Source organism: Lineus longissimus, chromosome 18 (assembly GCF_910592395.1).
Source record: "Lineus longissimus chromosome 18, tnLinLong1.2, whole genome shotgun sequence".
NCBI lineage: Eukaryota > Metazoa > Nemertea > Pilidiophora > Heteronemertea > Lineidae > Lineus > Lineus longissimus.
This window is the reverse complement of record NC_088325.1, coordinates 1,792,140-1,864,228: the sequence shown is the minus strand read 5'-3', so window position 1 is coordinate 1,864,228 and position 72,089 is coordinate 1,792,140. Positions and strand designations below refer to the sequence as shown.

The window sequence follows — 72,089 nt, the reverse complement described above, 5'->3', positions numbered from 1 at the left end:
CTGGTCCAAAGATGACAACATCCTTTCGAACTCATCGTCCGAATATGAAATCATTTCCGGGCCGACGTCGAGCAAGTTGGCCACCGAACACGTCAAATCCTTCTATTATGGGAACTATACGTGCTCTGTGAAAACGAGTGGATTTCAAGCGAAGGTTTTCAAATTTAAGCTTCTGAAACCAGGTAAGTTGTATCATCTGTTGTTAGTGGTTTCCCAACGGAGATGGGTCTATTTCAATGGCCACCTTAATAGTCAATTCTGAATCCCTTGGTAGGAATGGGGTTCCAGAAGAATCTCATAGTGTGGCTTCATGTATCGAATAGTTAGAGAGAAGGAGTTCGAGGCCAATCTGCTCTGTGCTAGATAACTTTATTTGAACTGAACTAAAACATGACAGATACAAAACTATCACAATACGTTACGATGTAAGAAAGGTAATGATTGGTCAAACTATTGTACAAATAGGGGTTACGCGAGCGTCCGGCTCGGGGGCGGGGTACATTCTAGCCTAATACCATTAGGAACCAACGTCAGTGGCGCTAAAGCGGCCATTGGCGTGGGCTTAATTCTGAACGATTTAATTTGTGTTATTCGCAACATGATTCTGTCGTGGCACAATCGTCGCCTCGGAATATACTCATACGTTTTAAATTTTCTGCACGACGCGAAATTCTACATTCAATGGCAGTGTGTCCGAAGACAATACAGAGGCTACATGCACCTACATGTATGTCCAAACAGACGACTGACTTTCAGGGGATTTAGTGATAATCCCTGACAGGGCCTCTATAGCAACTAAACTCCATATCCCAATTCCTCCACCTTAATCGGGCGCCCCGCTTCTTCTCCCCTAAGAAGGTTTCACTTCGCAAACTATTTTGAAGAGGCCATATTTAGGATCATTTTCTTGCACTTGCATTCTACCGCGAGGGAGCATGGCATGCAGTACGAGCTGGTACAAGAGCTTAATAACAATCATACGCTGTTTCATATGACTCAGTGGTGTTTTTTTTACTTTATCGTATGAACATTGGCCAAAAGCTGTTTGTAAAGCCACACTCGCGGGATTTCCAATGTTTTTTCAATCGATGTGTTCACCTTTTTTTGATACCCGTAAAAATCATAACACATCCTAGCCTAATACCATAAGGAACCAACGTCAGTGGCGCTAAAGCGGCCAATGCCGTGGGCCTAATTCTAAACGATTTTATTTGTGTTATTCGCAACATGATTCTGTCGTGGCACAATCTTCGCCTCGGAATATACTCATACGTTTTAAATGTTCTATACGACGCGAAAGAAATGCTAACTGTTAGTTTGTCCTATAAGTTTTCTGTTTCATTCATAAAATTACACGAATTTGATCCTTGTTATGCACGTGCTGCTTATTTCAATAACAAATTTCATGATAAAAAATCGACGACTAACTCTGTAATATACGTTGTCCCTTACGAATTAGCTCCCGATTGGTGGCCAGTGTGTAGCCACTATGAGCCAATCGTGAGGCAGACTCACAAATGTAATGCATGAGTCTGCACGTGACAGACTAAACACATCTCAGGCACTCAATTAAGAGAGTAGCTTCACGCCAAGTATGGAATCTCACTTAAATATCAACAGAAAAGAATCGACAAGAACATAATTGGTTTGTGACAGATTACCATGGATGAGATAGCTCCCCGCTATAGCCTCGGTCTCATGAATGTTCGCCTTTTCAGGTTTAATATTTGCAACACATTCTGTGGCGGGTGGTTCTCCCACTGAGGTTGGCATCTCGCGATTTCGCATTCCGCATCTCGCGGTTTATAATAAGCCTTGTCAGTGGGAAGAAACAAGGGTGCGCCTGTTGGTACAGCTTCAAAGAAGCCACCATTCAAGTTTTAATTTCGAGGGGGATCTTGTAGATTTACAGGGGGTCGTTGAGTTTAAAGTTTCATATGGCACAACTTGTTGAAAAAGAATCGGGTTATACAACAGACAATGTAATCTGTCCTGAATTCTAGATGTGCCAGCTACTTCGTAAATGAAAACCAACTGCACAGGAAAAAGTGTTCATCCATAGATCTATGACGGCGATTGATTATCAACGTTCCATCAATTCCCATCAATAGGTACTCCGATGGGTTTATACTTTACTGCATATGGCCATTTTTATGGGAACCAACGGCAGTGGGCCTATGATGGAATTCCCAACAATAGGTAGTCCATGGGCCATCAGTGCATCCACCCATGGGCCCATCAATGATCCATGCATGGACTATTTTGCCTGTGTACCTCTCGATCATGAGCCGGCAGATTTTCAACTACAAATATTTCCCTCAAAATATCAGACTATACATGTGGTAAGTACCCCTGGTCAGTTTCATAAACACTTTTCAAATTATTTGAAGTGCAATCTTCGCAAAACAGCCTTCCACCTTTATGCAAGCTTCGAATACCTAATTATTTGAAGTGCAATCTTCGCAAAACAGCCTTCCACCTTTATGCAAGCTTCGAATACCTAATTATTTGGCCAAAATGGGTTGGATTTCTATTTAAAACCAAATCTCTTGCTTTAACATGCTACACCAATCTCTTAGGTTTTCCTGAGATTAATCAGTAACACCTTCTGTTAGTGCATGGGCCATCAGTGCATCCATCCATGGGCCCATCAATGATCCATGCATGGACAATTCTGCCTGTGTACCTCTCGATCATGAGCCGGCATATTTTCAACTACAAATACATGTACCTCCCTCAAAATATCAGACTATACATGTAGTAATTACCACTGGTCAGTTTCTTAAACACTTTTCAAATTCTTTCAAGTGCAATCTTCGCCAAACATTTTTCCACCATGCAAACTTCGAATACCTAATTATTTGGCCAAAATGGGTTGGATTTCTATTTAAAACCAACTCTCTAGAGCTTTGTTTTAACATTCTGCAACAATCTCTAACGTTTTCCTAAGATTAATCAGTAACACCTTCTGTTTTCAGTTCCGCCTGATGTTCAAGTCAAAATCAGTAAGACAACTGTGAATGAAACTGAATCCGTGCAGTTTGAATGTGCTACCAGCGTCCGCCACCAATCAAAGTATATTTCGCGGTACCAGTGGCTTTGGATGAAGAGCGGCTCCACTGCGGAACAGGTTATCCAAGACTCCGAGAACAGCACGCAGAATGGGAAGCTTTTCGAGTTCGTGCGCATACCATACGATAGGAGTGGGACGTACTCTTGTAAGGCTTGGAATCTTGGTGGGATGGGACAGGCATCGGCAGTCCTGACTGTGCATTGTAAGTTTGGTTCTGCATTCTTTGTAATATATCTGCTGAGATACTCAGCAGGTCCTGGCGAAGGACTGAAAAGAACTTAACAGTTTTTATCCGTTTACAAAATCTTTCCCTGATGCAGTGCACACTGCATTATGCATTGGCCACTGAACACTTCCTTTTCACCCACAGTTTCTCCTAGAATAGACCCAGAGGCCAGCATGACGTATGACGTGGTGGGTGAGATAGGCAAAGAGGCATCGTTTGAACTGTTCATCATCGCCAACCCGACTCCGGCAACAACTGGTTACGTCTGGTCCAAAGATGACAACATCCTTTCGAACTCATCGCCCAAATATGAAATCATTTCCGGGCCGACGTCGAGCAAGTTGGCCACCGAACACGTCAAATCCTCCGATTATGGGAACTATACGTGCTCTGTGAAAACGAGTGGATTTCAAGCGAAGGTTTTCAAATTTAAGCTTCTGAAACCAGGTAAGTTGTATCATCTGTTGTTAGTGGTTTCCCAACGGAGATGGGTCTATTTCAATGGCCACCTTAATAGTCAATTCTGAATCCCTTGGTAGGAATGGGGTTCCAGAAGAATCTCATAGTGTGGCTTCATGTATCGAATAGTTAGAGAGAAGGAGTTCGAGGCCAATATGCTCTGTGTAGATAACTTTATTTGAACTGAACTAAAACATGACAGATACAAAACTATCACAATACATTACGATGTAAGAAAGGTAATGATTGGTCAAGCTATTGTACAAATAGGCGTGACGCGAGCGTCCGGCTGGGGAGGAGTAGCCGTACAAATCATAACACATCCTAGCCTAATACCATTAGGCACCAACGTCAGTGGCGCTAAAGCGGCCATTGGCGTGGGCTTAATTCTAAACGATTTAATTTGTGTTATTCGCAGCATGATTCTGTCGTGGCACAATCTTCGTCTCGGAATATACTCATACGTTTTAAATGTTCTATACGACGCGAACGAAATGCTAACTGTTAGTTTGTCCTATAAGTTTTCTGTTTCATTCATAAGTTACACGACTTTGATCCTTGTTATGCGCGTGCTGCTTATTTCAATATAAAATTTCATGATAAAACATCGACGACCATTATCTGTAATATACGTTGTCCCTTACGAATTAGCTCCCGATTGGTTGCCAGTGTGTAGCCACTATGAGCCAATCGTGAGGCAGACTCACAAATGTAATGCATGAGTCTGCACGTGACAGACTAAACACATCTCAGGCCCTCAATTAAAAGAGTAGCTTCACGCCAAGTATGGAATCTCACTTAAATATCAACAGAAAAGAATCGACGAGAACATAATTGGTTTGTGAGAGATTACCATGGATGAGATAGCTCCCCGCTATAGCCTCGGTCTCATGAATGTTTGCCTTTTCAGGTTTGATATTTGCAACACATTCTGTGGCGGGTGGTTCTCCCACCGAGGTTGGCATCTCGCGATTTCGCATTCCGCATCTCGCGGTTTATAATAAGCCTTGTCAGTGGGAAGAAACAAGGGTGCGCCTGTTGGTACAGCTTCAAAGAAGCCATCATGCAAGTTTTAATTTCGAGGGGGATCTTGTAGATTTACAGGGGGGTCGTTGAGTTTAAAGTTTCATATGGCACGACTTGTTGAAAAAGAATCGGGTTATACAAAATACAATGTAATCTGTCTTGAATTCTAGATGCACCAGATACTTCGCAAATGAAAACCAACTACACAGGAAAAAGTGTTCATCCATTGATCTATGATGGCGATTGATTATCAAGGTTCCATCCATAGGCCTAACCACGGATAGATGATGGAGAATCCCCATCATATATCGACTGTTAGACTTGGTGACTGGACTGCTACTCCGATGGGTTTATACTTTACTGCATATGGTCATTTTTAGGGGAACCAACGGCAGTGGGCCTATGATGGAATTCCCAACATTGGGTAGTCCATGGGCCATCAGTGCATCCACCCATGGGCCCATCAATGATCCATGCATGGACAATTCTGCCTGTGTACCTCTCGATCATGAGCCGGCATATTTTCAACCACAAAATCTCTCTCAAAATATCAGACTATACATGTAGTAATTCCCACTGGTCAGTTTCATAAACACTTTTCAAATTCTTTGAAGTGCAATCTTTGCCAAACAGCCCTCCACTTTTATGCAAACTTCCAATACCTAATTATTTGGCCAAAATGGGTTGGATTTCTATATAAAACCAACTCTCTAGAGCTTTGCTTTAACATTCTGCAACAATCTCTTAGGCTTTCCTAAGATTAATCAGTAACACCTTCTGTTTTCAGTTCCGCCTGATGTTGAAGTCAAAATCAATAAGACTACTGTGAATGAACATGAATTCGTGCAGTTTGAATGTGCTACCAGCGTCAGCGTCCACCAATCAGAGATTATTTCGCGGTACCAGTGGCTTTGGATGAAGAGCGGCTCCACTGCGGAACAGGTTATCCAAGACTCCGAGACCAGCACACAGAATGGGAAGCTTTTCGAGTTCGTGCGCATACCATACGATAGGAGTGGGACGTACTCTTGTAAGGCTTGGAATCTTGGTGGGATGGGACAGGCATCTGCAGTCCTGACTGTGCATTGTAAGTTTGGTTCTGCATTCTTTGTAATATATCTGCCGAGATACTCAGCAGGTCCTGGCGAAGGACTGAAAAGAACTTAACAGTTTTTATCCGTTTACAAAATCTTTCCCTGATGCAGTGCACACTGCATTATGCATTGGCCACTGAACACTTCCTTTTCACCCACAGTTTCTCCTAGAATAGACCCAGAGGCCAGCATGACGTATGACGTGGTGGGTGAGATAGGCAAGGAGGCATCGTTTGAACTGTTCATCATCGCTAACCCGACTCCGGCAACAACTGGTTACGTCTGGATCAAAGATGACAACATCTTTTCGAACTCATCGTCCGAATATGAAATCATTTCCGGGCGGACGTCGAGCAAGTTGGCCATCGAACACGTCAAATCCTCCGATTATGGGAACTATACGTGCTCTGTGAAAACGAGTGGATTTCAAGCGAAGGTTTTCAAATTTAAGCTTCTCAAACCAGGTAAGTTGTATCATCTGTTGTTAATGGTTTACCAACGGAGATGGGTGTATTTCAATGGCCACCTCAAGAGTCAATTCTAAAGCCCTTGGTAGGAATGGGGGTCCAGAAAAATCTCATAGTGTGGCTACGTGTATCGAATAGTTGTTACGGATAGCCAATTTGGAATATAAAATGATGGGTTTGGTTGTGGGATTTCTAAGTGTCTTATCTTTCATGGGTCATTCAGTACATATTTTAGAAGGGTATTTTCTTTAGAGGGGATTAAGTATGCACAAACTAATGTATATTGTTTTTCAATTGATGTTCGGTTGTGCCAGTGTTTTGGTGGCCGTCCAAACATTTCGTGGGTCGAGAGGATGTAATTAGTAAGGTTTTCATAGCCGCAACAAAATGAAATTACTTGATGCATATTTCAATACTAATAACTTGCTACTAAAATTGAAAGGGTATTTTTGGTAGGAAGGATGATATTCCTTAAGTGCACTTAAATTAAATACCTTACTTATGTACATGTACATCCTTAATGAGATGGTCGCCGGTTTGGCAGGTTTCGGGTGGCCGTTTCTCTAAATATTGAAATGTTTGGAAGGGCAATAATTCTTGTTGTGTCTTGCTGAGGGGTTTGTTAGGGATGAAATGGTATAAAAGCGGGGACTTTTTGGGAAATTGGCAGACAGGGATCAAGTCTCAAATCGCTGAGAATCGGATATTCCAAATTTACATCCACATCACCTATTCCTGTTTCGCCTATTCCTGTTTCGCCTACGAAATTCCTGTTTCGCCTATTCCTGTTTCGCCTATTCCTGTTTCGCCTATTCCTGTTCCGCCTATTCCTGTTCCTCCTATTCCTGTTTTGCCTATTCCTGTTTTGCCTATTCCTGTTTTGCCTACTTCCTGTTTCGCCTACTTTCCAGTACCCCTACAATAAATCGACTCTCCCAGGGGGAACCTTAGGGATGCATGTCCATTTTATGTGGAAAATGTGAGGGGACAATTGGATGATGTTAACGATGTGATGACAATTTGACTAATCAAATGCCATCAACTTTGTTAACAAACCATGCCATGACCGTTTTGAAAGAGTCACCTTGAAAGCGGGGACAGTCCGGGACTTATTTGACCATAGGACCATATGACCATACTGACACACAGTAAAAACTAACAGATTAAGTAGAGTAAAGCAGTTGCTTACATTTTGTATTTTATAAAAACAGGAATTCATGAGTTTTTGATAAAAATACATAATACTGTACATTCTCATAATTATTTGATCAAAATCAGCTGTAAACCCATGTCATAATAAAGAACAATGTAGCTATAGGTATTCTTTCTATTAAGAAGCCAGTTACTGACTAAGACAAAAGAAAGAGAATCCACAATATAAAATGCAGGCCTAAGAAACATTTCTCAAATGAAAGGGTAAAACTTTCTTACTATTATTTCTTGCCTTTTAAAATAAGCTGAAACATAAGCCTATGTAAGCTATGTATAATTTTCCAAAGTTATTCCGAATAATACTGAAATAATTGACATGTCGCTAAATCCATTATTTCAGACTTTATTCTTAATGATAGCCTTTAACACTATAGTAAGGGACGGTTCATATTCCTACGTCTGTGGGGATGTTAGCAATACATTTGAATAGGCGAAACAGGAATAGGCGAAACAGGAATTAGGCGAAACAGGAATAGGCGAAACAGGAATTAGGCGAAACAGGAAGTAGACGAATCAGGAATAGGCGAATAAGGAATTAGGCGAAACAGGAATAGGCGGAACAGGAATAGGCGGAACAGGAATACACCCTCCAGATTTGGTTTGGTGTTCATTAAACCGTTTTGATATACATAAATATGTTGTTGGGTTAGTTCTGTGATTGTGCAATCGAAGTTGGTTGTGTCGCTTAGTGTATCGCCACGGCACTTAGTAGACAAGATCTACGACTACTGTTAAGCTAGGCCTTATCAGTAGAAGTTAATATGGTAGTGAGAGAGAAGGAGTTCGAGGCCAATCTGCCCTGTGCTACATAACTTTATTTGAACTGAACTAAAACATGACCGATACAAAACTATCACAATACATTACGATGTAAGAAAGGTAATGATTGGTCAAGCTATTGTACAGATAGGCGTGACGCGAGCGTCCGCCTCGGGGGCGGAGCAGCGTAGACGCGCTTGCAGAGTCCGAATGGTTCCCACACTAGGTATAAAATTCCGCTAAATTCTTTTAACTATGAAGCCAACATTTTTAGGTCAAATTACCCCCTAAAACCAATTACACGAGATTATTTAATATGTTTCGAGATATTGGAATCTGAGAGGTTGTAGGAACTCTGAAGGATTTATTTAAGGACCCAGAAGAGGTTAATGGCAATCAAAAAATCAGAAGACGAAGGTCTTCAGTAATAATGTATCTCGTAGTGTATAAAAAACCCGGATGGCAAAACTCCTTGATTCCATCGATAATTTCGAGTGAAATGCGTATCAAACACCTGAATATCAATCACAACCGTTCATTACCTACTCGAATGAACCAGAAGCAATTATACAACCAAGGACCTCCAGCTCGGTATTGATTCCTTAAATCCGAGTTATCGCTACCAAAAACACACTGTGGAATATGGCGTTGCCCCCGTTGAATCTAACACAAGGTGACGTGACACTGCACGAACTTTAAAAAAATTGTTGTTTACTTTAAAAGACAGAGCTGTGATCGTTGCCCTGTTAACCGTTTGGGTGCCAAATGACATTTTAGGGTAACCCCCCCCCCCAAGGTCTTCGGACATGTTAGAAGGTCAATACAACGCATCATGTACCATTCACCTGTGGTTGTGTTTAAGGCTGTATATGTGTCTATGCTGTCAGATAGTGACATCACAGGGAATCTTGCCGTCAATTCCAAACTGATGTACATGTAGTTCGTGATTCCAACACTGAGACGTTAAAAGACCAAATCTGCACATTCATCTCATAACTATATATATCACAACTGTTGCTTCATTTTAGGTCCACCTTCTGCACCCAGCAAACTCGAAGTTGTCAATTCAACTGCCGTAGCAGCGACGCTCACATGGATCTCAGAAATCAATGGCGGGTCGGAGCAGAGATTTTACGTCCAATACAAGAAGTTTGCCGACAACTGGGACGTTGCCCCGGAGGTTCCTCAAGGAGGAATGACTGATCCAGGTCTCAAGAAAGCCGTGTATCATAAGATTATGGGTCTTGAGTCGAATGTCTGGTATATGTTTCGAGTGCGCAGCAGGAACTCCCACACGGGGACTCACACGAGTAACTTTAGCAACGTGGCTTTTGGGGAAACACCAGGTTTGTGGATCTCTTTTAGAGACTTTTATAGACATTCGATCTCTTCAGTTGTTTAGTTCACACCTGAGCTGCGTTATTTACCTTTTGAGGAATACCTCTGATGCACGTCAAGGGTTTCTATGAATCATTACTCTCAGCAGTGCGGCCGGTCTTTGAATAGGACAAGAAGCTGAGATGCGTCCAACCGCCTTGGCGTCTAATGAGATAGGGGTATGGTTGATTTCGATTTCGCAACTTCGCCAAGTTACGTGCCGTCAACGGCTTACCACACAAGTAGGCAATTTCATTTCTCCGTTAGACCTGCCCATATCCTCATCATGTGCATGGCCATTGTTTAAACCATTTCTTCAAACATGTTTGTATTTTTACTTTGCAGAGAAACCCAAAACGTCCCTTAAAGGTGTGAATCGGATAGGTAAAATAATAACCGCGGGCTGGGAACGAGTGACTGGAAAATATACAGGGCTGAAGATCAAATACTGCCAGACCGGCACAGACGACTGCATGACTCACACCGTGCCTAAACAAGAGAATACCTATGTAACATTTGTTGTTGATCCCGATAAATCATATTATTATTATATGGTTGTCGAAGATGGTGGTGATGTTGTATACAGGAGCAGGGTCTTCAATGATGAGGTTGATGACAAGACAAGCATAGGTGAGTCAGGTTGACTTCAGCCGAATATGGACAAATAAAAGCTCGACGGATCGAACATAGAAACGTCGATTCTAATTTCAACATGTCCTGATAATCTATTCATTCATATACATACTGCACGCTGTCTGGCAAAAAAGGTTGAGTCTGATGAAGATAACCTCCAAAGTTGTTTTCTTTACAGCAGCTGTAGGTGGTCTTGTTGGAGCCGGCATTGTAACGATACCAGTCGTCATTCTGGCTATTATTTTATGGTAAGCTACTTCGGATACAGGTCTGTTGGTAAAACGGCGACAGATTTCGGTGAAGTTGAAGGGGGGAGGGGGGCATATAGCTGTCGACACTGGTTTCTTGATCGCACTATAATTAGGATTTACAGTTAATATCCCAGAAGCTATCAACACATGAAGCTAGCTGATGAAGTATTCGATAAATAATCTTTCAGATTTTTATCAAACATTGACGGTTCATGGGGAATGAATCATTGAGGAAAGTTATTTGACATACATGTACCAATCTGAAATTAACCTGCCATGCACTAGAAGTGATGTTTTGATCTTTATCGCTATTCGCGTAGAGTGACGAGAATCCCAAATTCCAGATCTTAGCCTCTCTGATAAAACTGTATTTACTTCTGTAGGAAACGTGGTCTGCTGCGATGGAGGAAGAGGCAGTGTCATCGACCGGCAAATGACAACGCTGATTACGATGATACCAGGGTTGAATTCACAACAGACGGAAAACCTCAGGTACACATTTACGCCAAAATTGAGACAGATCACGTAAATGATGTGTTTGACCGTGAACGCTGGCATGGACAAAAACCCCCACAGCCATTGCCTAAGGGGCACCGCGTTCCGGTTCATGGAGCCCATAGGAATGAGCCTGCGGAGTCCGACGATGACGTAGACGTTGACGTGGGTGCATACGATTACGCGACATGGCAGCAGGGTGTTCCAGGTCAACGCCCAGTCCCTGCACCTCAGCAAAATCAAACAGAGTGCGGCTCCTCAGACGATGAGTCTGGGGATTATATCTTAAGCGATCCATTAAGCAACCAGGAGGGACAGGAGCCTGAAGGTACATACAATGACCTACCAATCCTCGTAACAGACGCACAGAAAGAGCTAAGAATCCACAAGGACGCGCAGCCTGATCAAAGTACAGCAGAGAGCAGTTCAAGACAAGCTATTGGCTCCTCAGACGATGAGTCTGGGGAGTATATTTTAAGCGATCCAATAAGCGACCAGGAGGGACAGGAACCTGAAGGTACATACAATGACCTACGAATCCTCGTAACAGACGCACAGAAAGAGCTAAGAATCCACAAGGACGCGCAGCCTGACCAAAGTACAGCAGAGAGCAGTTCAAGACAAGCAAATGGATCCTCAGACGATGAGTCTGGGGAGTATATCTTAAGCGATCCAATAAGCGACCAGGAGGGACAGGAGCCTGAAGGTACATACAATGACCTACCAATCCTCGTAACAGACGCACAGAAAGAGCTAAGAATCCACAAGGACGCGCAGCCTGACCAAAGTACAGCAGAGAGCAGTTCAAGAGCTAATGGGTCCAATGGGCGGAATCCAAGTCGCTCGAATGGCGTCCAAGAGTTGGTTACAAGTCGTTCGAGTGACAATATGGTAAACGAGCAAGGGTCACTGTACGCGTATTTAGATCCAGTAGCGCCAGTAACGCATGGAGAGTACTTGGACTTCAGACAAAGCCTAGTTCCTGCACCTCAGCAAAATCAAACGGAGTGTGGCTCCTCAGACGATGAGTCTGGGGAGTATATCTTAAGCGATCCAATAAGCGACCAGGAGGGACAGGAGCCTGAAGGTACATACAATGACCTACCAATCCTCGTAACAGACGCACAGAAAGAGCTAAGAATCCACAAGGACGCGCAGCCTGACCAAAGTACAGCAGAGAGCAGTTCAAGACAAGCTAATGGCTCCTCAGACGATGAGTCTGGGGAGTATATCTTAAGCGATCCAATAAGCGACCAGGAGGGACAGGAGCCTGAAGGTACATACAATGACCTACCAATCCTCGTAACAGACGCACAGAAAGAGCTAAGAATTCACAAGGACGCGCAGCCTGACCAAAGTACAGCAGAAAGCAGTTCAAGACAAGCTAATGGCTCCTCAGACGATGAGTCTGGGGAGTATATCTTAAGCGATCCAATAAGCGACCAGGAGGGACAGGAGCCTGAAGGTACATACAATGACCTACCAATCTTCGTAACAGACGCACAGAAAGAGCTAAGAATTCACAAGGACGCGCAGCCTGACCAAAGTACAGCAGAGAGCAGTTCAAGACAAGCTAATGGCTCCTCAGACGATGAGTCTGGGGAGTATATCTCAAGCGATCCAATAAGCGACCAGGAGGGACAGGAGCCTGAAGGTACATACAATGACCTACCAATCTTCGTAACAGACGCACAGAAAGAGCTAAGAATTCACAAGGACGCGCAGCCTGATCAAAGTACATCAGAGAGCAGTTCAAGACAAGCTAATGGGTCCAATGGGCAGACTCCAAGTCGCTCGAATGGCGCCCAAGAGTTGGTTACAAGTCGTTCGAACGACAATATGGCAAACGAGCAAGGGTCACCATACGCGCATTTAGATCCAGTAGCGCCAGTAACGCATGGAGGGTACTTGGACTTCAGACAACTTAGTTCGGAATAATAGGTATCAACATGCCAATAGGTGGCGCTGATTATAACTTGTGTGTGCGTCAAACAGACAACATTCTCGTCTCTGCCACACCAACGAAATACCCTAGTGACAGTCAGAGTCACGTCGCGGCTGCCGTGGCTGGTACCCTATAAAGACCGATCAGAAAATTTTTAAAGGGACACCTCTGTCGAGGTGTTTGTATGTGCTTGTGACATCACCGACGTACAGGTGGCGCCCGTGTATAACTTGATATATTGTATTGTTAACGTAGTATGTAGGGAAGGTTGTGACCGTCGTTTACGTCACGCCGGTTTTTATTGGTACAGGACTCCGTCAAGGCCACAACATTCCGCCCTACATTTATAATCTCTTTCTCACGGATTTAATCCCTTTCTTCTATAAGTACATTTTCCTTGATGAACAGATGACGGGTGAACTAAATACTTATATTATGATTGCAGCAAAAACGTCCTTAACTCTTTTCAAATACGTGATTTTGTGATATCTTTCGTTCATTTTAGCACGGTATAGTCATGTTTGTAGTCGAGATTCCTGACGTAAGCGATGGTCACCACCACTTCGGTCCTATGAGTTGTAAATATTGAATATATCCATAGTCTGCATTATATATACACCCGGGAAGAGTCTAGCAGCCCTAGTGGCGGGGATGTGAACTATAGTTGCCGCAACTTTATGGAGACTAAAGGGTTTCGTTGAATGAGAACTTTCTTCTATTAGATCAGAGTCTTTCAAATATTTGAAAGACTTGAAAAACTCTGATTAGACTAACTTTTGAAAGTGTGGAAATTCAATTTAGACCCTGTGAAGGATTTCATTCAATTTTTTATTCAAATTACTTTTTCTTTAAGTTACCTTTTTATATTTTACATTTGGTCCCCTTTTGTTGCAGTTATGGCTCAGGCCCTTGTGGAGTTTCTGACTTGCTGTAATATAGTAGGCCTAATGAGATAGCTTATATAATTAACCTGGGCCGGAGCTGTGGGTGCACATGAGGGAACCTATTTTAGTTGGTCTTCTGCCATGCCCTTGGAGCGGTGTATTTTTTACCCAGTAAACTAGCCAAGAATTGGTGAGTTATTTAAACTTGTATTTCTCAAATTATATTCTGTTCAGTTTTCTCTTAGCCAATACCTGTACATTATACCTGTTAATGATCAACAAATAAATGGTTTTCTTACAGTTTACCGAACATTAAAAAGGAATTACGGGTTGTGTGAACTTTTCTGGCCTTGACGGCTACAGACCCTATTTAATTCTGCAGACGAAAAGCAAAAACCTATAGACGAGATTAAATTCTGATCCAGTCTTTAATTTACCGGATCAAATATGTATTTTGCAGATGCCACAATAGTTTTCACAAGATAGATAGAGTTGATGTTACGAATGTAATAATAATATGGGCTTTTATTCATTATTGTAAAATATGTCACCGTGTTTTTCAAAATTAGCCTTTGAAAGCCTGGCGTTAGCCAAAATGTGACCACTATAAAATGTCAGGTTGTGGTCATTTTAGCTCCACCTTCGCGGCTTTGGTAACCAATATCTCCAGTGAAGTATCAATTCCTAAGGTATAAGCTTATATTCATTAGCTTTGTAAATATGCTATATCGGTTTCAGAATAAGATGTTAAAAGCTAGGCATTGCCCAAATTTTAGTGATGACCACTTTTGATCAACCAATTGGGACTTGTATGTTGATTGCTTGTATCCGAGATGGTATGGTTGGATCATTTATAGAAGGTTTGGACTTGTATGTGGATTGCATGTATCCGAGATGGCGAGGTTGGATCGTTTATAGAAGGTTTGGACTTGTATGTTGATTGCATGTATCCGAGATGGCGAGGTTGGATCGTTTATAGAAGGCTTGGACTTGTATGTTGATTGCATGTATCCGAGATGGTATGGTTTGATCGTTTATAGAAGGCTTGGACTTGTATGTGGATTGCATGTATCCGAGATGGCGAGGTTGGATCGTTTATAGAAGGCTTGGACTTGTATGTTGATTGCATGTATCCGAGATGGTATGGTTTGATCGTTTATAGAAGGCTTGGACTTGTATGTTGATTGCATGTATCCTAGATGGCGAGGTTGGATCGTTTATAGAAGGTTTGGACTTGTATGTTGATTGCATGTATCCGAGATGGCGAGGTTGGATCGTTTATAGAAGGCTTGGACTTGTATGTTGATTGCATGTATCCGAGATGGCGAGGTTGGATCGTTTATAGAAGGCTTGGACTTGTATGTTGATTGCATGTATCCGAGATGGTATGGTTTGATCGTTTATAGAAGGCTTGGACTTGTATGTTGATTGCATGTATCCGAGATGGTAAGGTTGGATCGTTTATAGAAGGCTTGGACTTGTATGTTGATTGCATGTATCCGAGATGGTATGGTTGGATCGTTTATAGAAGGCTTGGACTTGTATGTTGATTGCATGTATCCGAGATGGCGAGGTTGGATCGTTTATAGAAGGCTTGGACTTGTATGTTGATTGCATGTATCCGAGATGGTATGGTTGGATCGTTTATAGAAGGCTTGGACTTGTATGTTGATTGCATGTATCCGAGATGGTATGGTTGGATCGTTTATAGAAGGCTTGGACTTGTATGTTGATTGCATGTATCCGAGATGGTATGGTTGGATCGTTTATAGAAGGCTTGGACTTGTATGTGGATTGCATGTATCCGAGATGGCGAGGTTGGATCGTTTATAGAAGGCTTGGACTTGTATGTTGATTGCATGTATCCGAGATGGTATGGTTGGATCGTTTATAGAAGGCTTGGACTTGTATGTTGATTGCATGTATCCGAGATGGCGAGGTTGGATCGTTTATAGAAGGCTTGGACTTGTATGTGGATTGCATGTATCCGAGATGGCGAGGTTGGATCGTTTAGCAGGCTTACCACATTTATTTAGTTATGCATGTATAATAAGAATTACTAACAAAACTGTCATGAATTTTGGGCAGCGACATGTATTCATCAAAGACAGGGAGAGTTGCACAGTGAAATAGAGCTTATCAAAATGTCAAGTTGTGGTAAATACATGGCTGGGATGAAAGTGGATCCTCAATCTATGGTTGATTCTAAATCTACAGAGTCAGGCTATCACAGAAATATGCTTTTTGAGAATATATGTAAGAAAATAGCAATTGGTATTGGAATGTTGTCACCACCACTTCGGTCCTATCAGTTGCAGATATTGAATATATCCATAGTCTGCATTATATATACACCCGGGAAGAGTCTAGCAGCCCTAGTGGTGGGGATGTGAACCAATATCTCCAGTGAAGTATCACTTCCAAAAATATAAGCTTCTATTCATTTATAGCTTTGTAAATATGCTATATCGATTTCAGAATGAGATGTTAAAAGCTAGGCATTGCCTTAAATTTTGCTGATGACCACGATTGATAAACCAATTGGGACTTGTATGTTGATTGCATGTATCCGAGATGGTAAGGTTGGATCGTTTATAGAAGTCTTGGACTTGTATGTTGATTGCATGTATCCGAGATGGCGAGGTTGGATCGTTTATAGAAGGCTTGGACTTGTATGTTGATTGCATGTATCCGAGATGGCGAGGTTGGATCGTTTATAGAAGGCTTGGACTTGTATGTTGATTGCATGTATCCGAGATGGTAAGGTTGGATCGTTTATAGAAGGCTTGGACTTGTATGTTGATTGCATGTATCCGAGATGGTATGGTTGGATCGTTTATAGAAGGCTTGGACTTGTATGTTGATTGCATGTATCCGAGATGGTATGGTTGGATCGTTTATAGAAGGCTTGGACTTGTATGTTGATTGCATGTATCCGAGATGGTAAGGTTGGATCGTTTATAGAAGGCTTGGACTTGTATGTTGATTGCATGTATCCGAGATGGTATGGTTGGATCGTTTATAGAAGGCTTGGACTTGTATGTTGATTGCATGTATCCGAGATGGCGAGGTTGGATCGTTTATAGAAGGCTTGGACTTGTATGTTGATTGCATGTATCCGAGATGGCGAGGTTGGATCGTTTATAGAAGGCTTGGACTTGTATGTTGATTGCATGTATCCGAGATGGCGAGGTTGGATCGTTTATAGAAGGCTTGGACTTGTATGTTGATTGCATGCATCCGAGATGGTGAGGTTGGATCGTTTAGAAGGCTTACCACATTTATTTAGTTATGCATGTACATGTATAATAAGAATTACTAACAAAACTGTCATGATTTTTGGGCAGCGACATCGGGAGAGTTGCACAGTGAAATAGAGCTTATCATAATGTCAAGTTGTGGTAAATACATGGCTGGGATGAAAGTGGATCCTCAATCTATAGTTGATTCTAAATCTAGCTACAGAGTCAGGCTATCACAGAAATATGCTTTTTGAGAATATATGTAAGAAAATAGCAATTGGTATTGGAATGTTGAAAATGTTATCATGATATTGGTAAAGGGTTATAATACTTAACACACAAAATAAGTGAGGATTGATAAGGACTTAACTGAAGGAGATAACGCCAGCGTTAGTGACAAAGGTTGTTTTGAAAAACCGGGCCGAGGCCTATTTCCGATTTGACGCTCAATTACAGTCTGAGTCTGATGACAGTTCCCATTGGTTACCATTGTCTTTGATATAGGAATGAAAATGACTCATTGCCATGCCATTGTTCTACATGTATGATGATAGTGGATGATGATTTGTCATTGAGATTATGATTGCATAATGTATATGCATTTTTTTGATGTGATAATTACTTAATGGGTTATTACAAATGAAAATGAAACCGTAAAGCATATCCATAACTGAATAAACGGAAATTTCGTGTGATACAGCAACTACAATACAATCCTGCTCATCACACATTTATGTAAGATACTCAGACTAAACAATGTACCCGCTGAATTTATGAGTTATGTAGGCCCTTTGATTGTCAGGAAACAGATTAACTCGGTCGTTAATCAGCTTCGTAAGAGATTTTTTTGGTGACCGAATTGGACAGGATTTTTTTCATGGCAATTATGATGAGATCTATGCAAGTGGTATCACTTTCATTTCTCCAATTTGTAGATACATGTAAATCATTTTGTAAACACTACAGAAGTTTTTCGAATATCACAACCGTGCCTATTCGTAGCCTTATGACGGTAAAAGGCGATACCTCTAACTTCTGATGAACGCTCTTGGGCATTTCTAGCCTATTTGCCTTTTGAGGATGCGCCAGCTCCTGATGTATTCAAGCAATTGACAGTTATATCGGTCCTTCTATATATTGAAAGACTCTTTATTTTGCGTGTAGTTGGAAAAGCTAATGCTGGTATTCCATAACTCTTGTATATTCCCACACAGAGTATAATTGTTCGCCTCGCTGTCTATGTGCAGGGGTGCTGATAGTCCAGGAGGTGGTGAAGATTTACGGGTGCTGTGACAGTATTGATGTGAACCGCCTCGCTGTCTTTGTGCAGGGGTGCTGACAGTTCAGGAGGTTGTGAAGATTTACGAGTGCTGTGACAGTATTGATGTGAACCGCCTCGCTGTCTTTGTGCAGGGGTGCTGATAGTCCAGCAGGGGGTGAAGATTTAACGGTTGCTGTGACAGTGTTGATGTGAAACGCCTCGCTGTCTATGTGCAGGGCTGTTGACAGTCCAAGAGGTGGTGAAGATTTACGGGTGTTGTGACAGTGTTGATGTGAACCTCCAGAATATCTTTCGAGGTGTCTGTCAAAGGCCATAGTTTGAAACTTGCCTAAAGTCGAACTAACACCATAGTGGAAGCGGTTTTAACACTGTTAACTCCAGTGTGCACCGTTCGAAAATGCAACCTTTCGGGATAATTCCCCTAAATTCGTCACTGGATAAGTCATTGATTAAAACTACAATGCTTAGTTTCGTCATCCACCTCAATCGTTGGTACGTCGGTCACCTATAACTTTTTGATTTGTGTCACTTAATCCGGCGATGTCACATAATCAGTCGTTGATTTTTGTCACTTATTCAGTACGGTGACCTAATCGGGCGATGTCACCTTTTGTCATGTTTGCTTGTAACACGACCATCCCGGTCAAAACACGGCCGAGAGCTGCACATGACAAGCCGATGGCGCTCAAGAAATGGCTCCAAGTCACTTGAGTGACGATATTGTTCACGGTCAAGAGTCGCCATGTGCTCATCTAGACCCAGTAGCGACAGTCATCAATGGAAAGTTCATGGACTTAACATTTTCAAACCGATGGCAGTTTACGGTATAACTGATCACTTGTGAGAGTACAATGTATATCATGCTTCTTTGTTCTTGCTAATTATATCATATTTTATATTCGCCTGTCAAACTTCTGTTTGCTATTTTTTTTGTCACGGAAAATCTGTTGTTTGAGTAAGAGACCATATACACATCTGATAGTTTGCCATGTCAACGATCTGAAGGAATACCAGACCAGTAGGTCAGATCAAACTGGAAGGGAACAACATGACGTTATCTTGTCACAAAACCTGATGCCTTATCATCACATGATCCAGAGTCATCGCCAACTTGATGCCGAGAGTAGTTATCGCTTTCAAATGGAGTCACTTTAGATATTAGTGTAAACTAATCTCTCCATGGTCGAATTTCCCAGCCAACTACAACTCTGATCGCGATGAAACTTCTACAACTTTCGATTCTTTCACTACTCTTGATCAGAGGTAAGTCATTTTTGCGTAGTTTACATTTTTTATTATCGCGGTGATTGCTGTTCACTGCTGCAATACTATGTTATTAGTAAAACAGAGTTAGGTACTTATTCCTGATTGTCACGACTATGGTACTATAAAGATGGGCAAGGTAAAAAAACCTTGGGTAAAGCTAATCAAGTCGGTTACCCTTTGGCAGCCCAGTGCAGTCACTAGTTTAATATAATCGAATCGATAACTAAAAGCTTATAGCCATAAGCATAACTGTCCCAACCTAAAAACTAAACCAAGAAACTGAATCAGCGGCCAACTTCAAATTAAAAAATACATTTTTCGAAACCCGAAAAAGGAAACAACTATGAGATATATATTTCACATGTTGGTAGGGTATTTGGTATTGACAGCCAAAATATTTAGAGCGCTGCAAAGTCACTCAAAACATTTGCTTCGTATCACAATTTTTTCAGTGGAATAATCCTCTATTCCCTCTATTGATCCACCTCGTTAACATTGTTACAATGTTATTTCGTAATGTGTTGGTCTGTTTGCATTGACAAAAGATCGTGTCTTCATTTTCTAATCTTAGGTACTCCTGAGGTAAAGATAACGACTACCATCAGCAATTCAAGTCCACGCATCGGAGAAACGATAACGCTGAGTTGTAACATTGCGGGTGGAACCGCCAGCGATGTAAAGCATGTGAGATGGTCGCACCAGTGGTACATATCTTTCCCTCTCAAAATGGTTACCGACGGTTGCTCTGTTGCTTTCAAGGGGTACGAATCAAGATTAACAAACATTCAATGTGATAGAAATAACCATAATTTTCAATTAAGTAATGTTCAACCTTTGGACCGTGGGTATTGGTTGTGTGAGGCTGATGGACAAAAGGCCACAGACTGGCTGAGATTGGACGTTTCAGGTAAGTTTGAAAAATACATATATCAATGCAGAACACAAATTCATCCTAGGAGATAGACATCTCCTTCGTATCATCATTTTCTCGTTCGAATAATCATCAATTCCCACAGAAGGCTTCCACCTTGTCGACATTGTGTAGGGAATTGAAACCTCACTGGAGGTATCAATTTCTATTCTCAAACATCTCAAAATTCAATGTCGAATAATGTGGTTTTAAATGTTTTGAAATGATTCCACATTTTGCACCAACCCAAGCGGTAATGGTTGCCTAACCCAAACTGCTGAATTCAAAACGAGGCTTCATTGGCGCATAGTGCATTTACACTGATGTGCGGTTCATTCCCAACCCAGTTGTTTTAGAATACAATGTTACTTCGTAATGTGTTATCCTGTGTACACTGACAAAAGACCGCGTCTATGGCAAGCCGTTCGTCCAATAATTAAGAAAACCTAGTTTTTTTGAAAAAAACATGGTTTTCTTCTTAAAAAACATAGTTTTCTTCAAGAAAACCTAGTTTTTTTTCAATGAAACTACAGTAAGTTTTTTAACCAGAAAACATGGTTTTCTTGAAGAAAACTATGTTTCTATTGAAGAAAACCAGGTTTTCTTCCATGAAACTAGGTTTTTTAAAAAATAACTTATTCTTTTTGCATAAAGTGTAGGTTCCATGATTTCTCTTCAAAACCAAGTTTCGAAAAAAGAAAAAACTATGTTTTTATCCAGCCATTTGACTAATAATTAAAACAACCATGTTTTTATCATAAAAACCTGGTTTTCTTCCAAAAGAACCTAGTTTCGTTGAAGAAAACAAAGAAAACCATGTTTTTTAACAAGAAAACGTAGTTTCGAAAGAAGAAAACCTGGTTTCGAAACAACCCAGTCTTTTTACCCCGTCCCCTCAGCACACGCGTGACCTTTGGGGCGAGATTGGCGATCCACCGTAGTTTACCCGGGTTGTGCGGCCTTTGGTACGTCTGTTCCTTTCCTTCATCGACGAGCTCACTGCGCATGCAGAGTAAGCGTAAATCCGTAGCCCGGGTTGCTAACCCGGGTAAGCAAAATCCAACCTCTCCCCTGCCATGCTCAGGCCAAACAGGGACGAGGTAAAAAGACTAGGTTATGAAAAATAACCTGGTCTTTTTCATTAAAAACTTGGTTTTGAAAAAGAATTGCATATAACGTAGTTTTCTTCAAGAAAACCATGTTTTCTTCCATGAAACTAGGTTTTCTTCGAAGAAGCATAGGTTGATTTAAAAAACCAAGTTATCTTGTTAAAAAACCAGGTTTTTTAAAAGAAAACTAGGTTTTTTTAAATCAACCTATGCTTCTTCGAAGAAAACCTAGTTTCGTGAAAGAAAACATGGTTTTCTTGAAGAAAACTATGTTTTTTAAGAAGAAAACCAGGTTTTCTTCAATAAAACTAGGTTTTCTTAATTATTGGACGAACGGTTTGCCATACGCGTCTTCATTTTCTAATTTCAGGTTCTCTTGATTATACGGTAACGAATACCATCAGCCATTCAAGTCCACGCCGGGGAGAAACGATAACGCTGAGTTGTAACATTGCGGGTGGAACCGCCAGCGATGTAAAGCATGTGAGGTGGTGGCACCGGTTGAAACCCGTTGATCTCCCTTTCGAAATAGTTACCGACGGTTGCTCTGTTGCTTTCAAGGAGTACAGATCGAGATTAACAAACATTCAATGTGATAAGAATAACTATAATTTTCAATTAAGTAATGTTCAACCTTCGGACCGTGGGCTTTGGTTGTGTGAGGCTGATGGACAAGAGGCCACAGACATACCGAGATTGAAGATTTTAGGTAAGTTAGAAAAAAACATATATATCAATGCAGAACACAAATTCATCCTTAAAGGAGATAGTGAAACGACGGAAGGATAACGGGAAGTTGTCATTAATACGGTCGCAATCAGATTGAGATGATTTGTTAGGTGAGATGCTGGAGTGATGGCCATATACCAGATTTGATGAGTTCGATATGTTAAAAAAGTCAATGCAGCACTAAAAATCGCTCGATAAAATTCGGAATACACAAAATTACAACCAAAATTACTGAAGCGCTTCGAAGCCACTCAAAACATCTCCGTCGTATCATCATTTTCTCTTTCGAATAATCATCAATTCCCACAGAGTGTTCCACCTCACTGGAGGTATCAATTTATATTCTCAAACATCTCAAAATTAAATGTCGAATAATGTGGTTTTAAATGCTTTTGAATTAATGCTTCCACAGTTTTCACCAACCGAAGCGGTAATGGTTGCCTAGCCCAAACCGCTGAATTCAAAACGAGGCTTCATTGGCGCATAGTACATTTACACTGTAATGTGCGGTTCATTCCCAACCCAGTTGTTATAGAATACAATGTTACTTCGTAATGTGTTAGCCTGAGTTCATTGACAAAAGATCGCGTCTTCATTTTCTAATTTCAGATTCTCTTGATTATACGGTAACGAATACCATCAGCAATTCAAGTCCACGCCTCGGAGAAATGATAACGCTGAGTTGTAACATTGCGGGTGGAACCGCCAGCGATGTAAAGCATGTGAGGTGGTGGCACAGTTTGCCACCCTTTATTTTCCCTTTCAGAAAAATTACCGACGGTTGCTCTGTTGCTTTCAAGGAGTACAAATCGAGATTAACAAACACTCAATGTGATAAGAATAACTATAATTTTCAATTAAGAAATGTTCAACCATTGGACAGTTGGTTTTGGTTGTGTGAGGCTGATGGACAAAGGGCCACAGACAGGCTGGGATTGGACGTTTTAGGTAAGTTTGAAAAAACATATATATCAATGCAGAACACAAATTCATCCTTAAAGGAGATAGCGAAACGACGGAACGATATGTAATACAATGTATATAATAGGGAAGTTGTAACAAAGGCCGCAACCAGGTTGAGATTATATGTTGGGTAAGATGTGGGAGTTATGGCCACTAACCAGTTTGATGTTTTCGATATGTTGAAAAAGTCAATGCAGCACTGAAAATCGCTCTTATAAGAGAAGAGTGTCGATATCTCGGAATTTGGACTGTTCATTATTAAGCCGAGCCATTTGTTACGTCAAACCAGGAGGACCACATCTGTTGAGAAATCGCGAGATGAGTAATCATTACTTTCCTGCCTGCCCCAAGATCTTCTACCCTACCGGACCACAACAATCACCATTTGTCTGGTGCCATGAAATTCTACATTCAATGGCAGTGTGTCCGAAGACAATACAGAGGCTACATGCACCTACATGTATGTCCAAACAGACGACTGACTTTCAGGGGATTTAGTGATAATCCCTGACAGGGCCTCTATAGCAACTAAACTCCATATCCCAATTCCTCCTCCTGAATTCCCCGCTTCTTCTGCCCTAAGAAGGTTTCACTTGGCAAACTATTTTGAAGAGGCCACATTTAGGATCATTTTCTTTCACTTTCATTCTACCACGAGGGAGCATGGCATGCAGTACGAGCTGGTACAAGAGCTTAATAACAATCATACGCTGTTTCATACGCTGTTTGGTATGATTCAGTGGTGTGTTTTTTACTTTATCGTATGAACATTGGCCAAAAGCTGTTTGTAAAGCCACACTCGCGGGGATTTCGAATGTTTTTTTCAATCGATGAATTCACCTTTTTTTGATACCCGTAAAAATCATAACACATCCCAGCCTTATACCATAAGGAACCAACGTCAGTGGCGCTAAAGCGGTCAATGCCGTGGGCCTAATTCTAAACGATTTTATTTGTGTTATTCGCAACAGGATTCTGTCCTGGCACAATCTTCGCCTCGGAATATACTCATGCGTTTTAAATGTTCTATACGACGCGAAAGAAATGCTAAGTGTTCGTTTGTCCTATAAGTTTTCTGTTTCATTCATAAATTACACGAATTTGATCCTTGTTATGCACGTGCTGCTTATTTCAATAACAAATTTCATGATAAAAAATCGACGACCATTATCTGTAATATACGTTGTCCCTTGCGAATTAGCTCCCGATTTGTTGCCAGTGTGAAGCCACTATGAGCCAATCGTGAGGCAGACTCACAAATGTAATGCATGAGTCTGCATGTGACAGACTAAACACATCTCAGGCACTCAATTAACAGAGTAGCTTCCCGCCAAGTATGGGATCTCAGTTAAATATCAACAGAAAAGAATCGACGAGAACATAATTGGTTGTGACAGATTACCATGGATGAGATAGCTCCCCGCTATAGCCTCGGTCTCATGAATGTTCGCCTTTTCAAGTTTAATATTTGCAATACATTCTGTGGCGGGTGGTTCTCCCACCGAGGTTGGCATCTCGCGATTCCGCATTCCGCATCTCGCGGTTTATAATAAGCCTTGTCAGTGGGAAGAAGCAAGGGTACGCCTGTTGGTACAGCTTCAAAGAAGCCACCATGCAAGTTTTAATTTCGAGGGGATCTTGTAGATTTACAGGGGGGTCGTTGAATACAATACAATGTAATCTGTCTTGAATTCTAGATGTACCAGATACTTACGCAAATGAAAACCAACTACACAGGAAAAAGTCTTCATCCATAGGTCTATGATGGGCTTATACTTTACTGCATATGGCCATTTTTAGGGGAACCAACGGCAGTGGGCCTATGATGGAATTCCCAACATTAGGTGGCGCATGGGCCATCAGTGCATCCATCCATGGGCCCATCAATGATCCATGCATGGACAATTCTGCCTGTGTACCTCTCGATCATGTGCCGGCATATTTTCAACTACAAATACATGTATCTCCCTCAAAATATCAGACTACATGTATACATGTAGTAATTACCACTGGTCAGTTGCATAAACACTTTTCAAATTCTTTGATGTGCAATCTTTGCCAAACAGCCCTCCACCTTTATGCAAACTTCCAATACCTAATTATTTGGCCAAAATGGGTTGTATTTCTATTTAAAACCAACTCTCTAGAGCTTTGCTTTAACATGCTACACCAATCTCTTAGGTTTTCCTAAAAAGATTAATCAGTAACACCTTCTGTTTTCAGTTCCGCCTGATGTTCAAGTTAAAATCGATAAGACAACTGTGAATGAACATGAATTCGTGCAGTTTGAATGTGCTACCAGCGTCGGCCACCAATCAGAGATTATTTCGCGGTACCAGTGGCTTTGGATGAAGAGCGGCTCCACTGCGGAACAGGTTATCCAAGACGCCGAGACCAGCACGCAGAATGGGAAGCTTTTCGAGTTCGTGCGCATACCATACGATAGGAGTGGGACTTACACTTGTAAGGCTTGGAATCTTGGTGGGATGGGACAGGCATCGGCAGTCCTGACTGTGCATTGTAAGTTTGGTTCTGCATTCTTTGTAATATATCTGCTGAGATATTGGAATGAATCTTCTTATCTAAACTGAAAATCCTTATGAAATTCCTTTCCATGTATTTGTGATCATTTTGAATACCGTTACAACTATTCATTAGCTCATCTGTCTGACAACAAATCACTTAAAATTATTGCTTTGTAATTCAATAGGTGGAAACATAGTATAATGTCTTGAAGGGTTTACAGAGAAGGAGCAGAAGGAATTCACAGAGGTCTTGGCGAAGTACTGAAAAGAACTTAACAGTTTTTATCCGTTTACAAAATCTTTCGCTGATGCAGTGCACACTGCATTATGCATTTGCCACTGAACACTTCCTTTTCACCCACAGTTTCTCCTAGAATAGACCCAGAGGCCAACATGACGTATGACGTGGTGGGTGAGATAGGCAAAGAGGCATCGTTTGAACTGTTCATCATCGCCAACCCGACTCCGGCAACAACTGGTTACGTCTGGTCCAAAGATGACAACATCCTTTCGAACTCATCGTCCGAATATGAAATCATTTCCGGGCCGACGTCGAGCAAGTTGGCCATCGAACACGTCAAATCCTCCGATTATGGGAACTATACGTGCCCTGTGAAAACGAGCGGATTTCAAACGAAGGTTTTCAAATTTAAGCTTCTGAAACCAGGTAAGTTGTATCATCTGTTGTTAGTGGTTTCCCAACGGAGATGGGTGTATTTCAATGGCCACCTTAATAGTCAATTCTGAAGCCCTTGGTAGGAATGGGGTTCCAGAAGAATCTCACAGTGTGGCTACGTGTATCGAAAAGTGAGAGAGAAGGAGTTCGAGGTCAATCTGCTCTGTGCTAGATAACTTTATTTGAACTGAACTAAAACATGACAGATACAAAACTATCACAATACATTACGATGTAAGAAAAGGTAATGATAGGTCAAGCTATTGTACAAACAGGCGTGACACGAGCATCCGGCTCGGGGGCGGAGTAGCCGTAAAAATCATAACACATCCTAGCCTAATACCATTAAGCTCTGTACACACTGACAACATTTTGGGAAACATGTTGGCCAACATGTTGTCCAGGTGCGATGTTATCGAAAATGTTGGCAGTGTGTACAGTTCGGAAACATTCGGTAACATGTTGGCCAAATGTTGCTCAAATGTTGTCGAAATAATACAAAATCAATTTTGTTGCCGAGATGCTAATGATGTTGTCGAGTTTTATCCAATCAGAAATAGGCCACAAATCACATGATCTACCTTAAGCCATGTGATGTAGTCAAAATGGCAGCCTCAAGCAAGGAATGGTTACTGAGTGAAGTTGAACAACTTATTGCAGTATGAGAAAGTTGTGCCTGTTTATGGGATGTAACATCCAGGGAATATAAAGACAAGAACAAAAAGAAAGCTGCTATTCTAGAAATAGCTACAAAATTTGCCCCATGCTGGTCTCTCATATAAATCCATGGTCTTGTCCACACTCTTTTCTCATCTTTACGTCCTCTTCGCCGTCTTTCAATCAGGACACGTAAAATTATGGCAGAGCCACCGACAATACATCTTCTTCTCTTGGAATCTTCCATTGTTTATGAATTTCCCTCAAAAATATTCCCTCAAAAATCCTCATTTCTCGGAAACATTCGACAACAAGTTGCCCAACATGTTGTCGAATGTTGTCATGTGTATACAGGGCAAAATTTTCGATAACATCGCACCTGGACAACATGTTGGCCAACATGTTTCCCAAAATGTTGTCAGTGTGTACAGAGCTTTAGGCACCAATGTCAGTGGCGCTAAAGCGGCCATTGCCGTGGGCCTAATTCTAAACGATTTAATTTGTGTTATTCGAAACATGAGTCTGTCGTGGCACAATCGTCGCCTCGGAATATACTCATACTTTTTAAATTTTCTGTACGACGCGAAAGAAATACTAACTGTTAGTTTGTCCTATAAGTTTTCTGTTTCATTCATAAATTACACGACTTTGATCCTTGTTATGCGCGTGCTGCTTATTTCAATGAAAAATTTCATGATAAAACATCGACGACCATTATCTGTAACATACGTTGTCCCTTACGAATTAGCTCCCGATTGGTGGCCAGTGTGTAGCCACTATGAGCCAATCGTGAGGCAGACTCACAAATGTAATGCATGAGTCTGCACGTGACAGACTAAACACATCTCAGACACTCAATTAACAGAGTTGCTTCACGCCAAGTATGGAATCTCAGTTAAATATCAACAGAAAAGAATCGACAAGAACATAATTGGTTTGTGACAGATTACCATAGATGAGATAGCTCCCCGCTATAGCCTCGGTCTCATGAATGTTCGCCTTTTCAGGTTTAATATTTGCAATACATTCTGTGGCGATTGGTTCTCTCACCGAGGTTGGCATCTCGCGATTTCGCATTCCGCATCTCGCGGTTTATAATAAGCCTTGTCAGTGGGAAGAAACAAGGGTGCGACGGTTGGTACAGCTTCAAAGAAGCCACCATCCATGTTTAAATTTCGAGGGGGATCTTGTAGATTTACAGGGGGGTCGTTGAGTTTAAAGTTTCATATGGCACGACTTGTTGAAAAAGAATCGGGTTATACAAAATACAATGTAATCTGTCTTGAATTCTAGATGCACCAGATACTTCGCAAATGAAAACCAACTACACAGGAAAAATTGTTCATCCATTGATCTATGATGGCGATTGATTATCAACGTTCCATCCATAGGCCCAACCATGGATAGATGATGGAGAATCCCCATCATATATCCACTGTTAGAGTTGGTGACTGGACTGCTTCTCCGATGGGTTTATACTTTACTGCATATGGTCATTTTTAAGGGAACCAACGGTAGTGGGCCTATGATGGAATTCCCAACATCAGGTAGTCCATGGGCCATCAGTGCATCCACCCATGGGCCCATCAATGATCCATGCATGGGCAATTTTGCCTGTGTACCTCTCGATCATGAGCCGGCATATTTTCAACTACAAATATCTCCCTGAAAATATGAGACTATACATGTAGTAATTACCACTGGTCAGTTTCATAAACACTTTTCAAATTATTTGAAGTTTAATCTTCGCAAAACAGCCTTCCACCTTTGTGCAAACTTCGAATACCTAATTATTTGGCCAAAATGGGTTGGATTTCTATTTAAAACCAACATTCTAGAGCTTTGCTTTAACATGCTGCACCAATCTCTTAGGCTTTCCTGAGATTAATCAGAACACCTCTGTTTTCAGTTCCGCCTGATGTTCAAGTCAAAATCAGTAAGACAACTGTGAATGAACATGAATTCGTGCGGTTTGAATGTGCTACCAGCGGAGGCTACCCGGATCACATCGAGCGGTACCAGTGGCTCTGGAAGAAGAGCGGCTCCACTGCGGAACAGGTTATCCAAGACTCCGAGACCAGCACGCAGAATGGGAAGCTTTTCGAGTTCGTGCGCATACCATACGATAGGAGTGGGACGTACTCTTGTAAGGCTTGGAATCTTGGTGGGATGGGACAGACATCGGCAGTCCTGACTGTGCATTGTAAGTTTGGTTCTGCATTCTTTGTAATATATCTGCTGAGATACTCAGCAGGTCCTGGCGAAGGACTGAAAAGAACTTAACAGTTTTTATCCGTTTACAAAATCTTTCCCTGATGCAGTGCACACTGCATTATGCATTGGCCACTGAACACTTCCTTTTCACCCACAGTTTCTCCTAGAATAGACCCAGAGGCCAGCTCGACGTATGACGTGGTGGGTAAGATAGGCAAGGAGGCATCGTTTGAACTGTTCATCATCGCCAACCCGACTCCGGCAACAACTGGTTACGTCTGGTCCAAAGATGACAACATCCTTTCGAACTCATCGTCCGAATATGAAATCATATCCGGCCCGACGTCGAGCAAGTTGGCCATCGAACACGTCAAATCCTCCCATTATGGGAACTATACGTGTTCTGTGAAAACGAGCGGATTTCAAGCGAAGGTTTTCAAATTTAAGCTTTTCAAACCAGGTAAGTTGTATCATCTGTTGTTAGTGGTTTCCCAACGGAGATGGTGTATTTCACTGGCCACCTTAATAGTCAATTCTGAAGCCCTTGGTAGGAATGAGGTTCCAGAAGAATCTAATAGTGTGACTACGTGTATCGAATAGTGAGAAAGAAGGAGTTCGAGGCCAATCTGCTCTGTGCTAGATAACTTTATTTGAACTGATCTAAAACATGACAGATACAAAACTATCACAATACATTACGATGTAAGAAAGGTAATGATTGGGCAAGCTACTGTACAGATAGGCGTGACGCGAGCGTCCGGCTCGGGGGCGGAGCAGCGTAGACGCGCTTGCAGAGTCCGAATGGTTCCCACAGTAGGTATAAAATTCCGCCGAATTCTTTTAATTTTGAAGCCAACTCATTTACGTCAAATTACCCCCTAAAACCAATTACACGAGATTATTTAATATGTTTCGAGATATTGGAATCTGAGAGGTTGTAGGAACTCTGAAGGATTTATTTAAGGACCCAGAAGAGGTTAATGGCAATCAAAAAATCAGAAGACGAAGGTCTACAGTAATAATGTATCTCGTAGTGTATAAAAAACCAGATGGCAAAATTCCTTGATTCCATCCATAATTTCGAGTGAAGTGCGTATCAAACACCTAAATATCAATCACAACCGTTCAGTACCTACTCGAATGAAACAGAAGCAATTATACAACCAAGGACCTCCAGCTCGGTATTGATTCCTTAAATCCGACACAGTCGTGGTCGTTGCCCTGTTAACCGTTTGGGTGCCAAATGACATTTTAGGGTAAAATCCCCCCCCCCCCCCCAAGGTCTTCGGACATGTTGGAAGGTCAATATAACGCATCATGTACCATTCACCTGTGGTTGTGTTTTAAGGCTGTATATGTGTCTATGCTGTCAGAAAGTGACACCAATCATAGGAAATCTTGACGTCAATTCCAAACTGATGTACATGTAGTTCATGATTCCAACACTGAGACGTTGAAAGACCAAATCTGCACATTCATCTCATAACTATATATCACAACTGTTGCTTCATTTTAGGTCCACCTTCTGCACCCAGCAAACTCGAAGTTGTCAATTCAACTGCCGTAGCAGCGACGCTCAAATGGATCTCAGAAATCAATGGCGGGTCGGAGCAGAGATTTTACGTCCAATACAAGAAGTTTGCCGACAACTGGGACGTTGCCCCGGAGGTTCCTCAAGGAGGAATGACTGATCCAGGTCTCAAGAGAGCCGTGTATCATAAGATTATGGGTCTTGAGTCGGATGTCGGGTATATGTTTCGAGTGCGCAGCAGGAACTCCCACACGGGGACTCACACCAGTAACTTTAGCAACGTGGCTTCTGGGGAAACACCAGGTTTGTGGATCTCTTTTAGAGACTTTTTTAGACATTTGATCTCTTCAGTTGTTTAGTTCACACCTAAGCTGCGTTATTTACCTTTTGAGGAATACCTTTGATGCACGTCATGGGTTTCTATGAATCGTTACTCTCAGCAGTGCGACCGGTCTTTGAATAGGACAAGAAGCTGAGATGCTCCCAACCGCCTTGGCGTCTAATGAGATAGGGGTATGGTTGATTTCGATTTCGCAACTTCGCCAAGTTGCGTGCCGTCACCGGCTTACCACACAAAGTGTAGGCAATTTCATTTCTCCGTTAGACCTGCCCATATCCTCATCATATGCATGGCCATTGTTTAAACCATTTCTTCAAACATGTTTGTATTTTTACTTTGCAGAGAAACCCAAAACGTCCCTTAAAGGTGTGAATCGAATAGGTAAAAAAGTAACCGTGGGCTGGGAACGAGTGACTGGAAAATATACAGGGCTGAAGATCAAATACTGCCAGACCGGCACGGTCGACTGCATGACTCACACCGTGCCTAAACAAGAGGATACATATGTAACATTTGTTGTTGATCCCGATAAGTCATATTATTATTATATGGTGGTCGAAGATGGTGGTGATGTTGTATACAGAAGCAGGGTCTTCAATGACGAGGTTGATGACAAGACAAGCATAGGTGAGTGGGGTTGGCTTTAGCTGGACAGAGAAAAGCTCGACAGATCGAACATAGAAACGTCGATTCTAATTTCAACATGTCCTGATAATCTATTCATTCATATATATACTGCATGCTGTCTGGCTAAAAAGGCTGAGTCTGATGAAGATTATATGTGAATAAAACACAAGCAACGATCAACGTATTCTCGACGTTTCGTGTATTTGACACTTTTTCAAAGAGATACAGAATCAGAAGATCAACCCGGTTTTATATAAAATTTAACAGAGATTCTGGTTTGCGCTGAGTCTGATGAAGATAACATCCAAAGTCTTTTTCTTTACAGCAGCTGTAGGCGGTCTTGTTGGAGCCGGCATTGTAGCGATAACAGGCGTCGTTCTGGCTGTTATTTTATGGTAAGCTACTTCGGATGCAGGTCAGTTGGTAAACCGGCGACAGATTTCGGTGAAGTTGAAGGGGGGGGGCATATAGTTGTCGACACTGGTTTCTTGATCGCACTATAATTATGATCTACAGTTAATATCACAGAAGCTATCAACACATGAAGCTAGCTGATGAAGTATTCGATAAATAATCTTTCAGATTTTATCAAACATTGACGGTTCATAGAGGTGGGTAATGAATCATTTAGGAAAGTCATTCGACATACATGTACCAATCTGAAATTAACCTACCATGCACTAGTGATGTTTTGATCTTGATCGCTATTCGCGTAGAGTGACGAGAATCCCAAATTCCAGATCTTAGCCTCTCTAATAAAACTGTATTTACTTCTGTAGGAAACGTGGTCTGCTGCGATGGAGGAAGAGGCAGTGTCATCGACCGGCAAATGACAACGCTGATTACGATGATACCAGGGTTGAATTCACAGCAGACGGAAAACCTCAGGTACACATCTACGCCAAAATTGAGACAGATCACGTAAATGATGTGTTTGACCGTGAACACTGGCATGGACAGAAACCCCCACAGCCATTGCCTACGGGGCACCGCGTTCCGGTTCACGGAGCCCATAGGAATGAGCCTGCGGAGTCCGACGATGACGTAGACGCTGACGTGGGTGCATACGATTACGCGACATGGCAGCAGGGTGTTCCAGGTCAACGCCTAGTTCCTGCACCTCAGCAGAATCAAACGGAGTGTGGCTCCTCAGACGATGAGTCTGGGGAGTATATCTTAAGTGATCCGATAAGCGACCAGGAGGGACAGGAGCCTGAAGGTACATACAATGACCTACCAATCTTCGTAACAGACGCACAGAAAGAGCTAAGAATCCACAAGGACGCGCAGCCTGATCAAAGTACAGCAGAGAGCAGTTCAAGACAAGGTATTGGGTCCAATGAGCGGACTCCAAGTCGCTCGAATGGCGCCCAAGAGATGGTTACAAGTCGTTCGAACGACAATATGGGAAACGAGCAAGGGTCACTATACGCGCATTTAGATCCAGCAGCGCCAGTACCGCATGGAGAGTACTTGGACTTCAGACAACTAAGTTCGGAATAATAGGTATCAACATCCCAATAGGTGGCGCTGATTATAACTTTTGTGTGCGTCTAACAGACAACATTCTCATCTCTGCCACACCAACGAAATACCCTAGTGACAGTCAGAGTCACGTCGCGGCGGCCATGGCTGGTACCCTATCAAGACCGATCAGAAAACTCTTAAAGGGACACCTCTGTCGAGGTGTTTGTATGTGCTTGTGACAAAACCGACGTACAGGTGGCGCCTGTGTATAACATGATACATTGTATTGTTAACGTAGTCTGTAGGGAAGGTTGTGACCGTCGTTTACGTCACGCCGGTTTTCATTGGTACAGGACTCCGTCAAGGCCACAACATTCCGCCCTACATTTATAATCTCTTTCTCACGGATTTAATCCCTTTCTTCTATAAGTACATTTTCCTTGATGAACAGATGACGGGTGAACTAAATACTTATATTATGATTGCAGCAAAAACGTCCTTAACTCTTTTCGAATGAGTGATTTTGTAATATATTTCGTTCATTTTAACACAGTATAGTCATAATTGTAGTCGAGAGTCCTGACGTAAGCGACGGTCACCACCACTTCGGTCCTATCAGTTGTAGTTATTAAATATATCCATAGTCTGCCTTATATATACACCCGGGAAGAGTCTAGCAGCCCTAGTGGTGGGGAGGTGAACCAATATCTCCAGTGAAGTATCACTTCCTAAAATATAAGCTTCTATTCATTAGCTTTGTAAATATGCTATATCGGTTTCAGAATAAGATGTTAAAAGCTAGGCATTGCCTTAAATTTTGGTGATGACCACTTTTGATAAACCAAATGGGACTTGTATGTTGATTGCATGTATCCGAGATGGCGAGGTTGGATTGTTTATAGAAGGCTTGGACTTGTATGTTGATTGCATGTATCCGAGATGGCGAGGTTGGATTGTTTATAGAAGGCTTGGACTTGTATGTTGATTGCATGTATCCGAGATGGCGAGGTTGGATCGTTTATAGAAGGCTTGGACTTGTATGTTGATTGCATGTATCCGAGATGGCGAGGTTGGATCGTTTATAGAAGGCTTGGACTTGTATGTTGATTGCATGTATCCGAGATGGCGAGGTTGGATCGTTTATAGAAAGCTCGGACTTGTATGTGGATTGCATGTCCGAGATGGCGAGGTTGGATCGTTTAGAAGGCTTACCACATTTATTTAGTTATGAATGTATAATAAGAATTACTAACAAAACTGTCATGATTTTTGGGCAGCGACATGTATTCATCAAAGAAGGGGAGAGTTGCACAGTGAAATAGAGCTTATCACGGTCAAGTTGTGGTAAATACATGGCTGGGATCAAAGTGGATTCTCAATCTATAGTTGATTCTAAATATACAGAGTCAGGCTATCACAGAAATATGCTTTTTAAGAATATATGTAAGAAAATAGCAATTGGTATTGGAATGTTGTAAATGTTATCATGATATTGGTAAAGGGTTATAATACTTAACACACAAAATTAGGTGAGGATTGATAAGGCCTTAACTGAAGGAGATAACGCCAGCGTTAGTGACAAAGGTTGTTTTGAATAACCGGGCCGAGGCCTTTTTCCGATTTGTCGCTCAATTACAGTCTGAGTTTGATGACTGTTCCCATTGGTTCCCATTGTCTTTGTTCACGACCATTCCGACAGTCTATACGCTATGCCATGCCTAAATGATCCAAAGTCCCAGAACATGTATAAGTGTCGTGTAACACAAATAAGAGATACGTCATGGACACAAAGCTTGTGTCGCTTGATCTATAGCCACAGCTAGTTTTCTCTTGTAGTCTTTTTTAACTGCATGTTTAGTGGTATAACTCAATCCTAATTGATTGTCTTTATAGTGATCGGGATCACGAGCCGATTCAACATATATTACTTCTTTGTACTAGTTATAATATCGACCTATTAACGCATTCCTCGTCGCAGCGGCGGTGGTTTTGCTGCTACCCTTTCAGAAAACTCTTAAAGGGACACCTCTGTCGAGGTGTTTGTATGTGCTTGTGACATCACCGACGTACAGGTGGCGCCCGTGTATAACATGATATATTGTATTGTTAACGTAGTCTGTAGGGAAGGTTGTGACCGTTGTTTACGTCACGCCGGTTTTCATTGGTACAGGACTCCATCAAGGTCACAACATTCCGCCCTACATTTGTAATCTCTTTCTCACGGATTTAATCCCTTTCTTCTATAAGTACATTTTCCTTGATGAACAGATGACGGGTGAACTAAATACTTATATTATGATTGCAGCAAAAACGTCCTTAACTCTTTTCAAATACGTGATTTTGTGATATCTTTCGTTCATTTTAGCACGGTATAATCATAATTGTAGTCGAGATTCCTGACGTAAGCGATGGTCACCACCACTTCGGTCCTATCAGTTGTAGATGTTAAATATATCCATAGTCTGCATTATAAAAACACCCGGGAAGAGTCTAGCAGCCCTAGTGGTGGGGAGGTGACCTTTAGTTGGCGCAACTTTTGTGGAGACTAAAGGGTTTCGTTGAATGAGAACATTCTTCCAGAGTCTTTCAAATATTTGAAAGACTTGAAAGACTCTGATAAGACTAACTTTTGAAAGTGTGGAAATTCAATTGCGACCCTATTTAATTTTGCGGACGAAAAGCAAAAACCTATAGACGAGATTAAATTTTGATCCAGTCTTTGATTTACCGGATCAAATATGTATTTTGCAAATGCCACAATATTTTTCACAAGATAGATAGAGTTGATTTTACAAATGTAATAATATGGGCTTTTATTCATTATTGTAAAATATGTCACCGTGTTTTTCAAAATTAGCCTTTGAAAGCCTGGCGTTAGCCAAAATGTGACCACTATAAAATGTCAAGTTGTGGTCATTTTAGCTCCACCTTCGCGGTTTCGGTAACCAATATCTCCAGTGAAGTATCAATTCCTAAAGTATAAGCTTATATTCATTAGCTTTGTAAATATGCTATATCGGTTTCAGAATAAGATGTTAAAAGCTAGGCATTGCCCAAATTTTGGTGATGACCACTTTTGATCAACGAATTGGGACTTGTATGTTGATTGCATGTATCCGGGATGGCGAGGTTGGATCGTTTATAGAAGGCTTGGACTTGTATGTTGATTGCATGTATCCGAGATGGTAAGGTTGGATCGTTTATAGAAGGCTTGGACTTGTATGTTGATTGCATGTATCCGAGATGGCGGGGTTGGATCGTTTATAGAAGGCTTGGACTTGTATGTTGATTGCATGTATCCGAGATGGTAAGGTTGGATCGTTTATAGAAGGCTTGGACTTGTATGTTGATTGCATGTATCCGAGATGGCGAGGTTGGATCGTTTATAGAAGGCTTGGACTTGTATGTTGATTGCATGTATCCGAGATGGCGAGGTTGGATCGTTTATAGAAGGCTTGGACTTGTATGTTGATTGCATGTATCCGAGATGGCGAGGTTGGATTGTTTATAGAAGGCTTGGACTTGTATGTTGATTGCATGTATCCGAGATGGCGAGGTTGGATCGTTTATAGAAGGCTTTGACTTGTATGTTGATTGCATGTATCCGAGATGGCGAGGTTGGATCGTTTATAGAAGGCTTGGACTTGTATGTTGATTGCATGTATCCGAGATGGCGAGGTTGGATTGTTTATAGAAGGCTTGGACTTGTATGTTGATTGCATGTATCCGAGATGGCGAGGTTGGATTGTTTATAGAAGGCTTGGACTTGTATGTTGATTGCATGTATCCGAGATGGCGAAGTTGGATCGTTTATAGAAGGCTTGGACTTGTATGTTGATTGCATGCATCCGAGATGGCGAGGTTGGATCGTTTATAGAAGGCTTGGACTTGTATGTTGATTGCATGTATCCGAGATGGCGAGGTTGGATCGTTTATAGAAGGCTTGGACTTGTATGTTGATTGCATGTATCCGAGATGGTATGGTTGGATCGTTTATAGAAGGCTTGGACTTGTATGTTGATTGCATGTATCCGAGATGGCGAAGTTGGATCGTTTATAGAAGGCTTGGACTTGTATGTGGATTGCATGTATCCGAGATGGTATGGTTGGATCGTTTATAGAAGGCTTGGACTTGTATGTTGATTGCATGTATCCGAGATGGCGAAGTTGGATCGTTTATAGAAGGCTTGGACTTGTATGTTGATTGCATGTATCCGAGATGGTATGGTTGGATCGTTTATAGAAGGCTTGGACTTGTATGTTGATTGCATGTATCCGAGATGGCGAAGTTGGATCGTTTATAGAAGGCTTGGACTTGTATGTTGATTGCATGTATCCGAGATGGTATGGTTGGATCGTTTATAGAAGGCTTGGACTTGTATGTTGATTGCATGTATCCGAGATGGCGAGGTTGGATTGTTTATAGAAGGCTTGGACTTGTATGTTGATTGCATGTATCCGAGATGGCGAGGTTGGATTGTTTATAGAAGGCTTGGACTTGTATGTGGATTGCATGTATCCGAGATGGTATGGTTTGATCGTTTATAGAAGGCTTGGACTTGTATGTTGATTGCATGTATCCGAGATGGTAAGGTTGGATCGTTTATAGAAGGCTTGGACTTGTATGTTGATTGCATGTATCCGAGATGGCGAGGTTGGATCGTTTATAGTAGGCTTGGACTTGTATGTTGATTGCATGTATCCGAGATGGTATGGTTGGATCGTTTATAGTAGGCTTGGACTTGTATGTTGATTGCATGTATCCGAGATGGTATGGTTGGATCGTTTATAGTAGGCTTGGACTTGTATGTTGATTGCATGTATCCGAGATGGTATGGTTGGATCGTTTATAGAAGGCTTGGACTTGTATGTTGATTGCATGTATCCGAGATGGTAAGGTTGGATCGTTTATAGAAGGCTTGGACTTGTATGTTGATTGCATGTATCCGAGATGGTATGGTTGGATCGTTTATAGAAGGCTTGGACTTGTATGTTGATTGCATGTATCCGAGATGGTATGGTTGGATCGTTTATAGTAGGCTTGGACTTGTATGTTGATTGCATGTATCCGAGATGGTAAGGTTGGATCGTTTATAGAAGGCTTGGACTTGTATGTTGATTGCATGTATCCGAGATGGTATGGTTGGATCGTTTATAGAAGGCTTGGACTTGTATGTTGATTGCATGTATCCGAGATGGTAAGGTTGGATCGTTTATAGTAGGCTTGGACTTGTATGTTGATTGCATGTATCCGAGATGGTAAGGTTGGATCGTTTATAGAAGGCTTGGACTTGTATGTTGATTGCATGTATCCGAGATGGTATGGTTGGATCGTTTATAGAAGGCTTGGACTTGTATGTTGATTGCATGTATCCGAGATGGTATGGTTGGATCGTTTATAGTAGGCTTGGACTTGTATGTTGATTGCATGTATCCGAGATGGTATGGTTGGATCGTTTATAGTAGGCTTGGACTTGTATGTGGATTGCATGTATCCGAGATGGTAAGGTTGGATCGTTTATAGAAGGCTTGGACTTGTATGTTGATTGCATGTATCCGAGATGGTAAGGTTGGATCGTTTATAGAAGGCTTGGACTTGTATGTTGATTGCATGTATCCGAGATGGTATGGTTGGTTCGTTTATAGAAGGCTTGGACTTGTATGTTGATTGCATGTATCCGAGATGGTAAGGTTGGATCGTTTATAGAAGGCTTGGACTTGTATGTTGATTGCATGTATCCGAGATGGTATGGTTGGTTCGTTTATAGAAGGCTTGGACTTGTATGTTGATTGCATGTATCCGAGATGGCGAGGTTGGATCGTTTATAGAAGGCTTGGACTTGTATGTTGATTGCATGTATCCGAGATGGTATGGTTGGTTCGTTTATAGAAGGCTTGGACTTGTATGTTGATTGCATGTATCCGAGATGGCGAGGTTGGATCGTTTATAGAAGGCTTGGACTTGTATGTTGATTGCATGTATCCGAGATGGTATGGTTGGTTCGTTTATAGAAGGCTTGGACTTGTATGTTGATTGCATGTATCCGAGATGGCGAGGTTGGATCGTTTATAGAAGGCTTGGACTTGTATGTTGATTGCATGTATCCGAGATGGCGAGGTTGGATCGTTTATAGAAGGCTTGGACTTGTATGTTGATTGCATGCATCCGAGATGGTGAGGTTGGATCGTTTAGAAGGCTTACCACATTTATTTAGTTATGCATGTATAATAAGAATTACTAACAAAACTGTCATGATTTTTGGGCAGCGACGACAGGGAGAGTTGCACAGTGAAATAGAGCTTATCATAATGTCAAGTTGTGGTAAATACATGGCTGGGATGAAAGTGGATCCTCAATCAATGGTTGATTCTAAATCTACAGAGTCAGGCTATCATAGAAATATGCTTTTTGAGAATATATGTAAGAAAAAAGCAATTGGTATTGGAATGTTGTAAATTTTATCATGATATTGGTGATCGGGATCACGAGCCGATACAACATATATTACTTCTTTGTTCTAGTTATAATATCGACCTATTAACGCATTCCTCGTCGCGGCGGCGGTGGTTTTGCTGCTACCCTATCAGAAAATTCTTAAATGGACACCTATGTCGAAGTGTTTTTATGTGCTTTGTGACAAATCCAACGTACAGAGCGCTTGTGTAATACATGATGTATTGTATAATATAGGGAAGGTTGTGACCGTCGTTTACGTCACGCCGGTTTTCATTGGTACAGGACTCCGTCAAGGCCACAACATTCCGCCGTACATTTGTAATGTCTTTCTCATGGATTTAATCCCTTTCTTCTTAAAGAACATTTTCCTTGATGAACTAATGATAGGTAAACTACTTATGTTATGAATGCAGGAAAAAATTCCTTAAATCTTTTCAAATGAGTGACTTTGTAATATATTTCATTCATTTTAGCACGGTATAGTCATGTTTGTAGTCGAGATTCCTGACTTAATCGACGGTCACCACCATTCCGATCCTGTAAGGTATTTAATGTATCCATAGTTTGCATTACACCCGGGAAGAATCTACCAATGTCTTTGATATAGGAATGAAAATGACTCATTGCCATGCCATGGGTCTACATGTATGATGATGGTGGATGATGATTTGTCATTGAAATTATGATTGCATGGTGCATATGCATTTTTTTAATGTGATAATTACTTAATGGGGTTATTACAAATGAAGATGAAACCGTACTCAAAACAATGTACCCTCTGAATTAATGAGTTATGTAGGCCCTTTGAATGTCAGGAAACAGATTAACTCGGTAGTTAATCAGCTTCGTCAGAGATTTATTTTGTGACCGAATTGGACAGGATTTTTTTCATGGCGATTATGATGAGATATCTGCCAGTGCTATCTCTTTCATTTCCTCAATTCGTAGATAAATCATTTTGTAAACACAACAGAAGTTTTTCGAATATCACAACCGTGCCCATTCCTGGCCTCATGACGGTAAAAGGCGATACCTCTAACTTCTGATGAACGCTCTTGGGCATTTCTAGCCTATTGGCCTTTAATGAGGATGCGCCAGTTCCTAATGTATTCAAGCAATTGACAGTTATATCAGACCTTCCATATATTGAAAGACTCTTTTTATGCGTGTAGTTGGAAAAGCTAATGCTGGTATTCCATAACTCTTGTATATTCATTCCCACATAGAGTTATAATTGTTTGCCTCGATGTCTATATTGTGCAGGGGTGCTGATAGTCCAGCAGGTGGTGAAGCTTTACCGGTTGCTGTGTGAACCGCCTCGCTGTCTATGTGCAGGGGTGCTGATAGTCCAGCTTGTGGTGAAGCTTTACCGGTTGCTGTGACAGTGTTGATGTGAACCGCCTCGCTGTCTATGTGCAGGGGTGCTGATAGTCCAGCTGGTGGTGAAGCTTTACCGGTTGCTGTGACAGTGTTGATGTGAACCGCCTCGCTGTCTATGTGCAGGGGTGCTGACAGTCCAGCAGGTGGTGAAGCTTTACCGGTTGCTGTGACAGTGTTGATGTGAACCGCCTCGCTGTCTATGTGCAGGGGTGCTGATAGTCCAGCTGGTGGTGAAGCTTTACCGGTTGCTGTGACAGTGTTGATGTGAACCGCCTCGCTGTCTATGTGCAGGGGTGCTGATAGTCCAGGAGGTGGTGAAGATTTACGAGTGTTGTGACAGTATTGATGTGAACCGCCTCGCTGTCTTTGTGCAGGGGTGCTGACAGTCCAGGAGGTGGTGAAGATTTACGGGTGTTGTGACAGTATTGATGTGAACCTCCAGAATATCTTTCGAGGTGTCTGTCAAAGGCCATAGTTTGAAACTTGCCTGAAGTCGAACGGAACACCAGAGTGGACGCGGTTTTAACGCTGGTAACTCTAGTGTGCACCGTTCAAAATGCAACCTTTCGGGATAATTCCCCTAAATTCGTCACTGGATAAGTCATTGATTAAAACTACAATGCTTAGTTTCGTCATCCACCTCAATCGTTGGTAAGTCGGTCACCTATAACTTTTTGATTTGTGTCACTTGATCGGGCGATGTCACATAATCAGTTGATTTTTGTCACTTATTCAGTACGGTGACCTAATCGGGCGATGTCACCTTTTGTCATGTTTGCTTGTAACACGACCATCCCGGTCAAAACACGGCCGAGAGCTGCACATGACAAGCCGATGGCGCTCAAGAGTTGGCTCCAAGTCACTTGAGTGACGATATTGCTCACGGTCAAGAGTCGCCATGTGCTCATCTAGAACCAGTAGCGACAGTCATCAATGGAGATTTCATGTACTTTTTAGACTGAAAATGTAACGTCGTCAGAAAATAGCAGTTTACGGTATAACTGATCACGAGTTGAGAGTACAATGTATATCATGCTTCTTTGTTCTTGCTAATTATATCATATTATATATTCGCCTGTCAAACTTCTGTCTGCTATGTTTTTGTCGCGGAAAATCCGTTGTTTGAGTAAGAGACCATATACGCATCTGATAGTTTGCCATGTCAACGATTGGAAGGAATACCAGACCAGTAGGTCAGATCGACCAACATGACGTCATCTGGTCACAAAACTTGATGCCTTACCATCACATGATCCAGAGTCATCATTCTTGATGCCGAGAGTAGTTATCGCGTTCAAATGGAGTTACTTTAGATATTAGTGTAAACTAATCTCTCCGTGGTCGAATTTCCCACCCCACTACAACTCTGATCGCGATGAATCTTCTACAACTTTCGATACTTTCACTACTCTTGATCAGAGGTAAGTCATTTTTGCGTAGTTTACATTTTTTATTATCGCGGTGATTGCTGTTCACTGCTGCAATATTGTTATTAGTAAAACAGAGTTGGCTATTCATTCCTGATTGTCACGGCTATGGTACTATAAGGATGGGCAAGGTAAAAAAACCTTGGGTAAAGCTAATCAAGTCGGTTACCCTTTGGCAGCCCAGTGAAGTCACTAATTTAATATAATCGAATCGATAGCTAAAGCTTATAGCCATAAGCATAACTGTCCCAACCTAAAAATTAAACCAAGCAAACTGGAATCGGCGGCCAACTTTAAATTAAAAAATACATTTTTCGAAAACCAAAAAAGGAAACAACTATAAAAGATATATTTCACATGTTGGTAGGGTATTTGGCAATGAAAGCCAAACTATTTAGAGCGCTGCAAAGTCACTCAAAACATCTGCTTCGAATCACAGTTTTTTCATTTGAATAATCCTCTATTCCCACTATTGATCCACCTTATTAACATTGTTTCAATGCGTAATGTGTTGGTCTGTGTACATTGACAAAAGATCGTGTCTTCATTTTCTAATCATAGGTACTGCTGAGTTAAAGATAACGACTACCATCAGCAATTCACGTCCACGCCTCGGAGAAACGATAACGCTGAGTTGTAACATTGCGGGTGGAACTGCCAACGATGTAAAACCTGTAAGGTGGTGGCACCAGTGGCACTTCATATTCCCTTTCAAAATGGTTACCGACGGTTGCTCTGTTGCTTCCAAGTGGTACCAATCAAGATTAACAAACATTCAATGTGATGAGAATAACTATAATTTTCAATTAAGTAATGTTCAACCTTTGGACAATGGGCATTGGTTTTGTGAGGGTGATGGACAAGATCCCACAGACTGGCAGATGTTGGATGTTTCAGGTAAGTTTGAAAAATACATATATCAATGCAGAATACAAATTCATCCTTAAAGGAGATAGTGAAACGACGGGACGATAGCGGGATGTTGTAATTAATAAGGTCGCAATCAGATTGATATGATTTGTTAGGTGAGATGCTGGAGTGATGGCCATATACCAGATTTGATGAGTTCGATATGTTAAAAAAGTCAATGCAGCACTCAAAATCGCTCGATAAAATTCAGAATGTTCCTTATCATGCCGCGCTATCTGTGAGGTCAAACCAGGAGGACCACATCAATTGAGTGTTGGTCAGACGCGTGCAGGACATATATTACAAAAAATTACAACCAAAATTACTGAAGCGCTGCGAAGCCACTCAAAACATCTCCTTCGTATCATCATTTTCTCGTTCGAATAATCATCAGTTCCCACAGAAGTGTTCCTCCTTGTCGACATTGTGTAGGGAATTGAAGCCTCACTGGAGGTATCAATTTCTATTCTCCGACATCTCAAAATACAATGTCGAATAATGTGATTTTAAATGTTTTTGAAATGCTTCCACATTTTGCACCAACTCAAGCGGTAATGGTTGCATAACCCAAACTGCTGAATTCAAAACGAGGCTTCATTGGCGCATAGTGCATTTACACTGTAATGTGCGGTTCATTTCCAACCCAGTTGTTTTAGAATACAATGTTACTTCGTAATGTGTTATCCTGTGTACATTGACAAAAGATCGCGTCTTCATTTTCTAATTTCAGGTTCTGTTGATTATACGGTAACGAATACCATCAGCAATTTACGTCCACGCCTCGGAGAAACGATAACGCTGAGTTGTAACATTGCGGGTGGAACCGCCAGCGATGTAAAGCATGTGAGGTGGTGGCACCAGTGGTACTACAACTTCCCTCTCAAAATGGTTACCGACGGTTGCTCTGTTGCTTTCAAGGGGTACAAATCAAGATTAACAAACATTCAATGTGATAAGAATAATTATAATTTTCAATTAAGTAATGTTCAACCTTTGGACCGTGGGCGTTGGTTTTGTGAGGCTGATGGACAAGTGGCCTCAAGCTGGCTGAGATTGGACGTTTTAGGTAAGTTAGAAAAATACATATATCAATGCAGAACAGAAATTCATCCTTAAAGGAGATAGTGAAACGACGGGACGATAGCGGGATGTTGTAATTAGTAAGGTCGCAATCAGATTGATATGATTTTTTAGGTGAGATGCTGGAGTGATGGCCATATACCAGATTTGATGAGTTCGATATGTTAAAAAAGTCAATGCAGCACTCAAAATCGCTCGATAAAATTCGGAATGTTCCTTATCATGCCGAGCCATTTTTGAGTCAAACCAGGAGGACCACATCAATTGAGTGTTGGTCAGACGCGTGCAGGACATATATTACAAAAAATTACAACCAAAATTACTGAAGCGCTGCGAAGCCACTCAAAACATCTCCTTCGTATCATCATTTTCTCGTTCGAATAATCATCAATTCCCACAGAAGTGTTCCTCCTTGTCGACATTGTGTAGGGAATTGAAGCCTCACTGGAGGTATCAATTTCTATTCTCCGACATCTCAAAATACAATGTCGAATAATGTGATTTTAAATGTTTTTGAAATGCTTCCACATTTTGCACCAACTCAAGCGGTAATGGTTGCATAACCCAAACTGCTGAATTCAAAATGAGGCTTCATTGGCGCATAGTGCATTTACACTGTAATGTGCGGTTCATTCCCAACCCAGTTGTTTTAGAATACAGTGTTACTTCGTAATGTGTTAGCCTGTGTACATTGACAAAAGATCGCGTCTTCATTTTCTAATTTCAGGTTCTCCTGATTATACGGTAACGAATACCATCAGCAATTCAAGTCCACGCCGGGGAGAAACGATAACTCTGAGTTGTAACATTGCGGGTGGAACCGCCAGCGATGTAAAGCATGTGAGGTGGTGCCACTGGTGGAACTCCATTTTTCTCCCTTTCGAACTAGTTACCGACGGTTGCTCTGTTGCTTTCAAGGGGTACAAATCGAGATTAACAAACACTCAATGTGATAAGAATAACTATAATTTTCAATTAAGTAATGTTGAACGTTTTGACCGTGGGCGTTGGTTGTGTGAGGCTGATGGACAAATAGAGGCCACCACAGACTGGCACATGTTGGATGTTTTAGGTAAGTTTGAAAAAAACATATATATCAATGCAGAACACAAATTCATCCTTAAAGGAGATAGCGAAACGACGGAACGATATGTAATACAATGTATATAATATGGAAGTTGTAACGAAAGGCCGCAACCAGGTTGAGATTATATGTTGGGTAAGATGTGGGAGTTATGGCCACTAACCAGTTTGATGTTTTCGATATGTTGAAAAAGTCAATGCAGCACTGAAAATCGCTCTTATAAGAGAAGAGTGTCGATATCTCGGAATTTGGACTGTTCTTTATTAAGCCGAGCCATTTGTAACGTCAAACCAGGAGGACCACATCTGTTGATAAATCGCGAGATGAGTAATCATTACTTTCCTGCCTGCCCCAAGATCTTCTACTTCACCGGACCATAACAATCACCATTTTTCTGGTGCCATGAAATTCTACATTCAATGGAAGTGTGTCCGAAGACTATACAGAGGCTACATGCACCTACATGTATGTCCAAACAGACGACTGACTTTCAGGGGATTTAGTGATAATCCCTGACAGGGCCTCTATAGCAACTAAACTCCATATCCCAATTCCTCCTCCTGAATCGGGCGCCCCGCTTCTTCTGCCCTAAGAAGGTTTCACTTGGCAAATTATTTTGAAAAAGCCTCATTTAGGATCATTTCTTTCACTTGCATTCTACCAAGAGGGAGCATGGCATGCAGTACGAGCTGGTACAAGAGCTTAATAACAATCATACGCTGTTTCATACGTTGTTTGGTATGACTCAGTGGTGTGTTTTTTACTTTATCGTATGAACACTGGCCAAAAAGCTGTTTGTAAAGCCACACTCGCGGGGATTTCCAATGTTTTTTTCAATCGATGAATTCACCTTTTTTTGATACCCGTAAAAATCATAACACATCCTAGCCTAATACCATAAGGAACCAACGTCAGTGGCGCTAAAGCGGCCATTGCCGTAGGCCTAATTCTAAACGATTTAATTTGTGTTATTCGCAACATGATTCTGTCGTGGCACAATCGTCGCCTCGGAATATACTCATACGTTTTAAATTTTCTGTACGACGCGAAAGAAATGCTAACTGTTAGTTTGTCCTATAAGTTTTCTGTTTCATTCATAAATTACACGAATTTGATCCTTGTTATGCACGTGCTGCTTATTTCAATAACAAATTTCATGATAAAAAATCGACGATTAACTCTGTAATATACGTTGTCCCTTACGAATTAGCACACGATTGGTGGCCAGTGTGTAGCCACTATGAGCTAATCGTGAGGCAGACTCACAAATGTAATGCACGAGTCTGCATGTGACAGACTAAACACATCTCAGACACACAATTAAGAGAGTAACTTCACGCCAAGTACGGAATCTCACTTAAATATCAACAGAAAAGAATCGACGAGAACATAATTGGTTTGTGACAGATTACCATGGATAAGATATCTCCCCGTTATAGCCTCGGTCTCATGAATATTCGCCTTTTCAGATTTAATATTTGCAATATTTGCAATACATTCTGTGGCGGGTGGTTCTCCCACCGAGGTTGGCATCTCGCGATTTTGCATTCCGCATCTCGCGGTTTATAATAAGCCTTGTCAGTTGTTAGAAACAAGGGTGCGCCGGTTGGTACAGCTTCAAAGAAGCCACCATCCAAGTTTTAATTTCGAGGGGGATCTTGTAGATTTACAGGGGGGGGGGGGGGGGTGGTTGAGTTCAAAGTTTCATATGGCACGACTTGTTGAAAAAGAATCGGGTTATACGAAACACAATGTAATCTGTCTTGAATTCTAGATGCACCAGATACTTCGCAAATGAAAACCAACTATACAGGAAAAATTGTTCATCCATTGATCTATGATGGCGATTGATTATCTAGGTTCCATCCGTAGGCCTAACCACGGATAGATGATGGAGAATCCCCATCATATATCCACTGTTAGACTTGGTGACTGGACTGCTACTCCGATGGGTTTATACTTTACTGCATATGGTCATTTTTAAGGGAACCAACGGCAGTGGGCCTATGATGGAATTCCCAACATAGTCCAAGGGCCATCAGTGCATCAACCGATGGCCCATCAATGATCCATGCATGGACAATTTTGCCTGCGTACCTCTCGATCATGAGCCGGCATATTTTCAACTACAAATACATGTAGCTCCCTCAAAATATCAGACTATACATGTAGTAATTACCATTGGTCAGTTTCATAAACACTTTTCAAATTCTTTGAAGTGCTATCTTCGCAAAACAGCCTTCAACCTTCATGCAAACTTCGAATACCTAATTATTTGGCCAAAATGGGTTGGATTTCTATTTAAAGCCAACTATCTAGAGCTTTGCTTTAACATGCTACACCAATCTCTTAGGTTTTCCTGAGATTAATCAGTTACACCTACTGTTTTCAGTTCCGCCTGATGTTGAAGTCAAAATCAGTAAGACAACTGTTAATGAACATGAATCCGTGCGGTTTGAATGTGCTACCAGCGGAGGCTACCCGGAGCGCATAGAGCGGTACCAGTGGCTCTGGAAGAAGAGTGGCTCCACTGCGGAACAGGTTATCCAAGACTCCGAGACCAGCACGCAGAATGGGAAGCTTTTCGAGTTCGTGCGCATACCATACGACAGGAGTGGGACGTACTCGTGTAAGGCTTGGAATCTTGGTGAGATGGGACAGGCATCGGCAGTCCTGACTGTGCATTGTAAGTTTGGTTCTGCATTCTTTGTAATATGTCTGCTGATATATTTAACTGAATCTTCTAATCAAACTGAAAATCCTTATGAAATTCCTTTCCATATATTAGTGATCATTTTGAATACCGTTGCAACTATTCATTAGCTCATCTGTCTGACATCAAATCACTTAAAATTATTGCTTTGTAATTAAGGAGGTGGAAACATAGTACAATGTATGTGAAGGGTTTACAGAGAAGGAGCAGAAGGAATTCACAGAGGTCCTGGCGAAGGACTGAAAATAACTTAACAGTTTTCATCAGTTGACAAAATCTTTCCCTGATGCAGTGCACACTGCATTATGCATTGGTCACTGACCACTTCCTTTTCACCCACAGTTTCTCCTAGAATATACCCAGAGGCCAACATGACGTATGACGTGGTGGGTGAGATAGGCAAGGAGGCATCGTTTGAACTGTTCATCATCGCCAACCCGACTCCGGCAACAACTGGTTACACCTGGTCCAAAGATGACAACATCCTTTCGAACTCATCGTCCGAATATGAAATCATATCCGGCCCGACGTCGAGCAAGTTGGCCATCGAACACGTCAAATCCTCCCATTATGGGAACTATACGTGCTCTGTAAAAACGAGCAGATTTCAAGTGAATTTCAAATTTAAGCTTTTCAAACCAGGTAAGTTGTATCATCTGTTGTTAGTGGTTTCCCAACGGAGATGGGTGTGTTTCAATGGCCACCTTAATAGTCAATTCTGAAGCCCTTGGTAGGAATGAGGTTCCAGAAGAATCTAATAGTGTGACTACGTGTATCGAATAGTGAGAAAGAAGGAGTTCGAGGCCAATCTGCTCTGTGCTAGATAACTTTATTCGAACTGATCTAAAACATGACCGATACAAAACTATCACAATACATTACGATGTAAGAAAGGTAATGATTGGTCAAGCTACTGTACAGATAGGCGTGACGCGAGCGTCCGGCTCGGGGGCGGAGCAGTGTAGACGTGCTTGCAGAGTCCGAATGGTTCCCACAGTAGGTATAAAATTCCGCCGAATTCTTTTAATTGTGAAGCCAACACATTTACGTCAAAGTACCCCCTAAAACCAATTACACGAGATTATTTAATATGTTTCGAGATATTGGAATCTGAGAGGTTGTAGGAACTCTGAAGGATTTATTTAAGGACCCAGAAGAGGTTAATGGCAATCAAAAAATCAGAAGACGAAGGTCTACAGTAATAATGTATCTCGTAGTGTATAAAAAACCAGATGGCAAAATTCCTTGATTCCATCCATAATTTCGAGTGAAGTGCGTATCAAACACCTAAATATCAATCACAACCGTTCAGTACCTACTCGAATGAAACAGAAGCAATTATACAACCAAGGAGCTCCAGCTCGGTATTGATTCCTTAAATCCGACACAGTCGTGGTCGTTGCCCTGTTAACCGTTTGGGTGCCAAATGACATTTTAGGGTAAAATCCCCCCCCCCCCAAGGTCTTCGGACATGTTAGAAGGTCAATACAACGCATCATGTATCATTCACCTGTGGTTGTGTTTTAAGGCTGTATATGTGTCTATGCTGTCAGAAAGTGACACCAATCATAGGAAATCTTGACGTCAATTCCAAACTGATGTACATGTAGTTCATGATTCCAACACTGAGACGTTGAAAGACCAAATCTGCACATTCATCTCATAACTATATATCACAACTGTTGCTTCATTTTAGGTCCACCCTCTGCACCCAGCAAACTCGAAGTTGTCAATTCAACTGCCGTAGCAGCGACGCTCACATGGATCTCAGAAATCAATGGCGGGTCGGAGCAGAGATTTTACGTCCAATACAAGAAGTTTGCCGACAACTGGGACGTTGCCCCGGAGGTTCCTCAAGGAGGAATAACTGATCCAGGTCTCAAGAAAGCCGTGTATCATAAGATTATGGGTCTTGAGTCGAATGTTGGGTATATATTTCGAGTGCGCAGCAGGAACTCCCACCCGGGGACTCACACCAGTAACTTTAGCAACGTGGCTTCTGGGGAAACACCAGGTTTGTGGATCTCTTTTAGAGACTTTTATAGACATTTGATCTCTTCAGTTGTTTAGTTCACACCTGAGCTGCGTTATTTACCTTTTGGGGAATACCTCTGATGCACGTCATGGGTTTCTATGAATCGTTACTCTCAGCAGTGCGGCCGGTCTTTGAATAGGCCAAGAAGCTGAGATGCTCCCAACCGCCTTGGCGTCTAATGAGATAGGGGTATGGTTGATTTCGATTTCGCAACTTCGCCAAGTTGCGTGCCGTCAACGACTTACCACACAAGTGTAGGCAATTTCATTTCTCCGTTAGACCTGCCCATATCCACATCATATGCATGGCCATTGTTTAAACCATTTCTTCAAACATGTTTGTATTTTTACTTTGCAGAAAAACCCAAAACGTCCCTCATAGGTGTGAATCGGATAGGTAAAAAAGTAACCGTGGGCTGGGAACGAGTGACTGGAAAATATACGGGGCTGAAGATCAAATACTGCCAGACCGGCACAGACGACTGCATGACTCACACCGTGCCTAAACAAGAGAATACCTATGTAACATTTGTTGTTGATCCCGATAAATCATATTATTATTATATGGTTGTCGAAGATGGTGGTGATGTTGTATACAGGAGCAGGGTCGTCAATGACGAGGTTGATGACAAGACAAGCATAAGTGAGTCAGGTTGACTTCAGCCGAATATGGACAAATAAAAGCTCGACAGATCGAACATAGAAACGTCGATTCTAATTTCAACATGTCCTGATAATCTATTCATTCATATACATACTGCACGCTGTCTGGCTAAAATGGCTGAGTCTGATGAAGATAACATCCAAAGTTGTTTTCTTTACAGCAGCTGTAGGCGGTCATGTTGGAGCCGGCATTGTAGCGATAACAGGCGTCGTTCTGGCTGTTATTTTATGGTAAGCTACTTCGGATACAGGTCTAATGGTAAAACGGCGACAGATTTCGGTGAAGTTGAAGGTGGGGGGGGGCATATAGTTGTCGACACTGGTTTCTTGATCGTACTATAATAAGGATCTACAGTTAATATCCCAGAAGCTATTAACACATGAAGCTAGCTGATGAAATATTCGATAAATAATCTTTCAGATTTTTATCAAACATTGACGGTTCATAGAGGTGGGTAATGAATCATTGAGGAAAGTCATTTGACATACATGTACCAATCTTAAATTAACCTGCCATGCACTAGTGATGTTTTGATCTTGATCGCTATTCGCGTAGAGTGACGAGAATCCCAAATTCCAGATCTTAGCCTCTCTAATAAAACTGTATTTACTTCTGTAGGAAACGTGGTCTACTGCGATGGAGAAAGAGGCAGTGTCATCGACCGGCAAATGACAACGCTGATTACGATGATACCAGGGTTGAATTCACAACAGCCGGAAATCGCCCTGTACACACCTACGCCAACATTGAGACAGATCACGTAAATGATGTGTTTGACCCTGAACGCTGGCATGGACAAATAAACCCACAGCCATTGCCTACGGGGCACCGCGTTCCGGTTCACGGAGTCCATGGGAATGAGCCTGCGGAGTCCGACGATGACGTAGACGCTGTCGTGGGTGCATACGATTACGCGACATGGCAGCAGGGTGTTCCAGGTCAACGCCCAGTCCCTGCACCTCAGCAGAATCAAACGGAGTGTGGCTCCTCAGACGATGAGTCTGGGGAGTATATCTTAAGCGATCCGATAAGCGACCAGGAGGGACAGGAGCCTGAAGGTACATACAATGACCTACGAATCCTCGTAGCAGACGCACAGAAAGAGCTAAGAATCCACAAGGACGCGCCGCCTGACCAAAGTACAGCAGAGAGCAGTTCCAGACAAGCTAATGGCGGCTCAGACGATGAGTCTGGGGATTATATCTTATGCGATCCAATAAGCGACCAGGAGGGACAGGAGCCTGAAGGTACATACAATGACCTACGAATCCTCGTAACAGACGCACAGAAAGAGCTAAGAATCCACAAGGACGCGCAGCCTGACCAAAGTACAGCAGAGAGCAGTTCAAGACAAGCTAATGGCTCCTCAGACGATGAGTCTGGGGAGTATATCTTAAGCGATCCAATAAGCGACCAGGAGGGACAGGAGCCTGAAGGTACATACAATGACCTACGAATCCTCGTAACAGACGCACAGAAAAAGCTAAGAATCCACAAGGACGCGCAGCCTGACCAAAGTACAGCAGAGAGCAGTTCAAGAGCTAATGGGTCCAATGGGCGGACTCCAAGTCGCTCGAATGGCGTCCAAGAGTTGGTTACAAGTCGTTCGAGTGACAATATGGTAAACGAGCAAGGGTCACTGTACGCGTATTTAGATCCAGTAGCGCCAGTAACGCATGGAGAGTACTTGGACTTCAGACAAAGCCTAGTTCCTGCACCTCAGCAAAATCAAACGGAGTGTGGCTCCTCAGACGATGAGTCTGGGGAGTATATCTTAAGCGATCCAATAAGCGACCAGGAGGGACAGGAGCCTGAAGGTACATACAATGACCTACCAATTCTCGTAACAGACGCACAGAAAGAGCTAAGAATCCACAAGGACGCGCAGCCTGACCAAAGTACAGCAGAGAGCAGTTCAAGACAAGCTAATGGCTCCTCAGACGATGAGTCTGGGGAGTATATCTTAAGCGATCCAATAAGCGACCAGGAGGGACAGGAGCCTGAAGGTACATACAATGACCTACCAATCTTCGTAACAGACGCACAGAAAGAGCTAAGAATTCACAAGGACGCGCAGCCTGATCAAAGTACAGCAGAGAGCAGTTCAAGACAAGCTAATGGGTCCAATGGGCAGACTCCAAGTCGCTCGAATGGCGCCCAAGAGTTGGTTACAAGTCGTTCGAACGACAATATGGCAAACGAGCAAGGGTCACCATACGCGCATTTAGATCCAGTAGCGCCAGTAACGCATGGAGGGTACTTGGACTTCAGACAACTTAGTTCGGAATAATAGGTATCAACATCCCAATAGGTGGCGCTGATTATAACTTGTGTGTGCGTCAAACAGACAACATTCTCGTCTCTGCCACACCAACGAAATACCCTAGTAACAGTCAGAGTCACGTCGCGGCTGCCGTGGCAGGTACCCTATTAAGACCGATCAGAACATTTTTAAAGGGACACCTCTGTCGAGGTGTTTGTATGTGCTTGTGACATCACCGACGTACAGGTGGCGCCCGTGTATAACTTGATATATTGTATTGTTAACGTAGTCTGTAGGGAAGGTTGTGACCGTCGTTTACGTCACGCCGGTTTTCATTGGTACAGGACTCCGTCAAGGCCACAACATTCCGCCGTACATTTGTAATCTCTTTCTCACGGATTTAATCCCTTTCTTCTATAAGTACACTTTCCTTGATGAACAGATGACAGGTAAACTAAATACTTATATTATGATTGCAGCAAAAACGTCCTTAACTCTTTTCGAATGAGTGATTTTGTAATATATTTCGTTCATTTTAGCACGGTAGAGTCATAATTGTAGTCGAGGGTCCTGATGTAAGCGACGGTCACCACCACTTCGGTCCTATCAGTTGTAGATATTAAATATATCCATAGTCTGCATTATATATACACCCGGGAAGAGTCTAGCAGCCCTAGTGCTGGGGATGTGAACCAATATCTCCAGTGAAGTATCACTTCCAAAAATATAAGCTTCTATTCATTTATAGCTTTGCAAATATGCTATATCGGTTTCAGAATAAGATGTTAAAAGCTAGGCATTGCCTTAAATTTTGCTGATGACCACGATTGATAAACCAATTGGGACTTGTATGTTGATTGCATGTATCCGAGATGGTAAGGTTGGATCGTTTATAGAAGGCTTGGACTTGTATGTTGATTGCATGTATCCGAGATGGTATGGTTGGATCGTTTATAGAAGGCTTGGACTTGTATGTTGATTGCATGTATCCGAGATGGTATGGTTGGATCGTTTTTAATAGGCTTGGACTTGTATGTTGATTGCATGTATCCGAGATGGCGAGGTTGGATCGTTTATAGAAGGCTTGGACTTGTATGTTGATTGCATGTATCCGAGATGGCGAGGTTGGATCGTTTATAGAAGGCTTGGACTTGTATGTTGATTGCATGCATCCGAGATGGTGAGGTTGGATCGTTTAGAAGGCTTACCACATTTATTTAGTTATGCATGTATAATAAGAATTACTAACAAAACTGTCATAATTTTTGGGCAGCGACGACAGGGAGAGTTGCACAGTGAAATAGAGCTTATCATAATGTCAAGTTGTGGTAAATACATGGCTGGGATGAAAGTGGATCCTCAATCAATGGTTGATTCTAAATCTACAGAGTCAGGCTATCATAGAAATATGCTTTTTGAGAATATATGTAAGAAAAAAGCAATTGGTATTGGAATGTTGTAAATTTTATCATGATATTGGTGATCGGGATCACGAGCCGATACAACATATATTACTTCTTTGTTCTGGTTATAATATCGACCTATTAACGCATTCCTCGTCGCGGCGGCGGTGGTTTTGCTGCTACCCTATCAGAAAACTGTTAAATGGACACCTATGTCGAAGTGTTTTTATGTGCTTCGTGACAAAACCGACGTACAGAGCGCTTGTGTAATACATGATGTATTGTATAATATAGGGAAGGTTGTGACCGTCGTTTACGTCACGCCGGTTTTCATTGGTACAGGACTCCGTCAAGGCCACAACATTCCGCCGTACATTTGTAATGTCTTTCTCATGGATTTAATCCCTTTCTTCTTAAAGAACATTTTCCTTGATGAACTAATGATAGGTAAACTACTTATGTTATGAATGCAGGAAAAAATTCCTTAAATCTTTTCAAATGAGTGACTTTGTAATATATTTCATTCATTTTAGCACGGTATAGTCATGTTTGTAGTCGAGATTCCTGACTTAATCGACGGTCACCACCATTCCGATCCTGTAAGGTATTTAATGTATCCATAGTTTGCATTACACCCGGGAAGAATCTACCAATGTCTTTGATATAGGAATGAAAATGACTCATTGCCATGCCATGGGTCTACATGTATGATGATGGTGGATGATGATTTGTCATTGAAATTATGATTGCATGGTGCATATGCATTTTTTTAATGTGATAATTACTTAATGGGGTTATTACAAATGAAGATGAAACCGTACTCAGACTAAACAATGTACCCTCTGAATTAATGAGTTATGTAGGCCCTTTGAATGTCAGGAAACAGATTAACTCGGTAGTTAATCAGCTTCGTCAGAGATTTATTTTGTGACCGAATTGGACAGGATTTTTTTCATGGCGATTATGATGAGATCTCTGCCAGTGCTATCTCTTTCATTTCCTCAATTCGTAGATAAATCATTTTGTAAACACAACAGAAGTTTTTCGAATATCACAACCGTGCCCATTCCTGGCCTCATGACGGTAAAAGGCGGTACCTCTAACTTCTTGGGCGTTTCTAGCCTATTTGCCTTTAATGAGGATGCGCCAGCTCCTAATGTATTCAAGCAATTGACAGTTATATCAGACCTTCCATATATTGAAAGACTCTTTATTTTGCGTGTAGTTGGAAAAGCTAATGCTGGTATTCCATAACTCTTGTATATTCATTCCCACATAGAGTTATAATTGTTTGCCTCGATGTCTATATTGTGCAGGGGTGCTGATAGTCCAGCAGGTGGTGAAGCTTTACCGGTTGATGTGTGAACCGCCTCGCTGTCTATGTGCAGGGGTGCTGATAGTCCAGCTTGTGGTGAAGCTTTACCGGTTGCTGTGACAGTGTTGATGTGAACCGCCTCGCTGTCTATGTGCAGGGGTGCTGATAGTGCAGCTGGTGGTGAAGCTTTACCGGTTGCTGTGACAGTGTTGATGTGAACCGCCTCGCTGTCTATGTGCAGGGGTGCTGACAGTCCAGCAGGTGGTGAAGCTTTACCGGTTGCTGTGACAGTGTTGATGTGAACCGCCTCGCTGTCTATGTGCAGGGGTGCTGATAGTGCAGCTGGTGGTGAAGCTTTACCGGTTGCTGTGACAGTGTTGATGTGAACCGCCTCGCTGTCTATGTGCAGGGGTGCTGACAGTCCAGCAGGTGGTGAAGCTTTACCGGTTGCTGTGACAGTGTTGATGTGAACCGCCTCGCTGTCTATGTGCAGGGGTGCTGATAGTCCAGCTGGTGGTAAAGCTTTACCGGTTGCTGTGACAGTGTTGATGTGAACCGCCTCGCTGTCTATGTGCAGGGGTGCTGATAGTCCAGGAGGTGGTGAAGATTTACGAGTGTTGTGACAGTATTGATGTGAACCGCCTCGCTGTCTTTTTGCAGGGGTGCTGACAGTCCAGGAGGTGGTGAAGATTTACGGGTGTTGTGACAGTATTGATGTGAACCTCCAGAATATCTTTCTAGGTGTCTGTCAAAGGCCATAGTTTGAAACTTGCCTGAAGTCGAACGGAACACCAGAGTGGACGCGGTTTTAACGCTGGTAACTCTAGTGTGCACCGTTCAAAATGCAACCTTTCGGGATAATTCCCCTAAATTCGTCACTGGATAAGTCATTGATTAAAACTACAATGCTTAGTTTCGTCATCCACCTCAATCGTTGGTAAGTCGGTCACCTATAACTTTTTGATTTGTGTCACTTGATCGGGCGATGTCACATAATCAGTTGATTTTTGTCACTTATTCAGTACGGTGACCTAATCGGGCGATGTCACCTTTTGTCATGTTTGCTTGTAACACGACCATCCCGGTCAAAACACGGCCGAGAGCTGCACATGACAAGCCGATGGCGCTCAAGAGTTGGCTCCAAGTCACTTGAGTGACGATATTGCTCACGGTCAAGAGTCGCCATGTGCTCATCTAGAACCAGTAGCGACAGTCATCAATGGAGATTTCATGTACTTTTTAGACTGAAAATGTAACGTCGTCAGAAAATAGCAGTTTACGGTATAACTGATCACGAGTTGAGAGTACAATGTATATCATGCTTCTTTGTTCTTGCTAATTATATCATATTATATATTCGCCTGTCAAACTTCTGTCTGCTATGTTTTTGTCGCGGAAAATCCGTTGTTTGAGTAAGAGACCATATACGCATCTGATAGTTTGCCATGTCAACGATTGGAAGGAATACCAGACCAGTAGGTCAGATCGACCAACATGACGTCATCTGGTCACAAAACTTGATGCCTTACCATCACATGATCCAGAGTCATCATTCTTGATGCCGAGAGTAGTTATCGCGTTCAAATGGAGTTACTTTAGATATTAGTGTAAACTAATCTCTCCGTGGTCGAATTTCCCACCCCACTACAACTCTGATCGCGATGAATCTTCTACAACTTTCGATACTTTCACTACTCTTGATCAGAGGTAAGTCATTTTTGCGTAGTTTACATTTTTTATTATCGCGGTGATTGCTGTTCACTGCTGCAATATTGTTATTAGTAAAACAGAGTTGGCTATTCATTCCTGATTGTCACGGCTATGGTACTATAAGGATGGGCAAGGTAAAAAAACCTTGGGTAAAGCTAATCAAGTCGGTTACCCTTTGGCAGCCCAGTGAAGTCACTAATTTAATATAATCGAATCGATAGCTAAAGCTTATAGCCATAAGCATACCTGTCCCAACCTAAAAATTAAACCAAGCAAACTGGAATCGGCGGCCAACTTTAAATTAAAAAATACATTTTTCGAAAACCAAAAAAGGAAACAACTATAAAAGATATATTTCACATGTTGGTAGGGTATTTGGCAATGAAAGCCAAACTATTTAGAGCGCTGCAAAGTCACTCAAAACATCTGCTTCGAATCACAGTTTTTTCATTTGAATAATCCTCTATTCCCACTATTGATCCACCTTATTAACATTGTTTCAATGCGTAATGTGTTGGTCTGTGTACATTGACAAAAGATCGTGTCTTCATTTTCTAATCATAGGTACTGCTGAGTTAAAGATAACGACTACCATCAGCAATTCACGTCCACGCCTCGGAGAAACGATAACGCTGAGTTGTAACATTGCGGGTGGAACTGCCAACGATGTAAAACCTGTAAGGTGGTGGCACCAGTGGCACTTCATGTTCCCTTTCAAAATGGTTACCGACGGTTGCTCTGTTGCTTCCAAGTGGTACCAATCAAGATTAACAAACATTCAATGTGATGAGAATAACTATAATTTTCAATTAAGTAATGTTCAACCTTTGGACAATGGGCATTGGTTTTGTGAGGGTGATGGACAAGATCCCACAGACTGGCAGATGTTGGATGTTTCAGGTAAGTTTGAAAAATACATATATCAATGCAGAATACAAATTCATCCTTAAAGGAGATAGTGAAACGACGGGACGATAGCGGGATGTTGTAATTAATAAGGTCGCAATCAGATTGATATGATTTGTTAGGTGAGATGCTGGAGTGATGGCCATATACCAGATTTGATGAGTTCGATATGTTAAAAAAGTCAATGCAGCACTCAAAATCGCTCGATAAAATTCAGAATGTTCCTTATCATGCCACGCTATCTGTGAGGTCAAACCAGGAGGACCACATCAATTGAGTGTTGGTCAGACGCGTGCAGGACATATATTACAAAAAATTACAACCAAAATTACTGAAGCGCTGCGAAGCCACTCAAAACATCTCCTTCGTATCATCATTTTCTCGTTCGAATAATCATCAGTTCCCACAGAAGTGTTCCTCCTTGTCGACATTGTGTAGGGAATTGAAGCCTCACTGGAGGTATCAATTTCTATTCTCCGACATCTCAAAATACAATGTCGAATAATGTGATTTTAAATGTTTTTGAAATGCTTCCACATTTTGCACCAACTCAAGAGGTAATGGTTGCATAACCCAAACTGCTGAATTCAAAACGAGGCTTCATTGGCGCATAGTGCATTTACACTGTAATGTGCGGTTCATTCCCAACCCAGTTGTTTTAGAATACAATGTTACTTCGTAATGTGTTATCCTGTGTACATTGACAAAAGATCGCGTCTTCATTTTCTAATTTCAGGTTCTCCTGATTATACGGTAACGAATACCATCAGCAATTTACGTCCACGCCTCGGAGAAACGATAACGCTGAGTTGTAACATTGCGGGTGGAACCGCCAGCGATGTAAAGCATGTGAGGTGGTGGCACCAGTGGTACTACAACTTCCCTCTCAAAATGGTTACCGACGGTTGCTCTGTTGCTTTCAAGGGGTACAAATCAAGATTAACAAACATTCAATGTGATAAGAATAATTATAATTTTCAATTAAGTAATGTTCAACCTTTGGACCGTGGGCGTTGGTTTTGTGAGGCTGATGGACAAGTGGCCTCAAGCTGGCTGAGATTGGACGTTTTAGGTAAGTTAGAAAAATACATATATCAATGCAGAACAGAAATTCATCCTTAAAGGAGATAGTGAAACGACGGGACGATAGCGGGATGTTGTAATTAGTAAGGTCGCAATCAGATTGATATGATTTTTAAGTTGAGATGCTGGAGTGATGGCCATATACCAGATTTGATGAGTTCGATATGTTAAAAAAGTCAATGCAGCACTCAAAATCGCTCGATAAAATTCGGAATGTTCCTTATCATGCCGAGCCATTTTTGAGTCAAACCAGGAGGACCACATCAATTGAGTGTTGGTCAGACGCGTGCAGGACATATATTACAAAAAATTACAACCAAAATTACTGAAGCGCTGCGAAGCCACTCAAAACATCTCCTTCGTATCATCATTTTCTCGTTCGAATAATCATCAGTTCCCACAGAAGTGTTCCTCCTTGTCGACATTGTGTAGGGAATTGAAGCCTCACTGGAGGTATCAATTTCTATTCTCCGACATCTCAAAATACAATGTCGAATAATGTGATTTTAAATGTTTTTGAAATGCTTCCACATTTTGCACCAACTCAAGCGGTAATGGTTGCATAACCCAAACTGCTGAATTCAAAATGAGGCTTCATTGGCGCATAGTGCATTTACGCTGTAATGTGCGGTTCATTCCCAACCCAGTTGTTTTAGAATACAGTGTTACTTCGTAATGTGTTAGCCTGTGTACATTGACAAAAGATCGCGTCTTCATTTTCTAATTTCAGGTTCTCCTGATTATACGGTAACGAATACCATCAGCAATTCAAGTCCACGCCGGGGAGAAACGATAACGCTGAGTTGTAACATTGCGGGTGGAACCGCCAGCGATGTAAAGCATGTGAGGTGGTGCCACTGGTGGAACTCCATTTTTCTCCCTTTCGAACTAGTTACCGACGGTTGCTCTGTTGCTTTCAAGGGGTACAAATCGAGATTAACAAACACTCAATGTGATAAGAATAACTATAATTTTCAATTAAGTAATGTTGAACGTTTTGACCGTGGGCGTTGGTTGTGTGAGGCTGATGGACAAATAGAGGCCACCACAGACTGGCACATGTTGGATGTTTTAGGTAAGTTTGAAAAAAACATATATATCAATGCAGAACACAAATTCATCCTTAAAGGAGATAGCGAAACGACGGAACGATATGTAATACAATGTATATAATATGGAAGTTGTAACGAAAGGCCGCAACCAGGTTGAGATTATATGTTGGGTAAGATGTGGGAGTTATGGCCACTAACCAGTTTGATGTTTTCGATATGTTGAAAAAGTCAATGCAGCACTGAAAATCGCTCTTATAAGAGAAGAGTGTCGATATCTCGGAATTTGGACTGTTCTTTATTAAGCCGAGCCATTTGTAACGTCAAACCAGGAGGACCACATCTGTTGATAAATCGCGAGATGAGTAATCATTACTTTCCTGCCTGCCCCAAGATCTTCTACTTCACCGGACCATAACAATCACCATTTTTCTGGTGCCATGAAATTCTACATTCAATGGAAGTGTGTCCGAAGACTATACAGAGGCTACATGCACCTACATGTATGTCCAAACAGACGACTGACTTTCAGGGGATTTAGTGATAATCCCTGACAGGGCCTCTATAGCAACTAAACTCCATATCCCAATTCCTCCTCCTGAATCGGGCGCCCCGCTTCTTCTGCCCTAAGAAGGTTTCACTTGGCAAATTATTTTGAAAAAGCCTCATTTAGGATCATTTCTTTCACTTGCATTCTACCAAGAGGGAGCATGGCATGCAGTACGAGCTGGTACAAGAGCTTGATAACAATCATACGCTGTTTCATACGTTGTTTGGTATGACTCAGTGGTGTGTTTTTTACTTTATCGTATGAACACTGGCCAAAAAGCTGTTTGTAAAGCCACACTCGCGGGGATTTCCAATGTTTTTTTCAATCGATGAATTCACCTTTTTTTGATACCCGTAAAAATCATAACACATCCTAGCCTAATACCATAAGGAACCAACGTCAGTGGCGCTAAAGCGGCCATTGCCGTGGGCCTAATTCTGAACGATTTTATTTGTGTTATTCGCAACAGGATTCTGTCGTGGCACAATCGTCGCCTCGGAATATACTCATACGTTTTAAATGTTCTATACGACGCGAAAGAAATGCTAAGTGTTCGTTTGTCCTATAAGTTTTCTGTTTCATTCATAAATTACACGAATTTGATCCTTGTTATGCACGTGCTGCTTATTTCAATAACAAATTTCATGATAAAAAATCGACGATTAACTCTGTAATATACGTTGTCCCTTACGAATTAGCTCACGATTGGTGGCCAGTGTGTAGCCACTATGAGCCAATCGTGAGGCAGACTCACAAATGTAATGCACGAGTCTGCATGTGACAGACTAAACACATCTCAGACACTCAATTAAGAGAGTAACTTCACGCCAAGTACGGAATCTCACTTAAATATCAACAGAAAAGAATCGACGAGAACATAATTGGTTTGTGACAGATTACCATGGATAAGATATCTCCCCGTTATAGCCTCGGTCTCATGAATATTCGCCTTTTCAGATTTAATATTTGCAATATTTGCAATACATTCTGTGGCGGGTGGTTCTCCCACCGAGGTTGGCATCTCGCGATTTCGCATTCCGCATCTCGCGGTTTATAATAAGCCTTGTCAGTTGTTAGAAACAAGGGTGCGCCGGTTGGTACAGCTTCAAAGAAGCCACCATCCAAGTTTTAATTTCGAGGGGGATCTTGTAGATTTACAGGGGGGGGGGGGGGGTCGTTGAGTTCAAAGTTTCATATGGCACGACTTGTTGAAAAAGAATCGGGTTATACGAAACACAATGTAATCTGTCTTGAATTCTAGATGCACCAGATACTTCGCAAATGAAAACCAACTATACAGGAAAAATTGTTCATCCATTGATCTATGATGGCGATTGATTATCTAGGTTCCATCCGTAGGCCTAACCACGGATAGATGATGGAGAATCCCCATCATATATCCACTGTTAGACTTGGTGACTGGACTGCTACTCCGATGGGTTTATACTTTACTGCATATGGTCATTTTTGATGGAATTCCCAACATAGTCCAAGGGCCATCAGTGCATCAACCGATGGCCCATCAATGATCCATGCATGGACAATTTTGCCTGCGTACCTCTCGATCATGAGCCGGCATATTTTCAACTACAAATACATGTAGCTCCCTCAAAATATCAGACTATACATGTAGTAATTACCATTGGTCAGTTTCATAAACACTTTTCAAATTCTTTGAAGTGCTATCTTCGCAAAACAGCCTTCAACCTTCATGCAAACTTCGAATACCTAATTATTTGGCCAAAATGGGTTGGATTTCTATTTAAAGCCAACTCTCTAGAGCTTTGCTTTAACATGCTACACCAATCTCTTAGGTTTTCCTGAGATTAATCAGTTACACCTACTGTTTTCAGTTCCGCCTGATGTTGAAGTCAAAATCAGTAAGACAACTGTTAATGAACATGAATCCGTGCGGTTTGAATGTGCTACCAGCGGAGGCTACCCGGAGCGCATAGAGCGGTACCAGTGGCTCTGGAAGAAGAGTGGCTCCACTGCGGAACAGGTTATCCAAGACTCCGAGACCAGCACGCAGAATGGGAAGCTTTTCGAGTTCGTGCGCATACCATACGACAGGAGTGGGACGTACTCGTGTAAGGCTTGGAATCTTGGTGAGATGGGACAGGCATCGGCAGTCCTGACTGTGCATTGTAAGTTTGGTTCTGCATTCTTTGTAATATGTCTGCTGATATATTTAACTGAATCTTCTAATCAAACTGAAAATCCTTATGAAATTCCTTTCCATATATTAGTGATCATTTTGAATACCGTTGCAACTATTCATTAGCTCATCTGTCTGACATCAAATCACTTAAAATTATTGCTTTGTAATTAAGGAGGTGGAAACATAGTACAATGTATGTGAAGGGTTTACAGAGAAGGAGCAGAAGGAATTCACAGAGGTCCTGGCGAAGGACTGAAAATAACTTAACAGTTTTCATCAGTTGACAAAATCTTTCCCTGATGCAGTGCACACTGCATTATGCATTGGTCACTGACCACTTCCTTTTCACCCACAGTTTCTCCTAGAATATACCCAGAGGCCAACATGACGTATGACGTGGTGGGTGAGATAGGCAAGGAGGCATCGTTTGAACTGTTCATCATCGCCAACCCGACTCCGGCAACAACGGGTTACGTCTGGTCCAAAGATGACAACATCCTTTCGAACTCATCGTCCGAATATGAAATTATTTCCGGGCCGACGTCGAGCAAGTTGGCCATCGAACACGTCAAATCCTCCGATTATGGGAACTATACGTGCTCTGTGAAAACGAGCAGATTTCAAGTGAAAGTTTTCAAATTTAAGCTTTTCAAACCAGGTAAGTTGTATCATCTGTTGTTAGTGGTTTCCGAACGGAGATGGGTGTATTTCAATGGCCACCTTAATAGTCGATTCTGAAGCCCTTGGTAGGAATGAGGTTCCAGAAGAATCTAATAGTGTGACTACGTGTATCGAATAGTGAGAAAGAAGGAGTTCGAGGCCAATCTGCTCTGTGCTAGATAACTTTATTTGAACTGATCTAAAACATGACCGATACAAAACTATCACAATACATTACGATGTAAGAAAGGTAATGATTGGTCAAGCTACTGTACAGATAGGCGTGACGCGAGCGTCCGGCTCGGGGGCGGAGCAGTGTAGACGTGCTTGCAGAGTCCGAATGGTTCCCACAGTAGGTATAAAATTCCGCCGAATTCTTTTAATTGTGAAGCCAACACATTTACGTCAAAGTACCCCCTAAAACCAATTACACGAGATTATTTAATATGTTTCGAGATATTGGAATCTGAGAGGTTGTAGGAACTCTGAAGGATTTATTTAAGGACCCAGAAGAGGTTAATGGCAATCAAAAAATCAGAAGACGAAGGTCTACAGTAATAATGTATCTCGTAGTGTATAAAAAACCAGATGGCAAAATTCCTTGATTCCATCCATAATTTCGAGTGAAGTGCGTATCAAACACCTAAATATCAATCACAACCGTTCAGTACCTACTCGAATGAAACAGAAGCAATTATACAACCAAGGAGCTCCAGCTCGGTATTGATTCCTTAAATCCGACACAGTCGTGGTCGTTGCCCTGTTAACCGTTTGGGTGCCAAATGACATTTTAGGGTAAAATCCCCCCCCCCAAGGTCTTCGGACATGTTAGAAGGTCAATACAACGCATCATGTATCATTCACCTGTGGTTGTGTTTTAAGGCTGTATATGTGTCTATGCTGTCAGAAAGTGACACCAATCATAGGAAATCTTGACGTCAATTCCAAACTGATGTACATGTAGTTCATGATTCCAACACTGAGACGTTGAAAGACCAAATCTGCACATTCATCTCATAACTATATATCACAACTGTTGCTTCATTTTAGGTCCACCCTCTGCACCCAGCAAACTCGAAGTTGTCAATTCAACTGCCGTAGCAGCGACGCTCACATGGATCTCAGAAATCAATGGCGGGTCGGAGCAGAGATTTTACGTCCAATACAAGAAGTTTGCCGACAACTGGGACGTTGCCCCGGAGGTTCCTCAAGGAGGAATAACTGATCCAGGTCTCAAGAAAGCCGTGTATCATAAGATTATGGGTCTTGAGTCGAATGTTGGGTATATATTTAGGGTGCGCAGCAGGAACTCCCACCCGGGGACTCACACCAGTAACTTTAGCAACGTGGCTTCTGGGGAAACACCAGGTTTGTGGATCTCTTTTGGAGACTTTTATAGACATTTGATCTCTTCAGTTGTTTAGTTCACACCTGAGCTGCGTTATTTACCTTTTGGGGAATACCTCTGATGCACGTCATGGGTTTCTATGAATCGTTACTCTCAGCAGTGCGGCCGGTCTTTGAATAGGACAAGAAGCTGAGATGCTCCCAACCGCCTTGGCGTCTAATGAGATAGGGGTATGGTTGATTTCGATTTCGCAACTTCGCCAAGTTGCGTGCCGTCAACGACTTACCACACAAGTGTAGGCAATTTCATTTCTCCGTTAGACCTGCCCATATCCACATCATATGCATGGCCATTGTTTAAACCATTTCTTCAAACATGTTTGTATTTTTACTTTGCAGAAAAACCCAAAACGTCCCTCATAGGTGTGAATCGGATAGGTAAAAAAGTAACCGTGGGCTGGGAACGAGTGACTGGAAAATATACGGGGCTGAAGATCAAATACTGCCAGACCGGCACAGACGACTGCATGACTCACACCGTGCCTAAACAAGAGAATACCTATGTAACATTTGTTGTTGATCCCGATAAATCATATTATTATTATATGGTTGTCAAAGATGGTGGTGATGTTGTATACAGGAGCAGGGTCGTCAATGACGAGGTTGATGACAAGACAAGCATAAGTGAGTCAGGTTGACTTCAGCCGAATATGGACAAATAAAAGCTCGACAGATCGAACATAGAAACGTCGATTCTAATTTCAACATGTCCTGATAATCTATTCATTCATATACATACTGCACGCTGTCTGGCTAAAATGGCTGAGTCTGATGAAGATAACATCCAAAGTTGTTTTCTTTACAGCAGCTGTAGGCGGTCATGTTGGAGCCGGCATTGTAGCGATAACAGGCGTCGTTCTGGCTGTTATTTTATGGTAAGCTACTTCGGATACAGGTCTAATGGTAAAACGGCGACAGATTTCGGTGAAGTTGAAGGTGGGGGGGGGGCATATAGTTGTCGACACTGGTTTCTTGATCGTACTATAATAAGGATCTACAGTTAATATCCCAGAAGCTATTAACACATGAAGCTAGCTGATGAAATATTCGATAAATAATCTTTCAGATTTTTATCAAACATTGACGGTTCATAGAGGTGGGTAATGAATCATTGAGGAAAGTCATTTGACATACATGTACCAATCTTAAATTAACCTGCCATGCACTAGTGATGTTTTGATCTTGATCGCTATTCGCGTAGAGTGACGAGAATCCCAAATTCCAGATCTTAGCCTCTCTAATAAAACTGTATTTACTTCTGTAGGAAACGTGGTCTACTGCGATGGAGAAAGAGGCAGTGTCATCGACCGGCAAATGACAACGCTGATTACGATGATACCAGGGTTGAATTCACAACAGCCGGAAATCGCCCTGTACACACCTACGCCAACATTGAGACAGATCACGTAAATGATGTGTTTGACCCTGAACGCTGGCATGGACAAATAAACCCACAGCCATTGCCTACGGGGCACCGCGTTCCGGTTCACGGAGTCCATGGGAATGAGCCTGCGGAGTCCGACGATGACGTAGACGCTGTCGTGGGTGCATACGATTACGCGACATGGCAGCAGGGTGTTCCAGGTCAACGCCCAGTCCCTGCACCTCAGCAGAATCAAACGGAGTGTGGCTCCTCAGACGATGAGTCTGGGGAGTATATCTTAAGCGATCCGATAAGCGACCAGGAGGGACAGGAGCCTGAAGGTACATACAATGACCTACGAATCCTCGTAGCAGACGCACAGAAAGAGCTAAGAATCCACAAGGACGCGCCGCCTGACCAAAGTACAGCAGAGAGCAGTTCCAGACAAGCTAATGGCGGCTCAGACGATGAGTCTGGGGATTATATCTTATGCGATCCAATAAGCGACCAGGAGGGACAGGAGCCTGAAGGTACATACAATGACCTACGAATCCTCGTAACAGACGCACAGAAAGAGCTAAGAATCCACAAGGACGCGCAGCCTGACCAAAGTACAGCAGAGAGCAGTTCAAGACAAGCTAATGGCTCCTCAGACGATGAGTCTGGGGAGTATATCTTAAGCGATCCAATAAGCGACCAGGAGGGACAGGAGCCTGAAGGTACATACAATGACCTACGAATCCTCGTAACAGACGCACAGAAAAAGCTAAGAATCCACAAGGACGCGCAGCCTGACCAAAGTACAGCAGAGAGCAGTTCAAGAGCTAATGGGTCCAATGGGCGGACTCCAAGTCGCTCGAATGGCGTCCAAGAGTTGGTTACAAGTCGTTCGAGTGACAATATGGTAAACGAGCAAGGGTCACTGTACGCGTATTTAGATCCAGTAGCGCCAGTAACGCATGGAGAGTACTTGGACTTCAGACAAAGCCTAGTTCCTGCACCTCAGCAAAATCAAACGGAGTGTGGCTCCTCAGACGATGAGTCTGGGGAGTATATCTTAAGCGATCCAATAAGCGACCAGGAGGGACAGGAGCCTGAAGGTACATACAATGACCTACCAATTCTCGTAACAGACGCACAGAAAGAGCTAAGAATCCACAAGGACGCGCAGCCTGACCAAAGTACAGCAGAGAGCAGTTCAAGACAAGCTAATGGCTCCTCAGACGATGAGTCTGGGGAGTATATCTTAAGCGATCCAATAAGCGACCAGGAGGGACAGGAGCCTGAAGGTACATACAATGACCTACCAATCTTCGTAACAGACGCACAGAAAGAGCTAAGAATTCACAAGGACGCGCAGCCTGATCAAAGTACAGCAGAGAGCAGTTCAAGACAAGCTAATGGGTCCAATGGGCAGACTCCAAGTCGCTCGAATGGCGCCCAAGAGTTGGTTACAAGTCGTTCGAACGACAATATGGCAAACGAGCAAGGGTCACCATACGCGCATTTAGATCCAGTAGCGCCAGTAACGCATGGAGGGTACTTGGACTTCAGACAACTTAGTTCGGAATAATAGGTATCAACATCCCAATAGGTGGCGCTGATTATAACTTGTGTGTGCGTCAAACAGACAACATTCTCGTCTCTGCCACACCAACGAAATACCCTAGTGACAGTCAGAGTCACGTCGCGGCTGCCGTGGCTGGTACCCTATTAAGACCGATCAGAACATTTTTAAAGGGACACCTCTGTCGAGGTGTTTGTATGTGCTTGTGACATCACCGACGTACAGGTGGCGCCCGTGTATAACTTGATATATTGTATTGTTAACGTAGTCTGTAGGGAAGGTTGTGACCGTCGTTTACGTCACGCCGGTTTTTATTGGTACAGGACTCCGTCAAGGCCACAACATTCCGCCCTACATTTATAATCTCTTTCTCACGGATTTAATCCCTTTCTTCTATAAGTACATTTTCCTTGATGAACAGATGACGGGTGAACTAAATTCTTATATTATGATTGCAGCAAAAACGTCCTTAACTCTTTTCGAATGAGTGATTTTGTAATATATTTCGTTCATTTTAGCACGGTAGAGTCATAATTGTAGTCGAGGGTCCTGACGTAAGCGACGGTCACCACCACTTCGGTCCTATCAGTTGCAGATAATGAATATATCCATAGTCTGCATTATATATACACCCGGGAAGAGTCTAGCAGCCCTAGTGGTGGGGATGTGAACCAATATCTCCAGTGAAGTATCACTTCCAAAAATATAAGCTTCTATTCATTTATAGCTTTGTAAATATGCTATATCGGTTTCAGAATAAGATGTTAAAAGCTAGGCATTGCCTTAAATTTTGCTGATGACCACGATTGATAAACCAATTGGGACTTGTATGTTGATTGCATGTATCCGAGATGGCGAGGTTGGATCGTTTATAGAAAGCTCGGACTTGTATGTTGATTGCATGTATCCGAGATGGTAATGTTTGGATCGTTTATAGAAGGCTTGGACTTGTATGTTGATTGCAGGCATCCGAGATGGTAAGGTCGGATCGTTTATAGAAGGCTTGGACTTGTATGTTGATTGCATGTATCCGAGATGGCGAGGTTGGATCGTTTATAGAAGGCTTGGACTTGTATGTTGATTGCATGTATCCGAGATGGCGAGGTTGGATCGTTTAGAACCACATTTATTTAGTTATGCATGTATAATAAGAATTATCATGATATTGGTAAAGGGTTATAATACTTAACACACAAGATTAGGTGAGGATTGATAAGGCCTTAACTGAAGGAGATAACGCCAGTGTTAGTGACAAAGGTTGTTTTGAATAACCGGGCCTAGACCTTTTTCCGATTTGTCGCTCAATTACAGTCTGAGTCTGATGACAGTTCCCATTGGTTCCCATTGTCTTTGTTCACGACGATTCCGACAGTCTGTACACTATGCGTTGCCTAAATGATCCAAAGTCCCAGAACATGTATAAGTGTCGTGTAACACAAATAAGGGATACGTCATGGACACAAAGCTTGTGTCGCTTAATCTATAGCCACAGCTAGTTTTCTCTTGTAGTCTTTTTTAACTGCATGTTTAGTGGTATAACTCCATCCCAATTGATTGTCTTTATAGTGATCAGGATCACGCGCCGATACAACATATGTTACTTCTTTGTTCTAGTTATGATACGACCTATTAACGCATTCCTCGTCGCAGCGGCGGTGGTTTTGCTGCTACCCTATCAGAAAACTCTTAAAGGGACGCCTCTGTCGAGGTGTTTGTATGTGCTTGTGACATCACCGACGTACAGGTGGCGCCCGTGTATAACATGATATATTGTATTGTTAACGTAGTCTGTAGGGAAGGTTGTGACCATCGTTTACGTCACGCCGGTTTTCATTGGTACAGGACTCCATCAAGGTCACAACATTCCGCCCTACATTTGTAATCTCTTTCTCACGGATTTAATCCCTTTCTTCTATAAGTACATTTTCCTTGATGAACAGATGACGGGTGAACTAAATACTTATATTATGATTGCAGCAAAAACGTCCTTAACTCTTTTCAAATACGTGATTTTGTGATATCTTTCGTTCATTTTAGCACGGTATAGTCATGTTTGTAGTCGAGATTCCTGACGTAAGCGATGGTCACCACCACTTCGGTCCTATGAGTTGTAAATATTGAATATATCCATAGTCTGCATTATATATATACCCGGGAAGAGTCTAGCAGCCCTAGTGGCGGGGATGTGAACTATAGTTGCCGCAACTTTATGGAGACTAAAGGGTTTCGTTGAATGAGAACTTTCTTCTATTAGATCAGAGTCTTTCAAATATTTGAAAGACTTGAAAGACTCTGATTAGACTAACTTTTGAAAGTGTGGAAATTCAATTGCGACCCTATTTAATTCTGCGGACGAAAAGCAAAAACCTATAGACGAGATTAAATTCTGATCCAGTTTTTAATTTACCGGATCAAATATGTATTTTGCAGATGCCACAATAGTTTTCACAAGATAGAAAGAGTTGATGTTACGAATGTAATAATAATATGGGCTTTTATTCATTATTGTAAAATATGTCACCGTGTTTTTCAAAATTAGCCTTTGAAAGCTTGGCGTTAGCCAAAATGTGACCACTATAAAATGTCAAATTGTGGTCATTTTAGCTCCACCTTCGCGGCTTTGGTAACCAATATCTCCAGTGAAGTATCAATTCCTAAAGTATAAGCTTATATTCATTAGCTTTGTAAATATGCTATATCGGTTTCAGAATAAGATGTTAAAAGCTAGGCATTGCCCAAATTTTGGTGATGACCACTTTTGATCAACCAATTGGGACTTGTATGTTGATTGCATGTATCCGAGATGGCGAGGTTGGATCGTTTATAGAGGGCTTGGACTTGTATGTTGATTGCATGTATCCGAGATGGCGAGGTTGGATCGTATATAGAGGGCTTGGACTTGTATGTTGATTGCATGTATCCGAGATGGCGAGGTTGGATCGTTTATAGAAGGCTTGGACTTGTATGTTGATTGCATGTATCCGAGATGGTAAGGTTGGATCGTTTATAGAAGGCTTGGACTTGTATGTTGATTGCATGTATCCGAGATGGTATGGTTGGATCGTTTATAGAAGGCTTGGACTTGTATGTTGATTGCATGTATCCGAGATGGTAAGGTTGGATCGTTTATAGAAGGCTTGGACTTGTATGTTGATTGCATGTATCCGAGATGGCGAGGTTGGATCGTTTAGAACCACATTTATTTAGTTATGCATGTATAATAAGAATTATCATGATATTGGTAAAGGGTTATAATACTTGACACACAAAATAAGTTGAGGATTGATAAGGCCTTAACTGAAGGAGATAATGCCAGCGTTAGTCAGAGTGACAAAGGTTGTTTTGAATAACCGGGCCAAGGCCTTTTTCCGATTTGTCGCTCAATTACAGTCTGAGTCTGATGACAGTTCCCATTGGTTCCCATTGTCTTTGTTCACGATGATTCAGACAGTCTATACACTATGC

The 72,089-nt window shown here is 42.0% G+C and overlaps 3 protein-coding genes across 3 annotated transcripts; all 3 read left to right on the top strand.

Moving 5' to 3' along the window:
* The first annotated feature begins 24,805 nt into the window (after positions 1 to 24,805).
* LOC135502589 (contactin-5-like) lies at positions 24,806 to 34,113 on the top strand. The gene is made up of 9 exons (XM_064795538.1): positions 24,806 to 24,908; positions 25,626 to 25,922; positions 26,292 to 26,594; positions 29,170 to 29,463; positions 29,632 to 29,934; positions 30,991 to 31,308; positions 31,688 to 31,972; positions 32,298 to 32,367; positions 32,752 to 34,113. Exons 1-9 carry the CDS (start codon positions 24,806 to 24,808, stop codon positions 33,473 to 33,475), a joined length of 2,697 nt encoding a protein of 898 aa, XP_064651608.1. The 3' UTR covers positions 33,476 to 34,113.
* A 13,503-nt stretch (positions 34,114 to 47,616) lies between these two features.
* LOC135502588 (uncharacterized) lies at positions 47,617 to 53,561 on the top strand. Its single transcript, XM_064795536.1, has 7 exons — positions 47,617 to 47,644; positions 48,169 to 48,462; positions 48,832 to 49,131; positions 50,186 to 50,503; positions 50,882 to 51,166; positions 51,348 to 51,417; positions 51,806 to 53,561. Exons 1-7 carry the CDS (start codon positions 47,617 to 47,619, stop codon positions 53,475 to 53,477), a joined length of 2,967 nt encoding a protein of 988 aa, XP_064651606.1. The 3' UTR covers positions 53,478 to 53,561.
* A 4,176-nt stretch (positions 53,562 to 57,737) lies between these two features.
* On the top strand, positions 57,738 to 69,458 carry LOC135502587 (uncharacterized). The gene is made up of 10 exons (XM_064795535.1): positions 57,738 to 57,875; positions 58,443 to 58,778; positions 59,521 to 59,856; positions 60,598 to 60,672; positions 63,320 to 63,613; positions 63,983 to 64,285; positions 65,338 to 65,655; positions 66,034 to 66,318; positions 66,500 to 66,569; positions 66,959 to 69,458. The coding sequence occupies exons 1-10, from the start codon at positions 57,830 to 57,832 to the stop codon at positions 68,628 to 68,630; spliced, it is 3,735 nt and encodes a 1,244-aa protein (XP_064651605.1). The 5' UTR covers positions 57,738 to 57,829; the 3' UTR covers positions 68,631 to 69,458.
* Positions 69,459 to 72,089: the final 2,631 nt, after the last annotated feature.

What these genes read in the sequence shown, in the direction of transcription:
- LOC135502588 (XM_064795536.1), top strand. Translation starts at nt 47,617, where the DNA reads ATGGCGATTGATTATCTAGGTTCCATCC. An exon ending in ATTTAAGCTTTTCAAACCAG is followed by an intron (nt 49,132 to 50,185) that starts GTAAGTTGTATC and finishes GCTTCATTTTAG; the next exon opens with GTCCACCCTCTGCACCCAGC. An exon ending in GTTCTGGCTGTTATTTTATG is followed by an intron (nt 51,418 to 51,805) that starts GTAAGCTACTTC and finishes TTACTTCTGTAG; the next exon opens with GAAACGTGGTCTACTGCGAT.
- LOC135502587 (XM_064795535.1), top strand. Translation starts at nt 57,830, where the DNA reads ATGAATCTTCTACAACTTTCGATACTTTCACTACTCTTGATCAGAG. An exon ending in GCAGATGTTGGATGTTTCAG is followed by an intron (nt 58,779 to 59,520) that starts GTAAGTTTGAAA and finishes TTCTAATTTCAG; the next exon opens with GTTCTCCTGATTATACGGTA. An exon ending in ATTTAAGCTTTTCAAACCAG is followed by an intron (nt 64,286 to 65,337) that starts GTAAGTTGTATC and finishes GCTTCATTTTAG; the next exon opens with GTCCACCCTCTGCACCCAGC.
- LOC135502589 (XM_064795538.1), top strand. Translation starts at nt 24,806, where the DNA reads ATGGATGAGATAGCTCCCCGCTATAGCCTCGGTCTCATGAATGTTCGC. An exon ending in ATTTAAGCTTCTGAAACCAG is followed by an intron (nt 26,595 to 29,169) that starts GTAAGTTGTATC and finishes CTCTGTTTTCAG; the next exon opens with TTCCGCCTGATGTTCAAGTC. An exon ending in ATTTAAGCTTTTCAAACCAG is followed by an intron (nt 29,935 to 30,990) that starts GTAAGTTGTATC and finishes GCTTCATTTTAG; the next exon opens with GTCCACCTTCTGCACCCAGC.